We start from the raw sequence: 72,089 nt of genomic DNA on the forward strand, positions 1-72,089 counted from the left end.
GTGCCAGCCAGCGCTGCATCGCAGTGTCAGCCAGTGCTGCATCACAGTGCCAGCCAGCGCTGCATCGCTGTGTCAGCCAGCGCTGCATCGCAGTGCCAGCCAGTGCTGCACCGCAGTGACAGCCAGCGCTGCATCTCAGTGACAGCCAGCGCTGCATCGCAGTGTCAGCCAGCGCTGCATTACAGTGTCAGCCAGCGCTGCATCTCAGTGACAGCCAGCGCTGCATCTCAGTGACAGCCAGCGCTGCATCGCAGTGTCAGCCAGCGCTGCATTACAGTGTCAGCCAGCACTGCATCGCAGTGTCAGCCAGTGCTGCATCGCAGTGTCAGCCAGCGCTGTATCACAGTGACAGCCAGCGCTGCATCGCAGTGTCAGCCAGCGCTGCATCTCAGTGTCAGCCAGCACTGCATCGCTGTGTCAGCCAGGGCTGCATCTCAGTGTCAGCCAGGGCTGCATCGCAGTGTCAGCCAGCGCTGCACCGCAGTGTCAGCCAGTGCTGCATCTCAGTGACAGCCAGCGCTGCATCGCAGTGTCAGCCAGCGCTGCATCGCAGGGTCAGCCAGCGCTGCATCACAGTGTCAGCTAGCGCTGCATCGCAGTGACAGCCAGCGCTGCATCACAGTGTCAGCCAGCGCTGCATCGCAGTGACAGCCAGTGCTGCATCGCTGTGTCAGCCAGGGCTGCATCACAGTGACAGCCAGTGCTGCATCACAGTGCCAGCCAGCACTGCATCGCAGTGTCAGCCAGGGCTGCATCTCAGTGTCAGCCAGTGCTGCATTGCAGTGTCAGCCAGCGCTGCATCTCAGTGACAGCCAGTGCTGCATCGCAGTGTCAGCCAGCGCTGCATCTCAGTGACAGCCAGCGCTGCATCACAGTGCCAGCCAGCACTGCATCGCAGTGTCAGCCAGCGCTGCATCACAGTGTCAGCCAGCGCTGCATCGCAGTGTCAGCCAGTGCTGCATCACAGTGTCAGCCAGCGCTGCATCGCAGTGTCAGCCAGCGCTGCATCTCAGTGACAGCCAGCGCTGCATCACAGTGTCAGCCAGTGCTGCATCACAGTGTCAGCCAGCACTGCATCACAGTGTCAGCCAGTGCTGCATCACAGTGTCAGCCAGCGCTGCATCGCAGTGTCAGCCAGAGCTGCATCGCAGTGTCAGCCAGCGCTACATCGCAGTGTCAGCCAGTGCTGCATCTCAGTGTCAGCCAGTGCTGCATCACAGTGTCAGCCAGCACTGCATCGCAGTGTCAGCCAGCACTGCATCGCAGTGTCAGCCAGCGCTGCATCGCAGTGTCAGCCAGCGCTGTATCACAGTGACAGCCAGGGCTGCATCTCAGTGTCAGCCAGTGCTGCATCTCAGTGTCAGCCAGCGCTGCATTGCAGTGTCAGCCAGCGCTGCATCTCAGTGACAGCCAGTGCTGCATTGCAGTGTCAGCCAGCGCTGCATCTCAGTGACAGCCAGCGCTGCATCGCAGTGTCAGCCAGCGCTGCATCGCAGTGTCAGCCAGCGCTGCATCACAGTGTCAGCCAGCGCTGCATCACAGTGTCAGCCAGCGCTGCATCACAGTATCAGCCAGCGCTGCATCGCAGTGTCAGCCAGCGCTGCATCACAGTGTCAGCCAGCGCTGCATCACAGTGACAGCCAGCGCTGCATCACAGTGTCAGCCAGCGCTGCATCACAGTGACAGCCAGCGCTGCATCGCAGTGTCAGCCAGCGCTGCATCACAGTGTCAGCCAGCGCTGCATCGCAGTGTCAGCCAGTGCTGCATCACAGTGTCAGCCAGCGCTGCATCGCAGTGTCAGCCAGCGCTGCATCACAGTGACAGCCAGCGCTGCATTGCAGTGTCAGCCAGCGCTGCATCTCAGTGACAGCCAGCGCTGCATCACAGTGTCAGCCAGTGCTGCATCACAGTGTCAGCCAGCACTGCATCACAGTGTCAGCCAGTGCTGCATCACAGTGTCAGCCAGCGCTGCATCACAGTGACAGCCAGTGCTGCATCACAGTGTCAGCCAGCGCTGCATCACAGTGTCAGCCAGTGCTGCATCACAGTGACAGCCAGTGCTGCATCACAGTGTCAGCCAGCGCTGCATCGCAGTGTCAGCCAGCGCTGCATCACAGTGTCAGCCAGCGCTGCACCGCAGTGTCAGCCAGCGCTGCATCACAGTGTCAGCCAGCGCTGCATCGCAGTGTCAGCCAGCGCTGCACCGCAGTGTCAGCCAGTGCTGCATCGCAGTGACAGCCAGTGCTGCATCGCAGTGTCAGCCAGCGCTGCACCGCAGTGTCAGCCAGTGCTGCATCGCAGTGTCAGCCAGCGCTGCATCGCAGTGTCAGCCAGCGCTGCACCGCAGTGTCAGCCAGCGCTGCATCGCAGTGTCAGCCAGTGCTGCATCGCAGTGTCAGCCAGCGCTGCATCGCAGTGTCAGCCAGCGCTGCATCACAGTGTCAGCCAGCGCTGCATCGCAGTGTCAGCCAGTGCTGCATCTCAGTGTCAGCCAGCACTGCATCGCAGTGTCAGCCAGCGCTGCATCGCAGTGCCAGCCAGCGCTGCATCACAGTGACAGCCAGTGCTGCATCGCAGTGTCAGCCAGCACTGCATCGCAGTGTCAGCCAGTGCTGCATCACAGTGACAGCCAGTGCTGCATCGCAGTGCCAGCCAGCGCTGCATCACAGTGACAGCCAGTGCTGCATCGCAGTGTCAGCCAGCACTGCATCGCAGTGACAGCCAGTGCTGCATCGCAGTGTCAGCCAGCGCTGCATCGCAGTGTCAGCCAGTGCTGCATCACAGTGTCAGCCAGCGCTGCATTGCAGTGACAGCCAGCGCTGCATCACAGTGTCAGCTGGGATAACAGACTCAGGTCTCTGGAGTTAGACTTCAACCAGGAACCAGCGATCTCTGAGGTGAGATTTCCACCAAGTGAACAACTGCAAAAAGTTGACTTTGTATTGGATGTACTACATTGGATAGAGCCTGAATCAGCGCTTACTGGGTTCAGGTATCACCCCAGAGACTTTAACACAGAAATCTTGGGCAGGTTCACCGATCCGCCATCCGTGTGTTCCTCGCCGCTGCTCCATTTCTTTGCGGTGGGATTCTATTTTCCCGCAGTTTGTCAGTGGGGTTTCCCAATGAAACCACCCCACGCCGCTGGGAAAACCACTGGCAGGGGTGCACTGCCAATGGGAAAAGTGAATTCCGTCGGTCAGAGAATTGCAGCGATTGTCCCTCACCAGTCACTGAAGCTAATCACACAGGCACAGCAAGCGGTAAAGAAGGCAAATCATATCAAAGCAAATTACTACTGGAATCTGAAACAGAAACAGAAAATACTGAACAAGCTCAATGAGTCCAACAGCATCTGTGGAGAGAGTCGGGAGCTAATGTTTGGAGTCTATAATAATAATCTTTAATATTGTCACAAATAGGCTTACATTAACGCTGCAATGACGTTACTATGAAAAGTCCCCTAGTCGCCACATTCCGGCACCTGTTCGGGTACACAGAGGGAGAATTCAGAATGTCCAATTCACCTAACAGCACGTCTTTTGGGACTTGTGGGAGGAAACCGGAGCACCCGGTAGAAATCCACGCAGACACGGGGAGAACGTGCAGACTCCGCACAGACAATGACCCAAGTCAGGAATCGCACCCGGGTCCCTGGATCTGTGAAGCCATGATGTGGAGATGCCGGCGTTGGACTGGGGTGAGTACAGTAAGAAGTCTTACACCAGGTTAAAGTCCAACAGTTTGTTTCAAACACTAGCTTTCGGAGCTTTCACCTGAGGAAGGAGCAGTGCTCCGAAAGCACGTGTTTGAAACGGATCTGTGAAGCAACAGTGCTACCCACTGTGCTACTGTGCTGAGGTAAATGGTGGGTGGGATTGTTCGGTCTGTCAGCCGCGTTTTCCAACGCTGCACGTCCCCCACCCGCAGCGGGGTTGTCTGTTCCTGCAGCCGACCAATGGTGTTCCCCATTGTGGCCGCCCCCTGCCATCGGGAAACCCACGGGTGTGGATGCGCTGCCAGTAGACGGGAGGATCTCGACGACGGAGAATTCCGCTGGGCCGTCATAATGTGAACTTTCGAGTACAGGAGCAGGGATGTGTTGCTGCAATTACACAGGGCCTTGGTGAGGTCACACTGTGGTGAATGTATTGCTACTACAATTCACCACTCTATTGTATTGTGTTGTTGCCCCTGTGGGCTCCGCCCCCACGGGGGTGGTATATAAATCTGCAGCCTGTAGGCAGCACTCAAGACAGAGCAGTCGCAGGCAGGCACAGATACCTATGTGGCTAATGTCCCATCCGGGACGCCCTATGTGGCTGGAGTCCCATCCTGGATGCCCTATGTGGCTGGAGTCCCATCCGGGACGCCCTATGTGGCTAATGTCCCATCCTGGACACCCTATGTGGCTAATGTCCCATCCTGGATGCCCTATGTGGCTGGAGTCCCATCCTGGACGCCCTATGTGGCTGGAGTCCCATCCTGGACGCCATATGTGCCTGGAGTCCCATCCTGGACACCCTATGTGGCTGGAATCCCATCCTGGACGCCCTATGTGGCTGGTGTCCCATCCTGGACGCCCTATGTGGCTGGAGTCCCATCCTGGACGCCCTATGTGGCTGGAGTCCCATCCTGGACGCCCTATGTGGCTGATGTCCCATCCTGGATGCCCTATGTGGCTGATGTCCCATCCTGGATGCCCTATGTGGCTGGAATCCCATCCGGGACGCCCTATGTGGCTGGAGTCCCATCCTGGATGCCCTATGTGGGTGGAGTCCCATCCGGGACGCCCTATGTGGCTAATGTCCCATCCTGGACACCCTATGTGGCTAATGTCCCATCCTGGATGCCCTATGTGGCTGGAGTCCCATCCTGGACGCCCTATGTGGCTGGAGTCCCATCCTGGACGCCATATGTGCCTGGAGTCCCATCCTGGACACCCTATGTGGCTGGAATCCCATCCTGGACGCCCTATGTGGCTGGGGTCCCATCCTGGACGCCCTATGTGGCTGGAGTCCCATCCTGGATGCCCTATGTGGCTGGAGTCCCATCCGGGACGCCCTATGTGGCTGGAGTCCCATCCTGGATGCCCTATGTGGCTGGAGTCCCATCCGGGACGCCCTATGTGGCTGGAGTCCCATCCTGGACGCCCTATGTGGCTGGTGTCCCATCCGGGACGCCCTATGTGGCTGATGTCCCATCCGGGACGCCCTATGTGGCTGATGTCCCATCCGGGACGCCCTATGTGGCTGGAATCCCATCCTGGATGCCCTATGTGGCTGGAGTCCCATCCGGGACACCCTATGTGGCTGGAGTCCCATCCTGGACGCCCTATGTGGCTGGTGTCCCATCCTGGACGCCCTATGTGGCTGGAGTCCCATCCTGGACGCCCTATGTGGCTGGAGTCCCATCCTGGACGCCCTATGTGGCTGATGTCCCATCCTGGATGCCCTATGTGGCTGGAATCCCATCCGGGACGCCCTATGTGGCTGGTGTCCCATCCGGGACGCCCTATGTGGCTGGAGTCCCATCCTGGATGCCCTATGTGGCTGGAGTCCCATCCTGGATGCCCTATGTGGCTGATGTCCCATCCTGGACGCCCTATGTGGCTGGAGTCCCATCCTGGATGCCCTATGTGGCTGGTGTCCCATCCTGGACGCCCTATGTGGCTGATGTCCCATCCTGGATGCCCTATGTGGCTGGAGTCCCATCCGGGACGCCCTATGTGGCTGGAGTCCGGTCCAGCTATGTCAGACAGCTCCTGCTCGAAAAGGGCCCTCGCCCTAGAAGAGACGGTATATCTATCCACCTCCTTAGAAGTAGCGTTTCAGAACCTCAATGCTTTCCCCTCCGACCACGCGATTTCCTCGTGGGCGCCGGAGGTGCGACCATCACCCGACCGGAGGGTGTCCCAGGTCTGTGCCGCGTGGCTGCCCGCCCGACCCGGAGGGTGTCCCAGGTCTGTGCCGCGTGGCTGCCCGCCCGACCCGGAGGGCTGCCCCAGGTCTGTGCCGCGTGGCTGCCCGCCCGACCCGGAGGGTGTCCCAGGTCTGTGCCGCGTGGCTGCCCGCCCGACCCGGAGGGTGTCCCAGGTCTGTGCCGCGTGGCTGCCCGCCCGACCCGGAGGGCTGGCCCAGGTCTGTGCCCCATGGCTGCCCGCCCGACCCGGAGGGTGTCCCAGGTCTGTGCCGCGTGGCTGCCCGCCCGACCCGGAGGGCTGGCCCAGGTCTGTGCCGCGTGGCTGCCCGCCCGACCCGGAGGGCTGGCCCAGGTCTGTGCCGCGTGGCTTCCCGCCCGACCCAGAGGGTTGCCCTGCTATGTCTGTGGTCAGAACCAGCATCTCAGGCAGCGTTGCCCAGCTCAGAACGCGACCTGCAGCGACTGCGGCAAGAAAGGACATTTTGCCAAAGACTGCTAGGCCCGAACCAAAGTTCCAAAATCGCAGGCCCGACTCACAGGCCCGCAGACCCGGCAGCGTGGCTGCATGCCTTCCGGCACCCACCCTCACTTCTGATGCATCATCCGCCTCGAGCTATCTGTGGGGGCCGCCATCTTTAACTCTACCCAACACGTGCAACCGACGGGGGCCGCCATCTTGGGACCACCCCGCTACCACCGACCACGCCGGCTACCCGCAGCTTGGCGCTGTCACTCTTGATCAGTCACAGCCCAAGCACCTCAAGAACTCCATGATGACCGCCCAGGTCAATGGGCACGAACGCCCTGTCTATTTGACTCTGGGAGCACGGAGAGCTTCATTCATCCGGACACGGTAAGGCGCTGTTCCCTTCAGATTTCCCCCGCATCCCAAACAATCTCCCTTGCTTCCGGATCACATTCAGTGCAGATCCGGGGGTACTGTGTCGCGAACCTCGCGATTTAGGGCGCCAAGTTCACCAATTTTAAACTCGATGTCCTCCCCATCTCTGCGCTCCTCTCTTGTTAGGACTGGATTTCCAATGCAACCTCAGGAGCCTGAGCCTGAAGTTCGGCGGACCCCCTACCCCCCTCTCACCGTATGCTGCCTCGCGACCCTTAAGGTTGCCCCTCCCTCGCTGGTCGCGAACCTCACCTCCGACTGTAAACCCGTCGCCACCAGGAGCAGGCGGTACAGTGCCCAGGACAGGAATTTGATCAAGTCAGAGGTCCAGCGACTCTTGAGGGAGGGGATCATCGAGGCCAGTAATAGCCCCTGGAGAGCCCACGTGATGGCCGTAAGGACCGGGGAAAAGAACCAGATGGTTGTAGATTACAGCCAGACCATAAATCGGTACACGCAACTCGATGCATACCCGCTTCCCCTCATAGCGGCCATGGTTAATCAGATTGCACACTACCGGGCTTTCTCCACAGTCGATCTGAAGTCTGCATACCACCAACTTCCGATCCGCCCGGAAGACCACCACTACACGGCCTTTGAGGCAGACGGCCGCCTCTTCCACTTCCTCAGGGTCCCCTTCGGCGTCACCAACGGGGTCTTGGTCTGCCAAAGAATGAAGGACCGAATGGTTGGCCAGTACGGGCTGCAGGCCACGTTCCCGTACTTGGATAACGTCACCATCTGCGGCCATGATCAGCAAGACCACGACACTAACCTTCAGAAGTTCCTCCAAACCGCCCAAGCCCTCAATATCACCGACAACACGGAGAAATGCATTTTCAACACAACCCGACTAGCTATCCTCGTGGAAAACGGAGTCCGAGGGTCCGACCCCAACCGCATGTGCCCCCTCCTGCAACTTCCCCTTCCCCACTGCCCCAAGGCCCTGAAAGATGCCTGGGGTTCTTCTCATAGTATGCCCAGTGGGTCCCCAACTATGCGGACAAAGCCCGCCCCACTTATCAAAGCCACCATCTTCCCCCTGATGACTGAGGCCTGCCTGGCCTTCAGCCACATCAAGGCAGACATCACCAAGGCCGCAATGTACGCAGTGGACGAGTCCATCCCCTTCCAGGTGGAGAGCGACGTGTCAGATGTCGCCCTGGCTGCTACCCTTAACCAGGCAGGCAGGCCCGTGGCCTTCTTTTCCCGAACCCTCAACGCCTCCGAGATTCGACACTCCTCTGTCGAAAAGGAAGCTCAATCTATTATGGAAGCTGTGCGGCATTGGAGGCACTACCTGGCTGGTAGGAGGTTCACCCTCTTCACCGACCAACGGTCGGTAGCCTTTATCACACACAGCGGGGCAAGATCAAGAATGATAAAATCTTGAGGTGGAGAATCGAACTCTCCACCTATAGTTACGATATTGTGTATCGTCCTGGGAAGCTCAGTGAGCCCCTAGATGCCCTGTCCGGCGGCACATGCGCCACGCGTAAGGTGGCAAACTTCAGGCCATCCACAATGACCTCTGCCACCCAGGGGTCACCCAGCTTCTCCAGTACATCAAGGCCAGCAACCTACCCTACTCCACCGAGGAGGTCAGGGCCATGACCAGGGATTGCCAAGTCTGCAGGAAGCACATGAGGAGCCATAACTCTGACCCCCTGGTCGAGAGGGTTCAGCTCCTACATGCCAACCCTCAGTATGCCTATGTGGCGTACCGCAACGGACAACAAGATAGTCTCCCTCCAGGATCTGGCACCCGCCGGTTCCCCAGCGACCCTCCCCTACACCGAACACCGCCCCCGCCCCTACACGGCCTACACCCCCCCCTCCCCTCATCGCCGATCCACTGTGATGAAACTCCAGACGACACGCTTCCGGAGTCAACGAGCCCAACACCCGCGCCCGCAGCGAAGCCGGAGCTGAGGCCATCACAGAGAATGATCAAGGCGCCGGACAGACTTGATCTGTGAGCCCACTTCGCCCCCGCTGGACCTCAATTCGCATCACACACCGAGAATATTGTGTTCAGTTTTGGTCTCCTTCTCTGAGGAAGGGAGTGCAGCAAAGGTTTATCAAACTGATTTCTGGGATAGCGAGACTGACGTATGCGGAGAGGTTGACTCGCTTCGCTGAAGTTCAGAAGAATGAAGGGGGATCCCGTAAACCCATGGACATTCTGAATTTGAACAGGTGCCGGAGTGTGGCGACGAGGTCATTTTTACAGTAACTTCATTGCTGTGTTAATGCAAGCCGACTTGTGACACTAATAAAGATTATTCTTATTATTATAATTCTAACAGGACTGGAAAAAGTAGATGCAGGAAGGATGTTCCCAATGGTGGGTGTGTCCCGGGGGCACAGTCTATCGATATGGGGTAGACCATTTAGGACAGAGATGTGGAGAACTTTCTTCACCAAGAGAGTGGTCGGCCTGTGGATTTCGTTACCACAGGAAATTGTTGAGGCCAAAACATTGTGGGCGGGATTCTCCATCCTGGGATTCCAGGGTTATGTTCCTCGATGGAACAGCGATTCGGGTGGCTGGACAGAATCGGAATCGACGGCAGGCACCGACACGATCAGATGCTCTGATCCCCCTCCCCCGCTCCCCGCCAGTAGCGAGAGCGAGGACCACAACCGCCCACCAATGGTGGATGTAATTGAATGCAAATGGGTCTATTTAGTGGGCCTGGCACCCAATGCTCCAGCTTCCCGTGATTCCCTTGTCCCCGTTGCCAGGAGTCACATAGGTATGGATCACTTGTGATCTCTACCAGCGTGGCCCTGGCGTGGTGCACCCCACGGAGGGCTAAGAGGTTAACTTCACCAAGGAATAACCACCTTAGTCTACCACGAGGACCATCATGCCAGGGCCATGCTGGTATAGACCATCCAAGCCCAACCGAGGATTACACTTCCCCACAACGCACTGCCTGCCTAACCTCCCTACCAGATGGCCCCCCCAAGCACCTCCACCCAGGGACCCCTGTAATAGGGATCCACAGGGACCCCTGTGTTGGTCGACCCCTCCAGGGTTCTCCATAATAGAAGGGAAGTAATTGCAGTGCAATCACATGCTTGAGTGATTGGAATGCACTTAGTGCTTGGAATGCACTTACATCTCTTTGATGTGGTCAATGTTTGTAAACATTCTGGTTTCATGATGTCGGCCACTGAACCACGAAACCGGAAAAGAGGGGACAGGTTACTGAGTTGAATGATCATCCATGATGACAATGAATGGCGGAGCAGGCTCGAAGGACCGAATGGCCTCCTACTTTCTCCTACTTTCTATCTTTGTACATGATAAGGGTGTTCCCACCCATCAGGTGTGCCATTGCCTGGATGAGAAAATATCCCTGAGCCTGTCTTCTCTCTCAGGTGACCAGAAAGGGTCCCATAGGGCTATTTGCTTTCAGATTCCAGCATCCGCAGTAGTTGGCTTTTGTCCCACAGGACTGTTTGAATCAGAGCAAAAATGTTCTTCTTGCTCTCTGGCCACATTTCCTTCTCTATAACAATGACTACACTTCAAAATCGAACTCGTAAGCTGCTTGGGTCATGCTGAGGATGTGACAGTTGCTGTATAAATGTCCCATTTAGTCCCTTCACACCCTCAGGGTTAATCTCAGCTCTCATTTCCCGTCCACTCAAACAACCGGCAAAATGTTTGAAGGTTGTTGCATTTGGACCCTAAAGACTGAAGCCAGTCAGTTATTTGGCGGAGCCACACACCTCCGCATTAATACGGAGCCACCTGCAGCAACTTAAATAATATTTCACCAGGCTTGTTCCCAACAGGTCAATGAGCCACAGTTTTACATTTGCATCATAATGACCCAATTGCTCTGGAGAGTAAACAAAGCGTTTTGGTGCTGAACTCACTGCATAAATAGCTTCTGAGATCACCGCGTATTTCCATTTGAACATCATTATCTGCATATTTGTTTTGAAATGATGACCTGTTTCCACACAGAATGATAAATAGCATTCATTAGGTTATTAAAGCATTCTCGTGCCTTGGGGCAGATGGGTATTTGTGAACTTTTCATAGATTATCAGAATCTTTCTTCGCAGCATTTTTTTTCTAATTGTGATTTTTCAACACTGGAAAGTCTGCAAAGTGTTGAAAAATGCATCGCACCAAAGTTACATATTTCAGCCCTTGTGTTAAGTTAATGTCAATGTACAAGTTGTGTGTGTTGTGAGCTACAATTAATTCCACATCTAATAGATAGAATCAGATAGAAACAGAGAATCACGAGGAGGAGGCTGCAGCATTTTGGTCAAATCCCTTTCTACGTTCTGTAACATCTGCCAACATCTTTGTTAATTGCATCGAATGACATTGAACTTACAGCACAGACACCAATCAGCTCAGCTGTTCCATGGCAGTGTTTACGCTGACCGCCCCATAATCTTCCCCTTCCTCATTCGTGTTTATCCACCTTCCCCATCAAAAGTATTATATTATTCAGCTCAATGCAAAGTGAGAAATGATGACCCCTGCCCACAGTGGGGATTACTCTCGGTCAGGAACACTCCCTCAACAATCTCCCTCTCTTGAATTCAAAACAGTCTCTTCGCACTAACATTTCTTTTGGGTCTGAGAAAGTGAATTACTTTTTCCACAAGGAAGATGACTATCAAGAGATGTTACCTTCTTCCAGACAGCCTGCTAAATTATTTATTGGTTAGTTGATAATTATTCAGATATTATTAGGGTCCAGGAATGTGTCTTCAAAAATTGTATCTTCCCACTGTCAGAATGTATCCTTCTATCCCAGATTATTGAGGGAGACAAGAGATGAAATTGCTGGGCCTCTGACAGAAATCTTTGTCTTCTTGTTGGCCACAGGTGAGATCCCAGAGGATTAGAGGATAGCCAATGTTGTACTGTTATTTAAGAAGGGTTGCAAGGATAACCCGGGTAATTATCGGCCAGTGAGCTTGACGTCAGTGATCGTGAAATTATTGGAAAAGATTCTCAGAGATAATGGGCGGGATTCCCTGTTGGCCGACATCAAAATCGTATTCAGCCATTGGGCGGAGAATCAATTCAGACGACGGAATGGGGGCCGACACCCGGTTTAACGACGTTTTTGTTTTCTCCCCCTACAAACCAGCAACATCAGGACGCACACGACTCTCAGTTGCATTGCTGTTGGTGCCTCATCTGCCGGCCAACCCGTCATGCTCCGTTCATGATGGCCCAAATTTCCAACGGCGTGGGACACATGTGGTCCGAGCTGGCTTGCCGGCTGTGGACCGTGTCCAGCGACGCCACACTCTGCCGGGATCCATGCCACTGGCCGTGGGGGAACCTGCCAGGGCTCGGGGTCTGGTGGGGGGTGGCCGGGGGGGGGGGGTGGGCAGGGGTATGCTGTGGGGTCGCCGTCAGCGGGCTAGCTTACTCGTATGGCCGGCGCCATTTTGTACGCTGCGACCGGTGCAGGTTGTCAGCTCTGCGCATGCGCGGCCCGAACCCGGCCATTTTCCAGTCATTCTCGACGCAATCCGTGGGTATTTCAGGCAGCGCCGGTGCTAGCTCCTCAGTGGTACCAGAATCGATGAGGGGTTCACGCCAATTTATTTGACGTGAGCCACCCACGGAGTCTCCGTTCGAGCCGACTCTTAGCCGCAGGAATGGAGAATCCCGCCAAGGATCGATTCACATTTGGAAATGAATGGTCTTATTAGCGACAGACAGCATGGCTTTGTACGAGGGAGGTCATGTTTCACTAATTTGATTGAATTTTTTGAGAAGGTGACAAAAATGATTGACGAGGGAAGGGCTGTGGATGTTGTGTACATGGACTTTAGTAAAGTATTTGATCAGGTCCCTCATGGCAGGCTGGTGCTAAAGATTAGATTACGTGGGGTCAGAGGTGAACTAACTGGATGAATCCAGAACTGGTCTGGCCATAGAAGACAGAGGGCAGCGGTAGAAGGGTGTTTTTCCGAATGGAGGTCTGTAACTAGTGGTGTTCCGCAGGGATCAGTTCTGGGACCTCTGCTCTTTGTAATATATATAGGGAAGTGCACCCAACTCCAGCTCCTCAAAAACCGTGTTAGGGAACTGGAGCTGGAGCTGGATGAAGTTCGGATCATTCGGGAGGAAGAGGGGGTCATAGATAGAAGCTTCAGGGAGGTAGTTACGCCAAAGAATAAAGATAGATGGGCGACGGTGGTAGGGGCTGGGGGGAAGCAGTCAGTACAGGGATCCCCTGTGGTCGTTCCCCTTAGTAACAGGTATACCGCTTTGGATACTGTTGGGGGGGATGACTTACCAGGGGTCAGCCATGGGGTACAGGTCTTTGGCACAGAATATGTCCCTGTTGCTCAGAAGGGAAGGGGGAGAGGAGAAGAACATTAGTCATTGGAGACTCCATAGTTAGGGGGATAGATAGGAGATTCTGTGGGAACGAGAGAGACTCGCGGTTGGTGTGTTGCCTCTCAGGTGCCAGGGATCCTTAAGGGGGAGGGGGAGCAGCCCCAAGTCGTGGTCCATATAGGTACCAACGGCATAGGTAGGAAAAGGGATAGGGATGTAAGGCAGGAATTCAGGGAGCTAGGGTGGAAACTTAGATCCAGGACAAACCGAGTTATTATCTCTGGGTTGTTACCCGTGCCACGTGCTAGTGAGGCGAGGAATAGGGAGAGAGAGAGCAGTTGAACACGTGGCTGCAGGGATGGTGCAGGAGGGAGGGTTTTAGATTCCTGGACAATTGCGACTCATTCTGGGGTAGGTAGGACCTCTACAAACGGGATGGTCTACACCTGGACCAGAGGGGTACCAATATCCTGGGGGGGGAGGTTTGCTAATGCTCTTCGGGAGGATTTAAACTAGTGCAGCAGGGGATTGGGAACCTGAATTGTAGCTGCAGTACACAAGAAGCTGAGAGTAGTGAGGTCATGAGTAAGGTTTCAAAGTTGCAGGAGTGTACCGGCAGGAAGGAAGGTGGTTTAACGTGCATCTACTTCAATGCCAGGAGCATCCGAAATAAGGTGGGTGAGCTTGCGGCATGGGTTAGTACCTGGGACTTCAATGGTGTGGCCATTTCGGAGACATGGATAGAGCAGGGCGAGGAATGGTTGTTGCAGGTGCCGGGGTTTAGATATTTCAGTAAGTTCAGGGAAGGTGGTAGGAGAGGGGGAGGGGTGGCATTGTTAGTCAAGGACAGTATTACGGTGACTGAGAGCACATTTGATGAGGATTCGAATACTGAGGTAGTATTGGCTGAGTTAAGAAACAGGAAAGGAGAGGCCCTTTAGGGCTTTTCTATAGGCCTCTGAATAGTTCCAGAGATGTAGAGGAAAGGATTGCAAAGATGATACTGGGTTGGAGCAAAAGTAACAGGGTAGTTGTTATGGGGGACTTTAACTTTCCAAATATTGACTGGAAACACTATAGTTCGAGTACATTAGATGGGTCTGTTTTTGTCCAATGTGTGCAGGAGGGTTTCCTGACGCAGTATGTAGATAGGCCAACAAGAGGCGAGACCGTATTGGATTTGGTACTGGGTAATGAACCAGGACAGGTGTTAGATTTGGAGGTAGGTGAGCATTTTGGTGATAGTGACCACAATTTGATTACGTTTACTTTAGCGATGGAAAGGGATAGGTATATACCGCAAGGCAAGAGTTATATCTGGGGGAAAGGCAATTATGATGCAATGAGGCAAGACATAGGATGTATCAGCTGGAGAGGAAAACTGCAGGGGATGGACACAATGGAAATGTGGAGCATGTTCAAGGAACAGCTACTGCGTGTCCTTGATAAGTATGTACCTGTTAGGCAGGGAGGAAGTCAACGAGCGAGGGAACCAAGGGTTACTAAAGCAGTTAAAACACTTGTCAAGAGGAAGAAGGAGGCTTATGTAAAGATGAGACATGATGGTTCAGTTAAAATGAGAGTTACAAGTTAGCGAGGAAGGCTCTAAAGAGAGAGCTAAGAAGAACCAAGCGAGGACATGAGAAGTCTTTGGCAGGTAGGATCAGGGATAACCCTAAAGCTTTCTATAGGTATGTCAGGAATAAAAGAATGACTAAGGCAAGAGTAGGGCCAGTCAAGGACAGTAGTGGGAGGTTGTGCGTGGAGTCCGAGGAGATTGGAGAGATGCTAAATGAGTATTTTTCATCTGTATTCACACAGGAAAAAGACAAAGTTGTCTAGGAGAATACTGAGATACAGGCTACTAGACTAGAAGGGCTTGAGGTTCATATGGAGGAGGTGTTAGCGATTCTGGAAAGTGTGAAAATAGATAAGTCCCCTGGGCCGGATGGGATTAATCTTAAGATTCTCAGGGAAGCTAGGGAGGAGATTGCTGAGCCTTTGGCTTTGATCTTTAAGTCATCTTTGTCTACAGGTATAGTGCCAGAAGACTGGAGGATAGCAAATATTGTCCCCTTGTTCAAGAAGGGGAGTAGAGATAACCACGGTAACTATAGACCAGTGAGCCTTACTTCTGTTGTGGGAAAAGTCTTGGAAAGGCTTATAAGAGATAGGATGTATAATCATCTGGAAACGAATAATTTGATTAGAGATAGTCAACATGGTTTTGCGATGGGTAGATCGCGCCTCACAAACCTCATTGAGTTTTTCGAGAAGGCAACCAAATAGGTGGATGAGGGTAAAGCAGTTGATGTGGTGTATATGGATTTCAGTAAAGCGTTTGATAAGGTTCCCCACGTAGGCTATTGCAGAAAATACAGAGTCATGGGACTCAGGGTGATTAAGCAGTTTGGATCAGAAATTGGCTAGCTGATAGAAGACAAAGGGTGGTGGTTGATGGGAAATGTTCTGACTGGTGTCCAGTTACTAGTGGTGTACCACAAGGATCTGTTTTGGGGCCGCTGCTGTTTGTCATTTTTATAAATGACCTGGAGGATGATAGAAGGATGGGTGAGTAAATTTGCAGATGACACTAAAGTCGGTGGAGTTATGGACAGTGCAGAAGGATGTTACAAGTTACAGAGGGTCATAGATAAGCTGCAGAGCTGGGCTGACAGGTGGCAAATGGAGTTTAATGCAGAAAAGTGTGAGGTGATTCATTTTGGAAGGAATAACAGGAAGTCAGCGTACTGGGCTAATGGTAAGATTCTTGGTAGTGTGGACGAGCAGAGAGATCTCGGTGTCCATGTCCATAGATCCCTGAAAGTTGCTACCCAGTTTGAGAGGGTTGTTAAGAAGGCGTACAGTGTGTTAGCTCTTATTGGGAGAGGAATTGATTTTCGGAGCCATGAGCTCATGTTGCAGTTGTACAAAACTCTGGTGCAGCCGCATTTGGAGTATTGCGTGTGCAGTTCAGGTCGCCACATTATCGGAAGGATGTGGAAGCATTGGAAAGGGTACAGAGGAGATTTACAAGGATGTTGCCTGGTATGGAGGGAAGATCATATGAGGAAAGGCTGAAGGACTTGAGGCTGTTTTCGTTAGAGAGAAGAAGATTAAGAGGTTGACTTAATTGAGGCATACAAGATGATCGGAGGATTAGATAGGGTGGACATTGAGAGCCTTTTTCCTTCGATGGTGATGTCGAGCACGAGGGGACATAGCTTTAAATTGAGGGGAGATATATATAGGACAGATGTCAGAGGTAGGTTCTTTACTCAGAGAGTAGTAAGGGTGTGGAATGCCCTGCCTGCTACAGTAGTGGACTCGCCAACACTAAACGCATTCAAATGGTCATTGGATAGGCATATGGACGATAAGGGAATAGTGTAGATGGGCTTTAGAGGGGTATCACAGGACGGCGCAACATCGAGGGCCGAAGGGCCTGTACTGCACTGTAATGTTCTATGTTCTATGTTCTATATAAATGACTTGGAAGAAAACGTAGCGGGTCTTATTAGCAAGTTTGTGGATGATGCTAAGATTGCAGGAGTTGCGAATAGTGATGAAGATAGTCAGAGAATACAGCAGGCTATAGATAGGCAGCAATATTGGGCAGAGAAATGGCAGGACGAGTTTAACCCGGACAAACGCGAGATGATGCATTTTGGTAGATCCAATTCAGGTGGGAACTATGAAATAAATGGCAGAACCATCAGGAGCATAGAGACACAGAGATCTGGGCGCGCAGGTCCACAGATCCTTGAAAGTGGCAGCACAGGTGGAAATGGTGGTAAAGAAAGCATATGGCATGTTTGCCTTCATAGGGCAGGGTATTGAGTATAAAAGCTCGAACATTATGTTAGTTATATGAAACATTGGTTCGGCAACATTTGGAATACTGTGTCCAATTCTGGTCACCGCACTACCAGAAGGATGTGGAGGCTTTGGAGAGAGTACAGAAAAGGTTTACCAGGATGTTGCCCAGTATGGAGGGTATTAGCTATGAGCAGAGATTGAACAAACTGGGATTATTCTCCCTAGAGAGACGGAGGCTGAGGGGCGACCTGATAGAAGTTTATAAAATTATGAGTGGTATAGATAGGGTCAACAGTTGGAGCCTGTTTCCCAGACCGGAAATGACAATTAAAAGGGGGCACAGGTTCAAGGTGAGGGGGGAAAGGTTCAGTGGAGATGTGCAGAGAAAGTCTTTTACACAGAGGTTGGTGATGGCCTGGAATGCACTGCCAAGTGATGTGGTTGAGGCAGATACGTTAGCAACCTATTGAGATAGACTTATGAACAGACACCGTATAGAAGGATGCAGGTGGTTGGTCGAGGTAGGACACGTGATCGGCGCAGGCTGGGAGGACCGAAGGGTCTATTCCTGTGCTGTATTGTTCTTTGTTCTTTGTTAATACAAGAGAGGTGGGCTCTTAAAGCTGCTTCCACAAAAATTAGGCGAGACATTATACTTTGCTGACAAATAGACAATTGAAAAAAAACATAAATTATTGCTATTATATTATCTTATATAAATTATTTTTTAAATATAAATTTAGAGTACGCAATTCATTTTTCTAATTAAGGGGCAATTTAGCGCGGCCAATTCACCTTCTCAGCACGGAATCAAATACCCGGGCCTGGGAGACCTCACTACAGCTCCATTCAGCACTGGTCAACACAAATGTCGACCACGCGTAACAACACCTTGTGGGGAGGGGGCAACAACTCGTGGAGGGGGGGGGTCTCCCAGGCCAATGGAGGCTCCTGTTTGGTAGGGCTCTGGACAGGGTTGTACCCTTTGAAAGTACCCCCTCGGCCCACTTCCCTGGCATATTTCCGTAACCCCACCTAACTTACATTTCTTTGAACACTCTCTATCTCCCTTAATATTCAGGAAACTAAGTAATTGATCATCGACTTGAGGAAGCAAAGTACTTTGAGGCAGCACGGGAGCATGGTGGTTAGCATAAATGCTTCACAGCTCCAGGGTCCCAGGTTCGGTTCCCGGCTGGGTCACTGTCTGTGCGGAGTCTGCACGTCCTCCCCGTGTGTGCGTGGGTTTCCTCCGGGTGCTCCGGTTTCCTCCCACAGTCCAAAGATGTGCGGGTTAGGTGGATTGGCCATGCTAAATTGCCCGTAGTGTCCTTAAAAGTAAGGTTAAGGGGGTGGGGTTGTTGGGTTACGGGTATAGTGTGGATACGTGGGTTTGAGTAGGGTGATCATTGCTCGGCACAACATCGAGGGCTGAAGGGCCTGTTCTGTGCTGTACTGTTCTATGTCTACTGTACACACCCCTGTCTGCATCAACGGGGCCGAGTTGAGATGGTTGACAGCTTCAAATTGCTAATGTACGAATCACCAAAAATCTGTCTTGGCCCACTCATGTTGACGCTACGACCAAGAAAGCACAACAGCGCCCATATTTCCACAGGAAACTAAGGAAATTCGGCATGCCCACATTAATTCCGGCCAACCTTTACAGATACACCACAGAAAGCATCCTATCTGGCTGCATCACTGCTCGGCCCAAGACCGTAAGAAACTTCAGAGTGTCGTGAACACAGACCAGTCCATCACACAAACCCACCTCCCATCCTCTGACTCTCGTTTAACCTCACGCCCCTTTGGGAAAGCGGGCAGCATAATCAAAGACCTCTCCAACCCGGATTATTCTCTCTTCCAACTTCTTCCATCGGACAGAAGATACAAAAGTATGAGGCCACACACTAAAAGATTAAAAACAGCTTCATCCTCGCTGTTACCAGACTCCTGAATGACCCTCTTGTGGACTGAACATCTCTGCACATCTTATCTACTGTGCAGCACTACACTCCGTATGCTTCACCCGATGTCTGTATTTATATTGTGTATTTATCATATTGTTATGGGCCAGAGCACAGAAACTCCAAAGTGTATTATGAAGCTCCCCTGACCTATAACTTTTATGTTGAATTTGGCTGGGATGAGCACAAGAGCCTTCCCTTCAGGTGTGATTCATCAGACTTCCTGGGTGCTTTCATTAAAACAAAGTTTCTCATAAGAATGTAGTTAACATATATAAAACACAGCAAGAATTTGTTATCAATTACAAACATGAAAAAAAACAGCAGCTACAGTAATGTATGTATACGATTCATAATGAATCCCCCTTAGCTGTTCCAATTCAATAACAAAATCCAATAAACCAATACCCCTTTCAAGGGCGTGACCCAGCACACTGTAATCTCACTTGAATGGGACTGGTCCTTTCCCTGAGATTCTGGTCCAGCCTCCAACCAGCAGATTCAAAACTCCTTCCCGAAAGCAACTTTATGTTTATCACGGCGGTTTGCCACACCCAATGTGCTTTCAGTTCATTGGAACAGCTTCAAAATAAAAATGAAGAAAACAGGGAAACACTGCTTCTCTTCTGCATTCCAAAGCAACAAACCAAAACTGAAACCCCAACACGAAACCCCCTCTGACCTGACAGCCACAGCCCGGCTCCACCCACAAATGACATCACTGAAGCCATGCCACAAGCCATGTGGTTAAACAAAACATTTCTTAAAGGGACATTCACATGACACATATATCCTATGTTTGTTTCACGTTTGGAACAATTTGCCAGGACTGTACACATACCACGGTACACGTAACAATAAATCTAAATCTAAGAAGCAATGTATCATGGCCAATCCACCTAGCCTGCACATCTTTCAACTGTGGGAGAAAACTGGAGTTGCCGAAGGAAACCCGCACAAACTCCACACAAACAGTCACCTATGGTCGGAATTGAACCCGGATCCCTGGTGCTGTGAGCCAGCAGCAGTGCTAACCACTGTGTCAAATGGCAGTGTGAGGCAGCAGTGCTAACCACTGTGCCCCCACAACAGTGTGAGGCAGCAGTGCTAACCACTGTGCCCCATGGCAATGTGAGGCAGCAGTGCTAACCACTGTGCCCCCATGACAGTGTGAGGCAGCAGTGCTAACCACTGTGCCCCATGGCAATGTGAGGCAGCAGTGCTAACCACTGTGCCCCCATGACAGTGTGAGGCAGCAGTGCTAACCACTGTGCCCCATGGCAATGTGAGGCAGCAGTGCTAACCACTGTGCCCCCATGACAGTGTGAGGCAGCAGTGATAACCACTGTGCCCCCATGACAGTGTGATGCAGCAGTGCTAACCACTGTGCCCCATGGCAATGTGAGGCAGCAGTGCTAACCACTGTGCCCCCATGACAGTGTGAGGCAGCAGTGATAACCACTGTGCCCCCATGACAGTGTGAGGCAGCAGTGCTAACCTAAACTCTAGAATTTCCTCCAGAAACACCCTCGTCAATCTCTGCTCTAAAATCCTGCTGCTTTGGCAAAGCTTTTGACAATTTTTCCCAATATGTCCTCATGTTGCTCAATGCAAATATTATCCAATAATGGTAATAATAATCTTTATTGTCACAAGGAGGTTTACATTGACACTGCAATGAAGTTACTGTGAAAAGCCTCCAGTCGCCACATTCCGGTGTCTGTTCCGGTACACAGACGGGGAATTCAGAATGTCCAAATTACCTAATAGCACGTCTTTCGGGATTTGTGGGAGGAAACCGGAGCACCCGGAGGAAACCCACGCAGACACGGGGAGAACGTGCAGACTCCGCACAGACAGTGACCCAAGCCGGGAATTGAACCTGGGTTCATGACGTTGTGAAGGAACAGTGCTAACCACTGTGCTACCGCGCTACCCTTGTGAAGTGGACTGGAATATTTTACTGCGTTCATGGCACCTTATAAACACAGGTTGTTGTTGTAAATATATTTTACTTTACATTCCCAATTTTACTTAGACATGGAGTTTCTTCCTCAAATCCTCACTACAATTTGAGATTCATAGATTTGACAGTGCAGAAGGCCATCCGGCCCATCGAGTCTGTACCGGCTCTTGGAAAGAGCACCCCACTTAAGCCCACACCTCCATCCTCCCTTCATAAACTAGTAACCCCACCTAACCTAAGGGTAATTGATCATGGCCAATCCACCTAACCTGCACACCTTTGGATATCAGAAAAAGTATTTATTAACTCTGCAAAGTGACAGCACCATTCTCAATATCTTCTTTTTTCACAAACCTATTTACAGAATCATATAAAAATAAAAACGTGTTGTCTTGCGGTAATTGCCCATGTCAATCGTCCTTTGCAAAGAATATCTAAAACCTTTTTGCCTGGAGCAACCGATTGTCGGTCCACTTACTCATGCTGTCCATGTTCACATAAATCTTCCGCTCATTAATTTTAAAATAATAAGTTGGCCCGAGTCTTTCAAGCAGATTATTAAAAAAAAGTGGATCCTGCAGTTTTAACACTAGAGTGTCTTGCATATCAGATGGAATGTAAAATTAATATTCTCTATTGACACGGTGAGTGGGAGAAACGCTTCTTATGCTTCTGTGCAGAGCTGTTGAGTGACGCATGAACAGAAAATACATTGCAAGTAGCAAGATAATTAATTATTAATGAGCTCAGCAGTTAAAGAGAAACATCAAACATTGCTGAATAACTTTCAGGGCTGCCCAGTGCATGGCACTCAGTAAAACTCCCAATTCCTCCACTGCGTTTGAGATCATTGCACCTTTCCCACTGTCGCCAAAGAAAAACGGCATTGATTTTGAATATTTTGGAACCATTTGATAAATTAATTCCTGGAGAACAGCAATGTTGTTGCGTTGACAGAAGAGGCAACATCAAACAAGCTACAATGCCGGTTAAACCGGATTTTTAAGGGTGCTTGGTTTATGGAAAGATGGTAACTTTTTGAATCATGGGATCATTAATGTCCACGTGAGGAGGGTCCCTGGACCGCGGTGTAATGTCGTGTTCCGAGGAGCTCTGACTAATCTGCAGAAAGTTGGCCAAGCCCTGCTGTAGGCCGCTCGCTGCGTAACCAACGTCACTAGCAAGCTAATCTGGTTACTATCACATTTCAGTTTGTGGGAGCTTACTGTGCATGAATTGGCTCCGACATTACAACTGTAACCAGGGGCGGGGTTTAGTGGGTCAGAAACAGAGGTTGGTTTCGGGCGCAATGAGTGGGATGTTTCTTGGTGTCTGCAACGCCAAGAACGGCACCAATATTTAACGGCACTTTGCCTTTTTTATGGCCTTGGCGAGGATTTCCCTGCCACATCCACACTTGACCATTTCAGCTTGCCGGTGCAGGAAAAGTATGCGTCGACCATTTTCTTTTTTAAAAAATAAATTTAGAGCACCCAATTATTTATTTTTTTCCGATCTATGGGCAATTTAGCGTGGCCAATCCACCTAACCTGCACCTCTTTGGGTTGTGGGGGTTAAACCCACGCAGACACGGGGAGAATGTGCAAACTCCACACGGACAGTGACCCAGAGCCGGGATTCACATGGACACATAGAACATACAGTGCAGAGGGAGGCCATTCGGCCCATCGAGTCTGCACCGACCCACTTAAGCCCTCACTTCCACACTATCCCGAAAACCCAATAAACCCTCCTAACATTTTTGGACTCTAAGGGGCAATTTAGCATGGCCATTCCACCTAAACTGCACGTCTTTGGACTGTGGGGTGAAACCAGAGCACCCGGAGGAAACCCACGCAGACAGAGGGAGAACGTGCAGACTCCGCACAGACAGTGACCCAGCGGGGAATCAAACCTGAGACCCTGGTGCTGTGAAGCCACAGTGCTAGCCATTCGAACCTGGGTCGTCAGTGCCACAGTCCCAGTGCTAACCGCTGTGCCACATGCTGCCCGGGGGGTACTATTTTCAAATGCCGCCCCAATCTATTGACACTTCAGCCACCACCCCCCCATTCTCTCCCCACCACTGAACTTATGGGATCCTCACCCCCCCCCCTTCACCCGCCTCTTAAGGGCAAGTCACCCCTGGGCCTGCTCCCTGGCATGGGCAAACTGATACCCGGGAAACTTGACACAACCAGACTGCCACCATGACAGTGCCCCTGCCAGGGTGCCTATGTGGCACTGACAAGGTGTCAGGCTGGCAGCGCTGAGATGCCCGGGTATCATCAGGAGTGCAAGGGTACTGCCCGACACTGTCCCCAACCACCCGGGGTTGGGGGGGGTTCTCAAATGGCCTGGGGTGTCCCGCAGATGCTATCAGATCCACATTTGTGTTGAATCATGCTAAACAGCACCATGGCAAGGTCTCCCAGGCAAGGCCGTTAGTTCCTGGACCCTGGGAGAATGCGGCGCAGACATAGTTAAATGAGCCTAATAGCTCACTTAAACACGCTCAGCAAGATTTCGCCCAGTGAGGGCAAAATGAATGTAGTGGCATCTCACCAGATGTTGTTAAATCGCGAGATTCAATGGCCTAGTTGCATCACCAAGTTAAAGAACAAAGAACAAAGAACAATACAGGAACAGGCCCTTCGGCCCTCCCAGCCTGCACTGGTCACGATACCAACCTTTGCCAAAACCCTCAGCATTTCCTAGTACTGTATTCCCTCTATACCCATCCTATCCATGTGTTTGTTGAGATGCCTTTTGAACGCCGTTAACGTATCTGCTTCCATAACCTCCCCTGCCAGCACGTTCCAGGCACTCACCACCCTTTGCGTAAAAAACCTGCCTCGCACATCTCCTCTAAACCTTACCCCATGGACCTTAAACCTATGCCCCCTGGCGACTGACCCCTCCACCCTGGGAAAGAGTGCCTGCCCATCCACTCTATCCATGCCCCTCATAATCTTGCAGACCTCCATCAGGTCACCCCTCAACCTCTGCCTTTCTAATGAAAACAGTCCGAGTCTATTCAGCCTCTCCACATAGCTAACACCCTCCAGGCCAGACAACATCCTGGTAAACGTCCTCTGTACCCGCTCCAAAGCCTCCACATCTTTCTGGTAGTGTGGTGACCAGAATTGTGCGCAATATTCCAAATGCGGCCTTGCCAAGGTTCTATACAACTTGAGCATGACTTGCCAGTTTATATACTCGATGCCCCGTCCAATGAAGGCAAGCATTCCGTCTGCTTTCTTGACTACCTATGCCCCCTTGTGTTGCCACCTTCAAAGATCTGTGGATCTGCACGCCAAAATCTCTCTGACTTTCTATATTCCTGATAGTTTTGCCATTTACGGCATATTTCCTCTCTATGTTAGACCAAAAAAATGCATTACCTCACATTTGCCCGGGTTAAACTCCATTTGCCATTTCTCTGCCCAAGTCTCCAACCTATCTATGTCCTGCTGTATCTTCTGACAATCCTCAACACTATCTGCCCCTCCACCAACCTTGGTGTCATCCGCGAACTTACTAATCAGACCGACTACATTTTCCTCCAAATCGTTTATATACACCACAAACAACAGAGGCCCCAGCACAGATCCCTGTGAAACACCACTAGTCACAATCTTTCATTCAGAAAAACACCCTTCTATTGCTACCCTTTGCCTTCTGTGACCGAGTCAGTTCTGCATCCATCTTACCACCTCACCTCTGGTCCCGTGTGACTTCACCTTTTGTACCAGTCTACCATGAGACACATTGTCAAAGGCTTTACTGAAGTCCATGTAAACAACATCCACCATCCTCCCCTCATCTATCATCTTTGTCACCTTCTCAAAAAACTCGATCTAGAAGGAGCCAGCTACAGTGCAGACTTTGTTCGCACTGAGTGCTGAATTTGGGTGCATTTGAGTGCTATAGTGAGTGTTTGGTGACGGAGGGATATTAAGGAATCATTTTTATCTAAAGTCTAGTCTTGCTTTTATTTAATTAATTAACTTAAAAGTTATTGTTTGGTTTAGATATTTAATATGGTCTTACTATAATTTAACAAATAAAAAACATATTTTTGTTCATGTGTTTTGCCGTTTTTATTTTTTATTATTATTTTTTCTTGGTTTTTGTGGTGAATTATGACCTGTACGTTTATCTACATGTACAGGGGTTAAGCCAACATCCGCCACTGATTGACAAAATTTAACTACATCTTTATGTAGTCCAGGCCAATAAAAATGTTTCTGGATTTTAGCTTGAGTTTTCCTAATTCCCAAATGACCTCCCACTGGTACCTCATGTGCAACTCACAACACCTCCTTTCTATACCCTACCGTCAATACTACTTGATGAACGTCTGCCCACTTTTCATCCGCCTGCATATGTACAGGTCTCCATTTTCTCATCAAGAGATCACTTTTGCGGTAATAACACTCTGGTATACTCTCAGATTCCTTTTCTGTGTATGCTTTCTGATACATCCATTTTATTTCTACATCTTTCTGTTGCAACTCCGCCAATTTTCCTGAACTAAAAATATCCGCCTCATCCTCCACCTGTTCTTGTTCTTTTCCAACCATCTGATCAACAATTGTTTCTGATAATTGCACTTCAACTTTATCTTCACTCTTTGATTTCTCCTTTTGTCTTAACCTGTGACTTTGCAACCTTGCCAATACACAATCCGGAAAAATCTCAGGATATTCGTCCTTCAACACTTCAGTTGTCTGATTTTCCACTGGCTTATCAACCACAGTAGGCATCACTCCCACCTGCGACCCAGCTATATCATCACCTAAGATAAACTGTATTGGATTTGGGACTGGGTAATGAACCAGGACAGGTGTTAGATATGAGGTAGGTGAGCACTTTGGTGATAGTGACCACAATTCGATTACGTTTGCTTTAGTGATGGAAAGGGATAGGTATATACCGCAAGGCAAGAGTCATATCTGAGGGAAAGGCAAATATGATGCGATGAGGCAAGACTTAGGATGAATCGGATGGAGAGGAAAACTGCAGGGGATGGGCACAATGGAAATGTGGAGCATGTTCACGGAACAGCTACTGTGTGTCCTTGATAAGTATGTACCTGTCAGGCAGGGAGGAAGTAGTCGAGCGAGGGAACTATGGTTTACTAAAGCAGTTGAAACACTTGTCAAGAGGAAGAAGGAGGCTTAGGTAATGATGAGACGTGATGATTCAGTTAGGGAGCTTGAGAGTTACAAGTTAGCTAGGAAGGATCTAAAGAGAGAGCTAAGAACCAGGAGGGGACATGAGAAGTCTTTGGCAGATAGGATCAAGGATAACTCTAAAGCTTTCTATAGATATGTTAGGAATAAAAGAATTACGAGGATAAGAGTAGGACAGTAGTGGGAGGTTGTGCGTGGAGTCCGAGGAGATTGGAGAGGTGCTAAATGAGTATTTTTCGTCCGTATTCACACAGGAAAAAGACAATGTTGTCGAGGAGAATACTGAGATACAGGCTACTAGACTAGAAGGGCTTGAGGTACATAAGGAGGAGGTGTAAGCGATTCTGGAAAGTGTTAAAATAGGTAAGTCCCCTGGGCCGGATGGGATTTATCCTAGGATTCTCTGGGAAGCTAGGGAGGAGATTGCTGAACCTTTGGCTTTGATCTTTAAGTCATCTTTGTCTTCAGGAATAGTGCCAGAAGACTGGAGGATAGCAAATATTGTCCCCTTGTTCAAGAAGGGGAGTAGAGACAACCCCGGTAACTATAGACCGGTGAGCCTTACTTCTGTTGTGGGAAAAGTCTTGGAAAGGTTTATAAGAGATAGGATGTATAATCATCTGGAAAGGAATAATTTGATTAGAGATAGTCAGCATGGTTTTGTGAAGGGTAGGTCGTGCCTCACAAAACTTATTGAGTTCTTTGAGAAGGTGACCAAATAGGTGGATGAGGGTAAAGCAGTTGATGTGGTGGTGTATATGGATTCCAGTAAAGCATTTGATAAGGTTCCCCACGGTAGGCTATTGCAGAAAATACAGAGGCATGGGATTCAGGGTGATTTAGCAGTTTGGATCAGAAATTGGCTAGCTGATAGAAGACAAAGAGTGGTGGTTGATGGGAAATGTTCAGACTGGTGTCCAGTTACTAGTGGTGTACCACAAGGATCTGTTTTGGGGCTGCTGCTGTTTGTCATTTTTATAAATGACCTGGAGGAGGGCGTAGAAGGATGGGTGAGTAAATTTGCAGATGACACTAAAGTCGGTGGAGTTGTGGACAGTGCAGAAGGATGTTACAAGTTACAGAGGGACATAGATAAGCTGCAGAGCTGGGCTGACAGGTGGCAAATGGAGTTTAATGTATCAAAGTGAGGTGATTCATTTTGGAAGGAATAACAGGAAGACAGAGTACTGGGCCAATGGTAATATTCTTGGTAGTATGGATGAGCAGAGAGATCTCGGTGTCCATGTCCATAGATCCCTGAAAGTTGCCACCCAGGTTGAGAGGGTTGTTAAGTCGGCATACGGCGTGTTAGCTTTTATTGGTAGAGGAATTGAGTTTCGGAGCCATGAGGTCATGTTGCAGTTGTACAAAACTCTGCTGCGGCCGCATTTGGAGTATTGCGTGCAGTTCTGGTCGCCGCATTATAGGAAGGATGTGGAAGCATTGGAAAGGGTACAGAGGAGATTTACCAGAATGTTGCCTGGTATGGAGGGAAGATCTTACGAGGAAAGGCTGAGGGACTTGAGGCTTTTTTCGTTAGAGAGAAGGTTAAGAGGTGACTTAACTGAGGCATACAAGATGATCAGGGGATTAGATAGGGTGGACATTGAGAGTCTTTTTCCTCGGATGGTGATGTCTAGCATGAGGGGACATAGCTTTAAATTGAGGGGAGATAGAGGACAGATGTCAGAGGTAGTTTCTTTACTCAGAGAGTAGTAAGGACGTGGAATGCCCTGCCTGCAACAGTAGTGGACTCGCCAACAGTAAACGCATTCAAATGGTAATTGGATAGGCATATGGACGATAAGGGATTATTGTAGATGGGCTTTAGAGGGGTTTCACAGGGCAGCGCAACATCGAGGGCCGAAGGGCCTGCACTGCGCTGTAATGTTCTATGTTCTATGGACAAGATAGTTTCTCTATTACTGCGACTACCACTTCACCACTCTTCACTGGACTTTCCAACCTTACCTTATAAAATGGAACACTATTCCTCTCACCCTGAATTCCACTTATTACCACCTTTTCTTCCTAAACTACATGATTCCTAATCTCTTACCATAAAAGATTGACCTGCTCCCGTATCTCTTAAAATTGTGACTTCTTTCCCTGCTCTTCCTGATACACATCAGTAAATTTTACCCACACAAGTAAATTCTTGAAAAGATCTGGCATCTTTTTATCATTCACCTCTTCATCAGGCTGTACAATCTTTTGCACCTCCTTCACTTCATTTGGGCTTTCCTTTACCCCTTTAACAAACCCCACTGTCTTATCCTGTCTTACCACAACAGCCTTCCCAGTGTTTTTCTTCAACCACCAATACTGTGACTTTACATGGCCTAGTTTATCACAGTGAAAACATTTGAAACTTTTCATGTCTCTTCCTCCCTCAGTATTTAATTTTTAAATCTGAGATACACTCTCCTTATTATCTCCCATCAGATCACCTTTACCTATACCACTTGAGTATTTCTCATGTCCTCAGTTTCTATCCCTCAGAGGCTGAAACTGATGTTGGAAACCAAGCTTTGATTTATGAACTAATTCATAATCATCTGCCATTTCTGCTGCTAACCTCGCAGTTTTAACCCTCTGTTCTTCCACATGAGTTCTCACTACGTCAGGAATTGAATTTTAAACACCTCCAAAAGTATAATTTCTCTGAGAGCTTCATACGTTTGGTCTATTTTCAAAGCCCTTCTCCACCTATCAAAATTACTCTGTTTGACCCTTTCAAACTTCATGTATGTTTGACAAAATCCTTTCCTTAAATTTCTAAATCTTTGTCTGTCAGCTTCAGGCACAAGTTCATATGCAGCAAAGATGGATTTTTTCACCTCCTCGTACGACTCAGATACCTCCTCTGATAGTGATGCAAACACTTCACTCACCCTACCTATCAGCTTTGTTTGAATCAGTAATACCCACACGTAGTGTGCCAATTCATTTGTTTAGCCACCTTCTCAAATGAACTGAAAAAGGCTTCTACCTCCTTCTCGTTAAACCTGGGCAATGCTTGGACATATTTAAATAGATCCCCACCAAGCCTTCGACTATGAAGCTCTTTCTCACTATCCTCATCACTATCATCCAACTGTACGTTTCCCTTTACGCCTGCCAATTTTAACTGACTTTCATGTTTCATGACCATTTTCTGAAGTTCATACTCTCTCTCTTTATCTTATTCCCTGATCTGTATTCCCCTTTCTCTTTCTTTTTGTTCAGCTAGGGCTATTCTTTTTCTTTTCCTTTCTTCTCTCTCTGTTTCCTCTCTCTCTCTTTTGTATTCAAGCTGCTTTAATTCTTTTTCATGTTCCATTTGTTTAATTTGCAACTGAATTTTTGCCATTTCCAATGAGTCAAACTGTATCTCAGGCAACTTTAAATGCTTAGCCACTGCCATAATTACCTCATCGTTTCACATTCTGGGCGTGATACTCCGCTCCCGCGCGGCATTGGGAAGGCCGTCGTGAACTCGGCCAAGTTTCACGACGGCGTCGGAGGCCGCTCCTCGCACCCTATTCACCCCCCCCCCCAGGGGGCCAGGAGCGGCATTGTGAGAAACTTGGCCGCCGGGCCTTGACGCCCGGCACGCCGAGAATGACGCGGCGGCGGCACCTAAGTGACGTCAGCCGCGCATGCGCAGGTTGGCCGGCTCCAACCCGCGCATGCGCAGTTGCCGTCTTCCCCTCCGCTGCCCCGCAAGACATGGCAGCTTGATCTTGCGGGGTGGCGGAGGGGAAAGAGTGCGTCTCTTGGAGATGCCGGCCCGATGATTGGTGGGCACCGATCGCGGGCCAGTCCCCTCCCGAGCACAGCCGTGGTGCTCGATCCCCTCTCTGCCCCCCACAGGCCCCAAACTTACCTTTTGTGCTATGTTCACGCCAGCAGCGACCAGGTGTGGTTGCCGCCGGCGTGAATAGGTTGGGAACGTCAGGCCGCTCGGCCCATCCGGGCCGGAGAATCGCCGGTCGCCGTGAAGAACGGTGAGCCCGATTCCGCGACACTCCATTTGGGGGGGGGGGTGGGAGAACCGTGGGGGGGGTGCCAGGGCGGCGTGTCGTGATTCGCCCGGCCCTCCCGCGATTCTCCCACCCAGCGTGGGGAGAGGAGAATCGCGCCCTCTGTCAGGTAATGCTAACTACAATGTTTTTGCCAAATCTAACAGTCTGCTTTTAGTCTCTGTCTGTAGGGTACTGCGTGTGACCGTCTCCACCCCCAAAAACTTCAGAGCCTCTGAAAGAGCCATTGTCCACAACACAGTCCCCACTTAAACTAGAATACCACACCTGATAAGCAACCACAATATGCTCACCCCTCACGATCTTTCAGTTCACTCAGCCAATCCAATAGATAGACTTTTATCGTGGAAGAGCCCCCAATTTGTTATGGGCTAGGGTTTAGAGAACCCCAAAATGTATCATGGAGTTCACATGACCCACAACTTTTAATAGATTGTGGTATAAGGAGCACACGGCCCACTCTACAGGTGTGGTACAGCAGAGATTCAAAAGTATTTTTAAAAACAAAACAGTGTTTATTCTATGAACTCAAGTTAACCTTTTTAAAACATACAATGAATATCTTAGCAACCATTAATTCAAATACAACCCCAAAGACTACAACGCTAAGTAAACCTTTAAGCTTTCCTATTTAACATCCATACAACTTAAAAACAAAACCTTTATCAGAAGCACATCAGGTTATAGTCACTACTGAAAACATTTATAATTCTAAATTTACCAAATGATCAAGAGATAGTGTTTTGAAGGCAGGGAGAACAGCAGTACACCTGCTCTGTCTGGCTTCAGCTTCGACACTGAAAATGAAACTAAAACACACCCTACAGCCTGCTCAAAGTCAAAAGTAAAATGCTGACAGACAGCCCAGCTCCACCCGCTCTCTCACATCACTGCAGTAGTAAACACCCATTTCTTAAAGGTACTCTCACCACAGATATTTATATACACACCCATTTATAAACACCCATTTCTTAAAGTTACTCTCACATGACATCTCGGCGTACATTATTACATCTGGCGATGAGGATGGAATGGATTATGACACCGCAGCCACTGGCCCAACACCAGTGCATATCCTGTTTTAGGCGAAGTCTGAAGAAAAAATACTCACCTGAATATCTGTCTTTGGACAAATAGACCCATTTGAGATGATGAGATGTTGCCACACTCTGAGGGACAGATGTGGAGGGGACTTGAATTGATGGGTACCCTCAAAGGGTTAGAAATATATGGAGCAAAAAATGAAGAGAAAATAATCCTCAGAAGTAAGAGCTAAGGCTTTGAGTTTGAAACTAAAAATGGAACTTAAGAGAAAACAAAGAGTTGCTGCAAAGTGTTTTTTTAAGGAAAGGGAGCATAGCGAGCAGAAAGGGAGCATAGAGAGCGGAAAGGGAGCATAGAGAGCAGAAAGGGAGGACAGAGAGCGGAAAGGGAGCATAGAGAGCGGAAAGGGAACATAGAGAGCAGAAAGGGAGGACAGAGAGCGGAAAGGGAGCATAGAGAGCGGAAAGAGCATTGAGAGCAGAAAGGGAGCACAGAGAGCGGAAAGGGAGCAGGGAGAGCAGAAAGAGAACATTGAGAGCAGAAAGGGAGCACAGAGAGCGGAAAGGGAGCATAGAGAGCGGAAAGGGAGCATAGAGAGCGGAACGGGAGCACAGAGAGCGGAAAGGGAGCAGGGAGAGCAGAAAGGGAGCATAGATAGCGGAAAGGGAGCATTGAGAGCAGAAAGGGAGCATTGAGATGAGAAAGGGAGCACAGAGAGCGGAAAGGGAGCATAGAGAGTGGAAAAGGAGCAGGGAGAGCGGTGTTTTAAGTGAAAAAGAAAAAATGACCCAAGGAACTTCAGCATGTTTTCTAGAAGCGCAGGAAAGTGAAGAGTTAGGAATTGTCTGGCTCTTGATCCAAGCAGAGTCTGCGGACGGCCTGAGGTGACAGTGAGGGACTGCAGGCAGCCAAGTTCCAAATTTTTGAACTGGAAATCCTCAACCTTATTTAAAAAAAACCCAAAGAATTTAAAAAGTTTTCAAAACATCTTGGAGAATGCTTGATCTTCCAGTGAAATTGACAAGAAAGAAAATAGGCACATCAATAATCAGAAAGAAAACAAACTCTCCTAACTGCCAGAAGAACAAAAGAAACTGCAAAGATCACTGAGAGAACTTTTCATCAGGAGAAGTGAAGTTTCAAAAGTTTTTTTAAAAGTTCAAAAAAGAGCAGCCAAAGCTCCAAGAGTCCGGGAACACCAGAGAATGGGCAGAGAACCGGCTGAGTCCGGGAACACCAGAGAACCGGCTGAGTCCGGGAACACCAGAGAACCGGCTGAGTCCGGGAACACCAGAGAACCAGCTGAGTCCGGGAACACCAGAGAACCGGCTGAGTCCGGGAACACTGGAGAACCAGCAGCTGCTATAGCTGGAAAACAAGATGACAGACTGAAAGCTTTAATTCATTGAAAGAGGTTATGAATTTAAAGCAGCAACCACACAATGAAAGATAAGGCAAATGACAAGAAAGACCCAAGATTGAGGGCAACTCTCAAATAAGGTCCATAAGCAACAAAGATCTCAAGGAAGATGTCTAGAACAAGGGCAATACAATACCACAGAAGGAGAGGGGGCCCAAGACTCCGGATACAGGGCTGTGCAAGACCCCATAATAATAATAATCATTATTAGTGCCACAAGTCGGCTTACATTAACACTGTAATGAAGTTACTGTGAAAAGCCCCTTGTCGGCAGATTCCAGCACCTGTTCGGGTACACGGAGGGAGAATTCAGAATGTCCAATTCACCTAACAGCACGTCTTTAGAGGCTTGTGGGACGAAACTAGAGCCCCCGAAGGAAACCCACGCAGACACGGGGAGAACATACAGGCTCCACACAGACAGTGACCCAAGCTGGAAATTGAACCTGGGACCCTGCTGCTGTGAAGCAACAGTGCTAACCACTGAAGGAAGACCACACAGGATCCCGAAAGGAGGACAACATAAGTTCCCATCAAAAGTACAATTAGAGAAATGCAGAAAGAAAACAAGTCAACATTTCATCGGAGACAGACCTGACCAAAAGTGAAGCCAAAAAGGGTTTCACTTGTTAAGACAGGTAGAAATGAATGTTCCATTTGTGAAATGTGTATGTCCAGTAAGACTATGAAGAATTTTCCTTCAGAAGAATTCATAGAATTTACAGTGCACAAAGAGGCCATTCGGCCCATCGAGTTTGCACCAACTCTTGGAAAGAGCACCCTACCTAAGCCCAAACCTCCACCCTATCCCCGTAACCCAGTAACCCCACCTAACATTTTTTGTACAGCAGGGGCAATTTATCATGGCCAATCCACCTAACCTGCACATCTTTGGACTGTGGGAGGAAACCGTAGCACCCGGAGGAAACCCACACAGACACGGGGAGAACATGCAGACTCCACACAGTCACGCAAGGAAGGAAAAGAGCGCCCCCACGGCACAGGCCTGCCCGCCGATCGGTGGGCCCGAGACTTCAGGAGACGGGGGGGGGACGGGATTCATGCCGGCCCCCGGCGATTCTCCGACCCGGCGGGGGGGTCGGAGAATCCCACCCACGGTGTCATAATATGAAACTTCGTTAGTGAATCAAGTTAGATCCCTGGAATTGTTGTCTCTGAAACCGGACTCCTGTCATTCCCAGTAGTCAGGGAGGGATGGTTTGTTCCTAAACATCTGGTTCAGTTGAGGAATAGATTGTCCAGCATTTAGTGTTGCCATCACAAAACATCCTGTTACAGACATAACTGATGTCTCTGTAGAAGCAGATAGTAATGAACTGCGTGTGCCAGAGGCCGGGGGGGGGGCGGGGGGGGGGGGGGGGGTTATTGCAGCTTCTGCTAATGTTGATGCTGTGGAAGCATCTCCTACAACAGAATTACACAGCTCTTAAAAGACACAAAATCATCAAAGACTCCATTTATAATTGTCCAAATCATGCATGTGATGTTTGGTCAGGGTTTAGGACTGAGTAACTTATATATTGAACATTAATAAGTCTGACAACACCTGGTTAAAGTCTAACAGGTTTGTCTTGAATCACTAGCTTTCGGAGCGCAGCTCCTTCCTCAGGTGAATGAAGAGGTGGGTTCCAGAAACATATATATAGGCAAAGTCAAAGATGCCAGACGATGCTTTGAATTCACAGCCTTCAACACATCATCGATGAAGATGAACATCTTGCCAAGTACATCCCCACATCCCCACAACTTGCCTTCAAACAACCGCGCAACCTCAAACAAACCATTGTTTGCAGCAAACTACCCAGCCTTCAGAACAGCGACCATGACACCACACAACCCTGCCAGGGCAGTCTCTGCAAGATGTGCCAAATCATCGACATGGGTACCACCACCCCATGTGATAACACCACCCACCAGGTATGCGGTACATACTCGTGCGATTCGGCCAACGTTGTCTACCTCATACGCTGCAGGAAATGAAAATGAAAAAAAATGAAAGGAAAGGATGTCCCGAAGTGTGGTACATTGGCGAGACCATGCACACACTGCGACAACGGATGAACGGACATCGTGTGACAATCGCCAGGCAGAAATGTTCCCTTCCAGTCGGGGAACACTTCAGCAGTCAAGGGCATTCAGCCTCTGATCTCCGGGTAAGCATTCTCCAAGGCGGCCTTCAGGATGCGCGACAACGCAGAATCGCCGAACAGAAACTTATAGCCAAGTTCTGCACACATGAGTGCGGCCTCAACCGGGACCTGGGATTCATGTTGCATTACATTCATCCCCCACCATCTGGCCTGGGCTTGCAAAATCCTACCAACTGTCCTGGCTTGAGACAATTCACACCTCTTTAACCTGGGCTTTCCCCTATCTCTGGATCTGTAAAGACTTAATTACCTGCAAATGCTCACGTTCAAAGATTGTTTTGCATCTTTGACTTTGTCTATATAAATAGAATTATAGAATCATAAAATTTACAGTGCAGATCGAGGCCATTCGGCCCATCGAGTCTGCATCAGCTCTTGAAAAGAGCACCCTACCCAAGCCCACACCTCCATCCTATCCCCATAACCCAGTAACCCCACCAACACTAAGGGCAATTTTGGACACTAAGGGCAATTTAGCATGACCAATCTTTAGACTGTGGGAGGAAACCGAAGCACCCGGACGAAACCCACACAGACACGGGGAGAACGTGCAGACTCTGCACAGAAAGTGACCCAAGGCTGGAATCTAACCTGGGACCCTGGAGCTGTGAAGCAACCGTGCTAACCACTGCTATCGTGCTGCCCCTGCCCCTGTTTCTGGAACCTACCTCTTCATTCAACTGAGGAAGGAGCAGTACTCTGAAATCTAGTGATTTGAAACAAACATGTTGGACTTTAACCTGGTGTTGTAAGACTTCTTACTGTGCTCACCCCAGTCCAACGCCGCCATCTCGATATCTTAGATATTGAAGATCGTATAAAGGAGTTAAAAGGGGAGAGATGTGGTGTTTTTCCCTTTCAGGGAAACACAGCAGAAGAGGGTGACCTGGCTTTGGGGAATTAATTTGGACTGAGTGAGTGATCACCCCCCCCGGGGGCAGAGTCCTCTCTTAGACAGATGACACCCCAGGGCTGCTGTGGGGCTACAAGCCTGTGCAGGTTTCCTTATTAATAAATTCCTTTTGTGTTCCCTATGAAGTCTGTCAACACGCATTACTTCAGGGACGAATAGCATTTTGCTTAAAGTAAACAAAATTTGAGGCTCAAGACACTTTACAACCAAGAAAGCACAACAGCGTCTATACTTCCTCAAGAAACTAAGGAAATTCGGCATGCCCACATTAACCTTCTGTTCAAGGTCAGAAAGATAAAACAATTTACAATATCTATCTTATGCTCTCACATTTAAATAGTGATAAAAGAGCAAAACACCAGACGTGAGGTCAGGCAGGGCATTCCACGTCCTTACTACTCTCTGAGTAAAGAACCTACCTCTGACATCTGTCCTATATCTATCTCCCCTCAATTTAAAGCTATGCCCCCTCGTGCTGGACATCACCATCCGAGGAAAAAGGCTCTCACTGTCCACCCTATCTAATCCTCTGATCATCTTGTATGCCTCAATTAAGTCACCTCTTAACCTTCTTCTCTCTAACGAAAACAGCCTCAAGTCCTTCAGCCTTTCCTCATATGATCTTCCCTCCATACCAGGCAACATTCTTGTAAATCTCCTCTGTACCCTTTCCAATGCTTCCACATCCCAAAATAGAAGCAGGAGGAGGCCTTTTGGCCCTTCGAGCCTACTCTGCCACGATTCTGGTGAATTATCCAACAATAGCCCAATCCTGCTTTCTCCCCATAGCCTTTGATCCCGTTTGCCCCCAAGTTCTATAAACAGCCGCTTCTTGATTATATTCAAAGTTTTAGCATCAAGTACTTCCTGTAGTAATGAATTCCACAGGCTCACCACTCTGTGTGAAGAAATGTCTCCATATCTCTGTCCGAAATGGTTTACCCTGAATCCTCAGACTGTGACCCCTGGTTCTGGACACACCCACCATCGGGAACACCTTCCCTGCATCTACCCTGTCTAGCCCTGTTAGAATTTTATAAGTCTCTATGAGATCCCCCCTCAGTCTTCTGAACTCCAGTGAGAACAATGCCAACCTAGTCAATCTCTTCTCATAGGACAGTCCCGCCATCCCTGGAATCAGTCTGGTAAACCTTCGCTGCTCTCCCTCGAGAGCAAGAACATCCTTCCTCAGAGAAGGAGACCAATACTGCGCACAATATTCCAGGTGTGGCCTCACCAAGGCCCTGTACAATTGCAGCAACACATCCCTGCTTCTATACTCGAAACCTCTCGCAATGAAGACCTACGTACCATTCGCCTTCTTTACCGCCTGCTGCACCTGCCTGCTTACCTTCAGCGAATGGTGCACAAGGACCTACTCTGTTTCCTCTCTTCCAACCAGTTTTCTTTTCACCTCAATACACTTCTGAATGTCCAAATATACAATATCGACTGGCTCCCCTTCGTCAACTGTCCCAGTTACACCTTCAAAGAATTTCAACAGATTTTCCCTTCATAAATCTATGCTGACTCTGACTGATCCTGCCACTGCTTTCTAAGATCTAGTTTTGGATCACAAGTCTTCAATGCTATTGTCCGAATGTGGCCAAGGGCCATAGCATTTGCTGTATCCAGTGTCTTCAGCCATTTCTTGATATCATTTGGATTGAATCGAATTGGCTGAAGACTGGTTTCTGTGATGTTGGTGATCCCAGGACCACATTTTTTGGTGTATTTGGTACTGTTTCTGGTCCGCACTCCTGCAATTTTCATTGACGACACTATCTGAGGATTTATGCTGACAATTCCTCAGCCCTCTCGGATTTGTCAAATTGATACGGCTGCAAACGCGGGTGTCTGACCACAAGGGAGAGAATGTCCAGCTTCCATTCCTCTTGGTTTCTCCTGCGTGAGAGAATCGGCACCAATTCATAAAACAACCATCGCACTGAAGTTGCACACAGCAGCTTCTCCAGCTTGGATCCAGTGTGTGGTCCCCTTCTATCTCCCTGAGAACCGACACACCCTCTCTGAGCAGCCAGAGCAGCGTCCTGCTGAACTGTCCAGGGAAATGGGAGATGCCAGAGTATGGGGAAGGCCCCCCTCCCATCCCTTACAAAACACCTCGAGTTTCCCCCAGCTTTGGTCAGAATTCAGAATCTCGATCCCTGAAATCACAGCGCCAGTCTGTTTATGTTGTGTATCGTTGTGAAAAGTCAATTTTTACAATAAATTTTCAAAAATCTTCACAGCCTGTGAGACCTTACAAGAAGCGTTATGCTTCAATCAACCACCTTGCCGGTACGATGTGTGAACTGTGACTTGATCCATGAAATTTGACACCTTATGTCACTGACAATAGGTTGTAGCACCAACACATTTGACAGAGAGATATTCTTTTCTGCGTGAATAAGCAGCTCCACTCCAAGCTGGTGAGTATCAGAGTGCATGGGTGCAGTCAGCAGCACCCAATGTGCTGGGGAACCCTGCAATGTCAAACAAGCTCTGTTCAGTTGTCAACCGCTGCCAGTAGGCTTAGGAGGACGCACATGTACTAACAAATTCCCCTGAGCAGAGGCTGAAGTGACTTGAAAGATATGTCATGACATGGATGCATAACCAATGCCCAAGGGGCCACCAGCTGAGCTCTGCACAACACCAGAGGAATAGAGAATGTGTGCAGCTGTCATTCTGCTTTGGCACTGGTGGGCATGGGTACATTAATGCTCCATATTCTCAATTAACTCCTCACGACAGAAGGTCCATCTGTTTATTAAATTCAAATTGTCAGGAACAGCGGGCGTCAGACCGATTGATGGAGAAAACTCTGTGCTGGTGAATCCTGCGCAACTTCCCTCTTTCCTGCCTTCTGTGCCTTGCTGTCATGTACAGTTCCATTCAAGTGTGAGTGGTGTCTGCAGGTGCAATGTATTCTCAGACATTAATACTATGACAAACAACCTCATTACGCCCGAGAGCCAGACTACAATTTGGGCAATATATTAACGTGTTGTTCTATTAGCACCAATCAAGCTCATTAGTATGAAAGCTATTTTTTTCTGCCCAACAATGGGACAAATGTTGAAACACAAATTGGCCATAATAAAATGTGGAACCGCATTCGGAGAAGACAGCAAGCTACCAATAGAACAATAGATTTTAGAGAATTGGAGCTGAATCGATTCACACTTCATTGCGAAAGAAATAAAAAACTTTTTTTTATATAATGCCTTCTGCTTCCACAGATAATGACTGGAGAGAGGCTGGAGTTCAATCTATGCACAGCAAGATCCCATAAGCAGAACAGAAGCGAATGGTCATATAGTCTTTCTCTCTGGTTATATGAAACATCAAGGTGTCAAACACTCTATCCTTAATTATTAACTCCAGTAATTTCCCAACAACAGATATTAGGCTAATGGCTTGACCATTCCCTCAGTTCCATTGTCATTTTCTTCAATAACAGAGCGATAGGAACTATTGTTCAATCTAAACAAATAGTCCCCAAATCAAAAAGATGCAGGATTATTAGAGTTGGGGCTTCTGCAATGCTTCAATCTCCTTCCTTTCAAACTCTGGGAACCATCTGATATTCGTGATTTTCCCTTTTTTTTTGTCCATTAATTCTGGTGAATTCCCCCCCCCCCCCCCCCCCCCCCCCCCACCCACACACACACACACACGCACAGCTGGGGCTGGATCCTCCGAGACATCACGTGGAAATGGCGAAACGTGTCGGTCACCTCTGCCCATGCACGGCAAACGGTGCCTGCTGTCCTGCGGCCTGGCCCGGGGTATAACACCAGCCTCCACTCCTCCACGGCGTCCAGGAGGATCTCTAGCTCCGTGTCTCTAGCTCCGCTGCTCTGCGTGCTGCCATCTTGCCTGTGACGCTGTGTGTGGCGGGGGGGGGGAGAACTTTTAACCCGAGCCGCAGCATCGTGTGAATGAGTGAACTGGCAAAGCGGCGGCCGGTCCATCATGCGTTTCACATTCTGCCCGTGCTAAACCCTTGTGGGCCGTTGAATGGCTCCACCTGGGGGCCCGATGACGCCATCGTGAAACTCCACAATCTTCACCACGACGGCAACACTTAGTCCCGCTTTGGGAGAATCCAGCCCCAGATTTCCCACAGCGGAAGTGGCTTGCGAATCTTCTAATCCCACCAAAAACAATGGCCATTTGCGTATCTCACCCACCGTGCCACCGGGGGGGGGGGGGGGGGGGGGGGGGTGCACCTTTGGTCGCACGGAATGATCTCATTGGCAGGATGGGTTGGAAAATCCCGCCCATTGGCTGTGAGCTGCAGTAGCAGCACTGGAGAAACTCAGAAAAAAATGAGATGAATAAAAGCAAAATACTGCAGGTGCTGTAAATCTGAAATGAAAACAGAAAACTCTGGAAACATGATGGCAGCATCTGTACAGAGAGAGAGTCAGCGTTGACCCAGTTTCTCTCTCCACAGATGCTCCCAGACCTGCTGAGTTTATCCAGTTCAGGTGATGACATTTTTCCAGCGGTTTCCATTGTTCCTGTGTTAAAGTCACTGAAGGCAAACAGGAAAATAACCAATCAAATTCATCGCCAACACCTCCAACAGCACAGCACCCCCCTCAACCCCAGAGTGTCAGTGTTACTGTCCCCAGAGTCAGGCATGGATATGGACGGGAGTGCTGTCATTGGCAAGTTTTATGTGACTGATTTTAATTGCATCAAAACCCGTCATGTGAAGTGTGTATTCCACACCTTCTTTCACTTGTCTTTACAATCTTTTCTAATTTCATGAAACTGATTTAACTGAGGCAGAGAAAGTGAAGGCAAAATAGACCTGAATACAGAATGATGTTTAACAGACAAAACACCCAAAAGACAGAGTCTGGTTTTGGGTGGGTATAGTCATACCAATATATACCAATATATCATGGTGCAGACACACACTGATGGACACACTTCAGGTATAGTCGGGTTTTCGTGGCACCTTCAGCGCCATTTGTAAAGTCACATTGATTTCTCCAACTTCCTCGGACTTCCCACCTCGGCCTCAGGATTCCCCCCGTGCCCTAATCTACCTCTTGATGTGCCCTCAAGCCCCGCCACCCCCACCCCACCCCTCATCCAATCTATTAAGGGCAAGGCAATGCCCCAGAGCTCATCCCTGGCGTTCAGGCAGTGCCCATGCCAACCTGGCAGTGCCAAATGGGAACCCTGGCAGTGCCATGGTGCCGGGTGGAAACGGTGGTGTTTTACGCCAGGAAAACTGGTACAAAATGGCCACCAATTTCCCGTTTTGCAGGGGGCTAGCAGGGAGGCAGCGTAGAGCAACCGGCCCTAGCTGCCAATACGGCCCAGAGAATTGCCGGGTCCGTGGCCGCACATGTGCACGACGGCGGCCTGTAGCAGCCGCTCCGTGCGTCATGCCTCATCACGCCCGACTTGGTGATGCAGACTGTGGACCCGGCCCACAAAATATCCCCCCCTTCGGCCAGCTCGGGCGCCCCGGACTGCCCCAACACAGTGCCTCTCGCCCCGAATATGACCCCCCCCTACCCACAGATCAGCCCTCCCCCGACTGTGGCGGCGCTGGACACCACTCCGGTGCATACCTGGGAGAGCTCGACAAGCCGCCTTTAGCACTGGTCCACACAAACAAGAACCAGGTGTAACGGCGTCTGGGGGGGATCTCCAAGGCCATCGGAGGCTCCGGGTAGTCAAGCTCTCAGAAGGGCACGTGTACTTCTGCTGCCACCTGGCACCATGGCACTGCCAGGGTTCCCATTTGGCACTGCCAGATTGGCATGGGCACCGCCTGAAGGCCAGACACCGCTGAACATGGCGGACTCGCACTGCGGAGCGGCATCGAAAATGGAAGACCCCCCCCCCGAGATCGTGCGCAGCTGTGAGTCCATGACGCCCGATCGCTCCCCTGGCCGTCCATGAGGACCCCCCCCCCCCCCCCTCCGGTGAACGTTTACCCCGCAAACTGAGTCTGCAGCAGCCGATAGATGGTTAGAACCACACCGTCAGGAACTTGGCCAGTTTTGCGGAGAGAACGGCCTCTGTCTGGGGACCGGAGATTCGCGAGAGCGGTGCTGGTCCGAATTTCCAGTTTGACGACCATTCTCTGCCCCCCCCACCCCCGTGCCGAACGCGATTTCAGCACGGAGGCTGGGAGAATCCAGTCCCTGGTCTCTCCCTCTGTCAAGATCAACAAAGCAACTCTACCAAATGTGGAACAGTTCCCGTGCCTGGGAGCCCCAGCTCTTCTCCAAGGCTGATATTGATGTGGAGACACAAAATCATGTCCAATGCTCGAGCACCTTCTTCAGACATCTATGGACGAGAGTCTTTGCTGACTACAACATCTCTGCTGGTACCAAGATTCTTACGTTCATGGTGGTCGTCCTCCTAACTCTTTTGTCTGGCTCAGAAACTTGGACGATGTACGGACGCCACCTCAAGGCAGGACAGTAGCGCAGTTGTTAGCACTGTTGCTTCACAGTGCCAGAGTCCCAGGTTCGATTCCCGGCTTGGATCACTGTCTGTGCAAAGTCTGCACGTTCTCCGCATGTCTGCGTGGGTTTGCTGCGGGTGCTCCTGTGGTTGGCTGTATTAGGGGTATCGAGGTAACTAGGTGGGATGTACCTTATACTGTAGTATGAGTGGTAGAACCTGCCTGCTGGTTCCGCCCAGCAGGCGGAGCATTAGAGTCTGTGTTTCACCTGCAGCAGTCATTCTGTGCCGGAGCTGCTGGGGCAACTACTTGTTCATTAAAGCCTTCAATTGGACTACAATCTCGCTTCAGCAGTGATTGATCGTGCATCAGCTCCATTTTCCTCCCACAAGTCCCGAAAAGACGTACTGTTGGGTGAATTGGACATTCTGAATTCTCCCTCTGTGTACCCAAACAGGCGTGGGAATGTGGTGACTAGGGGCTTTTCACAGTAACTTGATTGCAGTGCTAATGGAAGCCTACTTGTGACAATAAAAAGATTATAGATTAGAAAGAGGGCCTGGAGAGCTATCAAGACTGTCTGAGACAGATTCTCCATATCAGCTGGGAGGACAGTTGGACTAACATCAGTGTCCTTGAAACAGTGAAGAGCACCCGTATCGAGGCCGTGATCACCTGAAACCCTCTCCATTGGACCGGCCATGTGCTTGGGATGTCACAGTCCCGACTGCCAAAGCAAATCTTCTTTGTCCAGCTCAAGGAAGGTTTCTGAACAAGAGGAGGGCAAAGGAAACGCTTCAAATTCTCACTGAAGGCTTACCTCAAGAAACGTAACATCAACGCCAATGCCTGGGACACCCTTGCTCAGGGGAGACATACTTGGAGAAACCTCCTGATTGAAGGGACACAATTCTTCAAGGACATCTGAGGGAAAGAGGAGGGCCAGAGAAGGAGCCTGAGAAAGGAATACCAGCGATCTAGAGACCAAGGACCAATCGCACCGTTGGAAACTCCTGCTAAGTGTGCGTTTGAACATGCAGCTTTAGGGTCGGGCTCATTAGCCATGCACAAACCCAGAGAATCCATGACCAGTAACACAGAATTTCTCAGGTGGACAATCATACTCGCCAGTGAGTGATCACTGAAGAAGAAGACCATTCACAGCTGGATGTGGCAGGACTACAAAGTTTAGATCTGAACCATTGGCTGTGGGATCACTTAGCTCTATTACCTGCTGCTTTCACTGTTTACAATGCACATTGTCCACAACCTTAACCAGGTTGACACCTCATTTTGAGGGATGCCCTCCTGTATTGAAGCACGTTGATCCCATGGCTTGTTGGTGATGGGAATATGCTGAGCTATGTGGTTATGGACTGCAGTTGAGTGCAATTCTGCTGCGGCTGATGACCCACAGCTTAGAGTTGTTCAGCACGGTGGTAGTGCCACACAACACGATGGAGGGTATCATTAATGTGAAGACAGGTCTTCGTCTCCACAAGGACTGTGCGGTGGTCACTCCTCCCCATACTGTCAAGCCTATTTGTGACACTAATAAAGATTTTTTATTAATAAAGATTATTAAGTAGGTTTTTCCTCTTGTTGGTTCCCTCACCACCTGCTGACCTAGTCAAGCAGCCACTCCACCTGGAGCACATCTCTACTGCCTCCAATTTGTGATCAGCATACAGGATTATTGATTCAAAGTTGGGGAGGTGATATATGGTATTCAGCAAGAGGTTTCCTTACCCATGTTTAGCCTGATACCCTGTGTCTTCATGGAGTTGAATTTGAGAACACCGAACACAACTCCCTCCTGTCTGTGTAGCATTAGGGCTGCCGATGGATTATTGTCTGGCTGATTTTTAGCTAGTCTGTGAGACGGCTCTCCCAGTTTGGCATAAGGTGTTAATAATAATAATCTTTATTTACGTCACAAGTAGGCTTACATTAACACTGCAATGAAGTTACTGTGAAAAGCCCCTAGTCGCCACACTCCTGCGCCTGTTCGGGTACACAGAGGGAGAATTCAGAATGTCCAATTCACCGAACAGCACGTCTTTCGAGACGTGTGGGGGGAAACCGGAGCACCCGGAGGGAACCCACGCAGACACGGGGAGAACGTGCAGACTCCGCACAGACAGTGACCCAGCTAGGAGTTGAATCTGGGACCCTGGAGCTGTGAAGCAACGGTGCTAACCACTGTGCTACAGTGCTGTGCTCGGGCTTCTGAGGGTAGACAGGGTTGGGTTTGCTGTTTAAATTTCTGGTGCTGAGATAGTGTCAGGTGGTCTATCTGGGGCACTTGCTTCTGTTCATTATACTGTGGTTTGATGCAGCTGAGGGCATTTAATAGTCAATTACTTTTCTCTGGGGCTGGAGTCATATGTGAACCAGATCAGTACGGATGGCAGATTCCCTTCCAGGGAACCAGATGGGTTTTTACAATAATCAACAATGGTCTCATGGCCACTTTAACTGAGACGAGCTTATTCATTCCAGACTAATTAACTGAGTTTATATTCCCGTGGTGGGATTCGAACCCATATCCCTGGAGCAATAGCCTGGGTCTCTGGATTACTAGTCTGCAGTCATTACCACAGCCTCCCTCTAATTGTAGTTTAAGTTTCCTGTGGGAGTTTCTCCTGTGGTCCACTGGAACCATGCTGAAACAAAGTCAACTGAAACCCCCCTCCTTCCTTCAGCTCTTTTGCTGAAATTTGATGTTAAAGAGGAGAATCTCAGTGGATGTTTACTCGTTGTTGCAACATTTGAAGAGCAGGGAGTTCTTGGAACAATCTTTCCTAATTCCCCAGCACACCTTTCCGTACAGTGAAACTTTGTTTACCATGCAGCATTCATCACTGAAACATTCAGCAAAGGTTTACCAGGCTGATTCCTGGGGTGAAGGGAGTGTCAGATGAGGAGAGACTAAGTGGGTTAGGATTATATTCATTGGATTTTAGAAGAGTGAGAGGGGATCTCACAGAAACTTACTAAATGCTAACAGGAATAGGCAGGGCGGATTCAGAAAGAATGTTCCCAATGGTGGGGGAGTCCAGAACGAGGGGTCATAGTTTGAGGATAAGGGGTAAACCTTCTAGGGCTGAGTTGAGGAGACATTTCTTCACCCAGAGAGCGGGGAATCTGTGGAATTTACGCCCACAGAAAGTAGTTGAGGCCAAAACATTATATAATTTCAGGAAGGAATTGGATATAGCTCTTGGGGTTAAAGGGATCAAGGGATCAGGGATTGAACTTAATGATCAGCCATAATGAATGGCGGAGCAGGTTCGAAGGGCCGAATGGCCTCCTCCTCCTTCTATTTTCAATGTTTATTTCTCAGATTGGTTTTCTATAAAGGCCCTTTATGGTTAAAAAAAAACCCGTTATGCTGTTTCCTTGGAATTTTTATGGGATTTCTTTTTGCCAAAGAGAAGGGGTGAATGACTCCCCTATTTTATCACTTCAAGTCTGACCAGAACAAGGGTTTTGGGGGAATTTAGAGAGGATGTGCTTTGCCAATGCTACAGGAGTCACACTACTGCTTTCAGATTGTGCCGAATTAGTCAGACAGGTTTGCTCAGGTTAAACAATGGACAAGAGGGGCGCGATTCTCCGCCCCCCCCACGCCGGGTGGGAGAATAGCGGGATGGCCTCCCGACATTTTTCACGCCCTTCCGCTATTTCCCCCCCCCCATGCCCGACCCACGCCACGAATCGGCGCTCGCCGCCGATTCGTCGAGCGGCCGGGCCTTCACGCCCGTTTCAACATGGCAGCAAACACACCTGCCCCAATCGGGCCCCTAGATTGGGGCATCTAGGGGCCCAATTTGGACGGGAGCACCGTGACTGTGCTCGGGAGGGGACAGGCCCGCGATCGGTGCCAACCGATCGTCGGGCCAGCGTCCAAAACTGATGCACTCTTTTCCCTCCACCGCCCGGCAAGATCAAGCCTCCACGTCTTGCCGGACGGCAGTGGAGAAAGACGGCCATCGCGCATGCGCGGGTTCGTGCCGTCTGCGCGATGAAGTCATCCGCGCATGCGCAGATTGGAACCGGCAACCCGCGCATGCGCGGATGACTTCACATTCTCGGCGCGACGAGGTCGCGGCCGGGAAAGACGGAGGCCCGCTCCTAGCCCCCCGGGTGGGGTGAATTAGGTGCGGGGAGTGGGCTCCGAGGCCGTCGTGAACCTCGGCCGAGTTCACGATGGCCTTCACGAATTTGGCCCCCCGCGGAGAATTCCGCCCGAGAAGTTTCTTGAAACTATTTCCCAAATTTAAAGTAAAACTATGTAAATTGCAACCACCATTCATATGTCACACCCATTCCCTGGGCCCACACAGACAGACACCAATACAGAAGGCAGTGGAATTGCTTTCGGATTTTTACAGTTCATAAGAAGTGCACTGTTTAGGGGCTGTTTAGCACCCTGGGCTAAATCGCTGGCTTTGGAAGCAGACCAAGCAGGCCAGCAGCACGGTTCAATTCCCGTACCAGCCTCCCCGAACAGGTGCCGGAATGTGGCGACTAGGGGCTTTTCACAGTAACTTCATTGAAGTCTACTCGTGACAATAAGTGATTTTCATTTCAAGTACACTGTTAGCTGATCTTAGTTCAGTGATTCCACATTGCGGCTGTTATTCAATGAGCTTCCCAGGTGTACCTGTGTGGAGCACATTTCCATGTTTTATTCCCAGAAGATCTGGGTTTGCAGTAAATTCCTCTGCTCCAGATGGCTCATTTGAAAATCTGGGTACAAGAGAGAGAGAGCGCAGGCAGAATTTTGCAGCCTGTTTTCAGCACAGTATTCTGGTCTCTTCCTCTGCTGGCTGTACATTCCAGAGAATGTCTATTGGTCTAAGATGAAAATATAAATCTGCCGGTGCTGGAAATCAGAAATCAAAACAGAAAATGCTGGAGAAACTCAACAGGTCTGTGGAGAGAGCAATGGAGTTAACGTCTCGAGTCCAGAAGACACTTCTTCACCGCTAGTAGTCAATGATAATAGAGGCTGGTTTAGCTCACTTGGCTAAATCGCTGGCTTTTAAAGCAGACCAAGCAGGCCAGCAGCACGGTTTGATTCCCGTACCAGCCTCCCCAGACAGGCGCCGGAATGTGGCGACTAGGGGCTTTTCACAGTAACTTCATTGAAGCCTACTCGTGACAATAAGCGATTTTCATTTCACTCACTTTCATAATTGCATTTTGATGTCTCCTCTCAGACATGTCTGACACGTTTCAGGACAGTGTAAATCCGACAAGAAATGAGGGGTGGGATTTTCTAGTTGTGCCCATCTGAGGCTGGAAATTCCTGCCTGAGGTCAATGGACCTTTAACAATGTCCCATGGTGGGCACGACAGGAACATTAATCCCGGTAATTTTCCTGCTCCCCAGCGGGGGCAGCGGCTCTTTTCATTCTGTCCCAGCCAGGAGAGAAAAATTAGAAATTGTGGGCTGGTTCTCCGTTGTCAGGACTCCAGTGCGTCAGCAGCCTGGGGATTTCCCAGCGGCACGGCACTGCCAACATTGGGAAACCCCATTGGCTGGCAGGCAGGACGGAGAATCCCACCCTGTGTCTTTAAAAGAAAACAACATCCTCATAACAAAAGTTATGCTGGAGGATTGGGCATCTTCCCTCCAGAGAAACTTTAGTCCCTCAGTGTGACAACCTTCTGTTAGATTTTAAACAGGATGGTGCACAGTGGGGTGAATCTGGGATGGAGCAGAGATTTGTCAAACCTTTCTTCAAGCAATCTCTCAGTGACAAAGAGGAATTTCATTCCCAAATTTTGCACTGGTATTAAAGCAGGCGAGAGTGAGTGGACACTTTTGTTTCGCTTCCCTCCCATTTTCTAGCTTCATACATTTATTTTGATGATGCCCTAAAGGAACTGAGTCCACAAAAGATCAGCCATGATCTCATTGAATGGCGGAGCAGGCTCGAGGGGCCATATGGCCTACTCCTGCTCCTAGTTCTTATGTTCTTATGTTCTCACGCCTCTGGTACATCAACACAGCTGAGAATTGTGTTAACTTGAGGACATAATGAAAACTTAGGCTATTATATTTCTGCTGGTATAAATTCTGTATTCAGAATCTGAGGTGTACGCAGTATTTAATTTTGTGGTACTAATTCTTAAAAGTGACACATCCACCCAAACAAACCCCATCCCAAGCTCCCATCTGCCCCAACCCCGAACCAACCTTGCCTCACCCCCACCCCCCCCAACCTTGAGCACTATCCCCCAATCACTCCCACTCCTCAACATCCCCAACCTCACACCCATCCTCCTCACATTCAGCGGATTCTCACAGCCCACCGCACATCTCCAAACCCCCGAACCTCGCTTCGCTCTCCCAACACGTCCAGACCTCCACAACTCCCCCCCCCCCCCCCCCCCCCCCCCCCCCCCATCCTCTCCACACCCTTTTCTCCATCCCCACAAAATTCAATTGGCTTTCAAATAATTTGAGCTTTCATTTACCAGTTTTCAAGAACACTCTCCGCTGCTGCTGTTGACCTACAGGCAGTTTTGTGGTTTTCTGGTTTAGATAGATTGGAGAGTTGGGCAGAGAAATGGCAGATGGAGTTCAATCCAGGCAAATGCGAGGTGATGCATTTTGGAAAGGTCATGAGAAAGGTGACTAGTGGTGTTCCACAGGGATACATGCTCGGACCACTGTTGTTTGTGATATACATAAATGATCTGGACGAAGGTATAGGTGGTCTGATGAGCACGTTTGCAGATGATACAAAGATTGGTGAAGTTGCAGATAGCGAGGAGGACTGTCAGAGAATACAGCAAAATATAGAAAGATTGGAGAGTTGGGCAGAGAAATGGCAGATGGAGTTTAATCTCGGCAACTGCGAGGTGGTGCATTTTGGAAGATCTAATTCAAGAGCGGACTATACGGTCAATGGAAGAGTCCTGGGGAAAATTGATGTACAGAGAGATCTGGGAGTTCAGGTCCATTGTACCCTGAAGGTGGCAACGCAGGTCGATAGAGTGATCAAGAAGGCATACAGCATGCTTGCCTTCATTGGACAGGGTATTGAGTACAAGAGTCGGCAGTTCATGTTACAGTTGTATAGGACTTTAATTCGGCCACATTTGGAATACTGCGTGCAGTTCTGGGCGCCACATTACCAGAAGGATGCTTCAGAGAGGGTGCAGAGGAGGTTCACCAGGATGTTGCCTGGTATGGAGGGTGCTAGCTATGAAGAAAGGTTGAGTAGATTAGGATTGTTTTCATTGGAAAGACGGAGGTTGAGGGGGGACCTGATTGAGGTCTACAAAATTATGAGAGGTTTGGACAGGGTGGATAGCAACAAGCTTTTTCCAAGAGTGGGGGTGTCAATTACAAGGGGTCACAATTTCAAGGTGAGAGGGGGAAAGTTTAAGGGAGATGTGCGTGGAAAGTTTTTTACGCAGAGGGTGGTAGGTGCCTGGAATGCTTTGCCAGCGGAGGTGGTAGAGGCGGGCACGATAGCATCATTTAAGATGCATCTAGACAGGTATATGAACGGGTGGGGAACAGAGGGAAGTAGATCCTTGGAAAATAGGCGACAGGTTTAGATAAAGGATCTGGATCGGCGCAGGCTGGGAGGGCCGAAGGGCCTGTTCCTGTGCTGTAATTTTCTTTGTTCTTTGTTCTTTTCAAAAGCGTAACCAGGAGCACGAAGCTCGGCAAAGGTCAGAGACAGCAACTCAGTGAAGCGATCCTGCCCGACCACATTTAAAAATGTCGGAACCGCTGGTGGATCGGATTTGGTTTTAAAATTGTTCTTTCAGGTCTTAAGCTGATCAGACAGACAACAACAAAAACTCCATTTGAGGCACCCAGCGTGACTCCCCCAGCCTCCGGCACCCGCTGCTTGGCATTGTCTGCACTCCCTCTCCCTGGCCGCACTGGCCAGATGATTTACACGGTCACTGATGAATCTCCATTGGGTTGGAATGTGAAGCAGGAGCTGCATCATCGACTGACACAGAAACAGGTACCGCCAACAGCTGAGGCCAGAATGATGCTGTGTCCAGGACCGAGGCTGCAGTCGGAAACTGGAAACCCTCAGCAACAACTGGGATTACTATTCCAGAACATTCTAGATCAGACCCCAGGGTACTGAACATAAACCTTAACATTTTCTTTTAATTTTGTAAGGCTGTGAGGAAAGGAATCTTCGCTCCAGGACTGATTTCACACTAAATAGAGATTTGGTAAATTAAAACAAACTTTATTGCTGACACAGTCAGCAATTTAACATCACACTAGACCAGTGTTCTTCAAACTTTTTTTCCGGGGACCCATTTTTACCAACCGGCCAACCTTCGCGATCCAACCCGGCCGACCTTCGCGACCCGTGCCGGCCGACCTTCGCGACCCAACCCGGCCGACCTTCGCGACCCGCGCCGGCCGAACTTTGCGACCCAACCCGGCCGACCCTTCGCGACCCGCGCCGGCCGACCTTCGTGACCCGCGCCGGACGACCTTTGCGACCCAACCCGGCCGACCTTCGCGACCCGCGCCGGCCGACCTTCGGGACCCAACCCGGCCGACCTTCGTGACCCGCGCCGGACGACCTTTGCGACCCAACCCGGCCGACGCTTCGCGACCCACGTCAGCCGACCCTTCGTGACCCACGCCGGCCGACCTTCGCAACCCAACCCGGCCAACCTTCGCGACCCGCGCCAGCCGACCCTTCGTGACCCACGCCGGCCGACCTGCGCGACCCACCATTTTCTCTTGCCTTGTTTGCTGCTGACAAAAATGGAGGAAATGGTTTTGGTCCCTTTGGCCCTCGTACAGGCCCCTCCAATGGAACCTGTTGGATGACGGTCAAGCCTTCCCTTGTCGGAAAGTATGGCGTCTCCATCTGTCCAAAGTTCTGAATTTTTTTCCTGTAAAATGTTATCAAATAAAACCCCCCTGAACTTGTAAAAAAAAAAATGAATAAATAAATGAAAAAACTAAGAATTAAATGAATAAAATAAAGAAATAAAATGAATAAAAAACCCCATAATTTGTAAAATGAAAAGCTGCGACCGTTTTTAAAAATACCGACCGCACTGCACGTGCGTGCCCGATCATCGCCGCGCATGCGCATAGTTTTGCATGCCGATGATCGTGCGCACAGGCGCAATGCGGCCGAATTTATTTTACATGTTCGCGGCCATTTTGAAGGTCGCTTGCAGTCGGCGTTATTAAAAGCCGGCTGCTGCGCGGGGATTTGCGCAATCGGGAACGCCGTGAAGGACGGCTCCGTGACGCACCCCACAATCGCCCGCTACCCACCCCCGGGCCGCGCCCCCGGGTTTGAAGAACACTGCACTAGACAATTACCCCTTCAACAATGTTAATCAATACTGTGACACAATGACCCTTAACTGCTATCTTTACTCCCACTCAAGCAACAGAACCATCTCAGCTCTCAATCCACTGTTAAATGCAGGATTGGCCATGCTAAATTGCCCGTAGTGTAAGGTTAATGGGGGGATTGTTGGGTTACGGGTATACGGGTTACGTGAGTTTAAGTGGGGTGATCATTGTTCGGCACAACATCGAGGGCCGAAGGGCCTGTTCTGTGCTGTACTGTTCTATGTTCTAACTACTCAGGAATACCTGCTGTACCGAGATGTCTGGATACTCTACTTTCACTCTGTTGCAAGAGGTAGACCTGAATCCTTTCAGAACAATGCAGGATTTTTAGTTGAAGTCTTCAGAAACTGTCTTCATGGTTTGAGTTCCATCTCCCGAACCAACTGCAAACTCCTGTCTGTCTCCATTCACTATTGAAGCTGCCGATCCTGTTCGCTGGAAAATCCTTAACTGAACTGCAGTCAGAGCATAGAACATAGAACAGTACAGCACAGAACAGGCCCTTCGGCCCTTGATGTTGTGCCGAGCATTGCCCGAAACCAAGATCAAGCTATCCCACTCCCTGTCATTCTGGTGTGCTCCATGTGCCCATCCAATAACCGCTTGAAAGTTCCTAAAGTGTCCGACTCCACTATCACAGCAGGCAGTCCATTCCACATCCTAACCACTCTCTCAGTAAAGAACCTACATCGGACATCCCTCCTATATCTCCCACCCTGAATCTTATCGTTCTGCCCCTTTGTAACAGCTACATCCACCCGAGGGAATAGTCTCTGAACGTCCACACTATCTATCCCCCTCATCATCCTATAAACCTCTATTAAGTCGCCTCTCATCCTCCTCCGCTCCAAAGAGAAAAGCCCTAGCTCCCTCAACCTTTCCTCATAAGACCTATCCTGCAAACCAGGCAGCATCCTGGTAAATCTCCTTTGCACCCTTTCCAATGCTTCCACATCCTTCCTTTAATGAGGTGACCAGAACTGCACACAATACTCCAAATGTGGTCTCACCAGGGTCATGTACAGTTGCAGCATAACCCCGCAGTTCTTACGCTCAAGCCCCCTGTTAATAAACGCTAACACACTATAGGCCTTCTTCACGGCTCTATCCACTTGAGTGGCAGCCTTCAGAGATCTGTGGACATGAACCCCAAGATCTCTCTGTTCCTCCACATTCCTCAGAACCCTGCCGTTGACCCTATAATCCGCAATCAATTTTTTTCTACCAATATGAACCACCTCGCACTTATCAGGGTTAAACTCCAGCAGCCATTTTTCAGCCCAGCTCTGCATCCTAACAATGTCTCTTTGCAGCCTACAACAGCCCTTCACCTCATCCACTACTCCACCAATCTTGGTGTCATCAGCAAATTTACTGACCCACCCTTCAGCCCCTTCCTCCAAGTCATTGGTAAAAATCACAAATAGCAGAGGACCCACCACTGATCCCTGTGGTACACCGCTGGTAACTGGTCTCCAGTCTGAAAATTTTCCATCCACCACCACCCTCTGTCTTCTATGTGATAGCCAGTTACTTATCCAATTGGCCAAATTTCCCTCTATCCCACACCTCCTTACTTTCTTCATGAGCCGACCATTAGGAACCTTATCAAACGCCTTACTAAAATCCATGTATACAACATCAACTGCTCTACCTTCATCTACACACTTAGTTACCTCCTCAAAAAATTCTATCAAATTTGTGAGGCAAGACTTACCCTTCACGAATCCGTGTTGACTATCCCGGATTAAGCTGCATCTTTCCAAATGGTCATAAATCCTATCCTTCAGGACCTTTTCCATTAACTTAGCGACCACCGAAGTAAAACTAACTGGCCTATAATTACCAAGGTTATTCCTATTCCCTTTCTTGAACAGAGGAACAATATTCGCCACTCTCCAGTCCTCTGGCACTATCCCCGTGGACAGTGAGGACCCAAAGATCAAAGCCAAAGGCTCTGCAATCTCATCCCTTGCCTCCCAAAGAATCCTTGGATATATCCCATCTGGCCCAGGGGACTTGTCGACCCTCAGGTTTTTCAAAATTGCTAATACATCCTTTCTCAGAACATCTACCTCCTCCAGCCTACCCGCCTGTATTACACTCTCATCCTCAAAAACATGGCCCCTCTCCTTGGTGAACACTGAAGAAAAGAATTCGTTCAATGCCTCTCCTATTTCTTCTGACTCCATGCACAAGTTCCCACTACTGTCCTTGACCGGCCCTACCATCACCCTGGTCATTCTTTTATTTCTCACATAAGAGTAAAAAGCCTTGGGGTTTTTCTTGATCCGACCCGCCAAGGACTTCTCATGCCCCCTCCTAGCAATCCTGAGCCCTTTTTTTTAGCTAATTCCTTGCTACCTTGTAACCCTCAAGCGACCCAACTGAACCTTGTTTACGCATCCTTACATACTCTTCCTTTTTCCTCTTGACAAGACATTCAACCTCTTTTGTGAACCATTGTTCCCTCACACGGCCATTTCCTCCCTGCCTGACAGGGACATACCTATCAAGGACACACAGTATTTGTTCCTTGAACAATCTCCAATTTTCATTTGTACCTTTCCCTGACAGTTTCTGTTCCCATCTTATGCTCCCTAATTCTAGCCTAATCGCGTCATAATTAATCCTCCCCCAGATGCTTGATTTCTGCTCACACCCCAATCTAAAACTCAACAAAAACTGTGGGCTGGATTCTTCTGCCCTGCCTGCCGCAAGATGGCCATGGGCAAGATGGCCATAGGCAAGATGGCCATGGGCAAGATGGCCATGGACAAGATCACCATGGGCAAGATGGCCATGGGCAAGATGGCCATGGGCAAGATTGCCATGGGCAAGATCGCCATGGGCAAGATCGCCATGGGCAAGGTGCAAACAATGGAAAAGCCCATTGACCTCGGGCGGAATTCTCCGTTTGCTCGATGGACGCGACTGGAGAATCCCGCCCCAAATTCTGAAAAATGCCTGGTACCTCAGCTCTTCCCAATAAGTACCTCATTTTACCAGCTGAAATCTAATCAGTTCCACATGGAACCCCCTTAATCCAAACAAAACTCCGTTCGCGCAAACTTTTATGATGCTTTAATTGCATCACTGGAGTCCAAAGCCTTTCAAACCAGGATTCTTTAAAAACACTACGGCAGCAAATACACACACTTCCCCAGATTTTAAACCTTACTGAACTAAATAAATATAACACAATATCTGAAGTTTCTACATTCATCACACTGGATTGCACCCCTCATCACTTCGTGACCACTCCCTCCTCATCCTAATCCATATCCATGAGGCCCTTCAGCCACCTCCTCATCACCCTGAAACAACCCTTATTACCTTAAGGCCACCGCATCATCACCCCGAGACCTCCCCCTCATCACGCCGGCACCCCCCCTGATCACGCCGAGACCACCCCCTGATCACGCCGAGACCACCCCCTGATCACGCCGAGACCACCCCCTCATCACGCCAAGACCACCCCCTCATCACACCGAGACCACCCCCTCATCACGCCAAGACCACCTCCTCATTACGCCGAGACCACCCTCTCATCACGCCGGGACCCCCCTCATCACGCCGAGACCACACCCTCAGCACCGCCAGACCACCCCATCATCACGCCAAGACAACCCACTCATCACACCGAGACCAACCCCTCATCACCCCGAGACCACCCACTCATCACCCCGAGACCCCCCTCATCACCCCGAGACCACCCCCTCATCACTCCGAGACCACCCCCTCATCACCCCGAGACCACCCCCACATCACCCCGAGACCACCCCCTCATCACGCCGAGACCACCCCTCATTATCCCGAGACCATCCCCTCATCATGCTGAGACCCCCCTCATCACCCCGAGACCACCCCCTCATCACACCGAGACCACCCCCTCATCACGCCAAGACCACCTCCTCATTACGCCGAGACCACCCTCTCATCACGCCGGGACCCCCCTCATCACACCGAGACCACCCCTCATTATCCCGAGACCATCCCCTCATCATGCTGAGACCCCCCTCATCACGCCGAGACCACCCCCTCATCACCCCGAGACCACCCCCTCATCACCCCGAGACCACCCCCTCATCACGCCGAGACCACCTGTCATTATCCCGAGACCACCCCCTCATCACCGCGAGACCACCCCCTCATCACCCTGAGATTCCCCTCACCACGCCGAGACCACCCCCTCATCACCCTGAGACCCCCTTCATCACGCCGAGACCACCCCATCTCTCTGAGACCATGCCCTCATCACCCCGAGACCATCCCCTAATCACCCCGAGACCACCCCCTAATCACCCCGAGACCAACCCCTCATCACCCCGAGACCACCCCCTCATCACGCCGAGACCAACCCCTCATCACCCCGAGACCACCCCCTCATCACGCCGAGACCAACCCCTCATCACCCCGAGACCACCCTCTCATCACGCCGAGACCACCCTCTCATCACCCCGAGACCACCCCCTCATCACGCCGAGGCCACCCTCTCATCACCCCGAGACCACCCCCTCATCACCCCGAGACCACCCCCTCATCACCCCGAGACCACCCCCTCATCACGCCGAGACCAACCCCTCATCACCCCGAGACCACCCCCTCATCACCCCAAGACCACCCCCTCATCACGCCGAGACCACCCCCTCATCACTCCGAGACCAACCCCTCATCACCCCGAGACCACCCCCTCATCACCTCGAGACCACCCCCTCATCACGCCGAGACCACCCCCTCATCACCCCGAGACCACCCCCTCATCACGCCGAGACCAACCCCGAGACCACCCTCTCATCACGCCGAGGCCACCCTCTCATCACCCCGAGACCACCCTCTCGTCACCCTATTTGAGACATGGCCATGCTCCCTATCCGTTTTTGAGTGAACCAGTCACCACCCAACAAATGGTTACAACAGGGTTGGATGTATCAGCTGCACATTATTAACACACTGTGATTTCAGGACCTAATGACTTTCTACTGTTATTAACATGACTAATTGAAAGCCTATCTATTACCAAGCACTTTTATCGAATATGATCGATTCACTGTGTCGCATTTTGATCTGAATGGCATTAAATGAGATTGCTTGAGGCTACCTTTAGAAGCGATGTGAACACGTGCTTAACATCCAGGCCATTAATTCGATCCAGGTCTCCAAAGTTCAGTGCTTTGGGGCATTTTAGAGAGCTGAGAGATCCTCTTGCAGCATCTATTGACAATTAGTACAAAGTCTATGTTCATATTGTTAAAGTGACCAGCCACATCTCAGATAACTATTACCATCACCTGCAGCAGAGCCTGAGGCCGTTTCCAACAACCCCTTCATCCTGTTGCTGCCGTCTGGGTGCCGCCAGTCGAGCGCTCCAGGATATTTTGCTGCATTTAAAATGCTGAATACCAGACAAATGAAGATTACAGACTTCCCAAGGTAATGTCATCATGTACATGGGTTGGATATTCAATAGCCAGTTGGGGTAGGAATGGGTGCAGGCTCGATTTGAAAATTGCATTCCATGAGAATGACACAGAATCGCGCCACCCCCAAGACAGTTTGTTGTTTTCAAAGGGCCTGCAGGGGTGAAGCAACGGGAAACTTACTCACCACCAACAGCCAGCCCCAACAGCTCTTTAAGGAGCTTGTTAATGAGCATGTCCGGAACAGAATGGGAATTTCAAATCTTTATTCCGGATGAAGCCGAGTGCTCTGGGCCATGTTAGTGCAAACCTGTCGGTTTTACCGTGAGGCAGCATAAAGTTTGTTTAGCTCTCTATTTTTGGAGGAGTTCACAGGGCCAACAAGTGCTGAGTCAAGCACTGTACCTTGACTTGGCGTCTGGGGCAACTTTGCACCATCATTATCCACACAGTCCTTTCAGGAACTGCCTGTTCCTCTTGGCAAGACAGCAGCAACCCTCAACTTGGCAAATATTAATTATGTTTTGTGTTCATAACAACAAAATAACAATCTTTATTGTCACAAGTAGGCTTACATTAACACTGCAATGAAGTTACTGTGAAAATCCCCTAGTCGCCACATTCCGGCGCCTGTTCGAGTACGCAGAGGGAGAAATCAGAATGTCCAATTCACCTAACAGCATGTTTTTCTGACTTGTCGGAGCAAACTGGGACATCCGGAGGAAACCCACGCAAACACGGGGAGAGCGTGCAGACTCCGCACAGACAGTCATCCAAGTTCAAACTCATGTTGAAAAATGAGTTGTGGGCCTTTGTCCTTTGAACACAATAGCAGAGATACATTTCCTGGAGATACCTTGCATTTCAATTCACTGTTGCTTCACAGCTCCAGGGACCTAGGTTTGATTCCCGGCTGGGGTCACTGTCTGTGTGGAGTCTGCACATTCTCACTGTGTGGATTTCCTCCGGGTGCTCCAGTTTCCTCCTGCAAATCTGTTAGGTGAATTGGACATTCTGAATTCTCCCTCTGTGTACTCGAACAGGCGCTGGAATGTGACGACTAGGGGACTTTCACAGTAACTTAATTGCAGTGTTAATGTCAGCCCGCTTATGACACCAATAAAGATTATTATTATTCTGGCCTCCTGAACATCCCTGACTTTAATCGTTCCACAATTGGTGGCCACCGTTCAACTGCAGAGGCCCTTAACTTTCTAATTCCCTCTCTGAACCTCACTGACTCTACCTCTTTCTCCTCTGTTGCTTCAGACCTACCCCCTTCACCAAGCTTTTGTTCACCCATCCCAAATGTGGGCATCGCTGCCTCGGACAGAATTTGTTGTCCATCCCTAATTGCCCCTGAAAAGGTGGCAGTAAGCGACCTTCTTAAACCGCTTTTGTACCTGTGGTGCAGGTACACCCAATCCCTGACGCGGAGCACAATTTTGCGCAATTCACCCAATGTGCCCAGCTTCACGCCGGGCGCAACAGGGTCGCTGAATTGCGCGCTTTATTAATAAGAGGCATTTGACTTGCATGTGAATTTTGTTTAATTGAAATTTTAGAAGTAGATGGAAAGTAAGCTCAAAGTTCTTTATATATTTTTTAATTAACTTTAAATTGAAAAGGTGTCAATGGGGTTAATCCTGTGTTAATAATAAAGTTTGTTTGAATATAAAAATCCCTCATTGTCAGTTGAATCACTTCTGGGGATGAAGTATCCTTTCCTCACAGTTTACACATTGAAGCATCATTGCGGTTTCGTGTCTGGTTACCTAACAAATTGTGGGTCTGGCCCGGTTCTGTAACAGTAATTCCTCCACCAGGTCCAGCGGGTGTGAGGGGTGGAGTGGAGGGCAGGACCTGAGGTTTAGAGTTTCCATTGGTTGGTTGGACTCTCCATCAACCGAACACTCGCACAGGATTGTTGGGTTGGTGAAGACAGGGGCAGATATGAGCACGGTGGGCAGGAGAGTCAACATTTGGCTGCAGTGCCTGATATTGAGGAGGCAAAATGTAACCACGAGTTCACAAATCTGGTTACTTCTATTAAATTATGCCAATAATTCAAAATTCAGAGTTCCTTCAGGGTCACTCAACTCCTCATCTCACTATAGTCTTAGTTCAAAGATAGGCACAAAAACTCAATTCCAGAGGTGAGGTGAGAGTGACTGCCCTGACATCGAGGCAGCATTTGACCGAGTGTGCCATCAAGGAGCTCCAGCAAAACTATTATGGTGTTGAAGGCGGAGCTGTAGTCAATAAACAGGAGTCCGATGTCGGAGTTCTTATTGTCGAGATGCTCCAGGGATGAGTGTAGGGCCAGGGAGATGGCGTCTGCTGTGGACTGGTTGTGGCAGTATTCTTTTCATGTACAAATGATTTGAACTTTTCACTGTACATAGAACGATACAGCGCAGTACAGGCCCTTCGGCCCTCGGTGTTGCACCGACATGGAAAAAATCTAAAGGCCATCTAACCTACACTATGCCCTTATCATCCATATGCTTATCCAATAAATTTTTAAATGCCCTCAATGTTGGCATGTTCACTACTGTTGCAGGTAGGGCATTCCACGGCCTCACCACTCTTTGCGTAAAGAACCCACCTCTGACCTCTGTCCTATATCTATTACCCCTCAATTTAAGGCTATGTCCCCTCGTGCTAGCCACCTCCATCCGCGGGAGAAGGCTCTCGCTGTCCACCCTATCTAACCCTCTGATCATTTTGTATGCCTCTATTAAGTCACCTCTTAACCTTCTTCTCTCTAACGAAAACAACCTCAAGTCCATCAGCCTTTCCTCATAAGATTTTCCCTCCATACCAGGCAACATCCTGGTAAATCTCCTCTGCACCCGTTCCAAAGCTTCCACGTCCTTCCTATAATGAGGCGACCAGAACTGTACGCAATACTCCAAATGCGGCCGTACTAGAGTTTTGTACAACTGCAACATGACCTCATGGCTCCGGAACTCAATCCCTCTACCAATAAAGGCCAACACACCATAGGCCTTCTTCACAACCCTATCAACCTGGGTGGCAACTTTCAGGGATCTATGTACATGGACACCGAGATCCCTCTGCTCATCCACACTACCAAGAATTTTACCATTAGCCAAATATTCCGCATTTCTGTTATTCTTTCCAAAGTGAATCACCTCACACTTCTCCACATTAAACTCCATTTGCCACCTCTCAGCCCAGCTCTGCAGCTTATCTATGTCCCTCTGTAACCTGCAACATCCTTCCGCACTGTCTACAACTCCACCGACTTTAGTGTCGTCTGCAAATTTACTCACCCATCCTTCTGCGCCCTCCTCTAGGTCATTTATAAAAATGACAAACAGCAACGGCCCCAGAACAGATCCTTGTGGTACGCCACTCGTAACTGAACTCCATTCTGAACATTTCCCATCAACTACCACTCTCTGTCTTCTTTCAACTAGCCAATTTCTGATCCACATCTCTAAATCACCCTCAATCCCCAGCCTCCGTATTTTCTGCAATAGACGACCGTGGGGAACCTTATCAAACGCTTTACTGAAATCCATATACACCACATCAACTGCTCTACCCTCGTCTACCTGTTCAGTCACCTTCTCAAAGAACTCGATAAGGTTTGTGAGGCATGACCTACCCTTCACAAAACCATGCTGACTGTCCCTAATCATATTATTCCTATCTAGATGATTATAAATCGTATCTTTTATAATCCTCTCCAAGACTTTACCCACCACAGACGTTAGGCTCACCGGCCTATAGTTACCGGGGTTATCTCTACTCCCCTTCTTGAACAAAGGGACCACATTTGCTATCCTCCAGTCCTCTGGCACTATTCCTGTAGCCAATGATGACCTAAAAATCAAAGCCAAAGGCTCAGCAATCTCTTCCCTGGCTTCCCAGAGAATCCTAGGATAAATCCCATCCGGCCCCGGGGACTTATCTATTTTCACCTTGTCCAGAATTGCCAACACGTCTTCCCTACGCACCTCAATGCCATCTATTCTAATAGCCTGGGTCTCAGCATTCTCCTCCACAATATTATCTTTTTCTTGAGTGAATACTGACGAAAAGTATTCATTTAGTATCTCGCTTATCTCCTCAGCCTCCACACACAACTTCCCACCACTGTCCTTGACTGGCCCTACTCTTACCCTAGTCATTCTTTTATTCCTGACATACCTATAGAAAGCTTTTGGGTTTTCCTTGATCCTACCTGCCAAAGACTTCTCATGTCCCCTCCTTGCTCGTCTCAGCTCTCTCTTTAGATCCTTCCTCGCTTCCTTGTAAATATCAAGCGCCCCAACTGAAAATTCACGCCTCATCTTCACATAGGCCTCCTTCTTCCTCTTAACAAGAGATTCCACTTCTTTGGTAAACCACGGTTCCCTCGCTCGACCCCTTCCTCCCTGCCTGACTGGTACGTACTTATCAAGAACATGCAATAGCTGTTCCTTGAACAAGCTCCACATATCCAGTGTGCCCAACCCTTGCAGCCTACTTCTCCAACCAACACATCCTAAGTCATGTCTAATGGCATCATAATTGCCCTTCCCCCAGCTATAACTCTTGCCCTGCGGGGTATACTTATCCCTTTCCATCACTAACGTAAAGGTCACCGAATTGTGGTCACTGTTTCCAAAGTGCTCACCTACCTCCAGATCTAACACCTGGCCTGGTTCATTACCCAAAACCAAATCCAATGTGGCCTCGCCTCTTGTTGGCCTGTCAACATATTGTGTCAGGAAACCCTCCTGCACACATTGTACAAAGAATGACCCATCTAATGTACTCGAACTATATCTTTTCCAGTCAATATTTGGAAAGTTAAAGTCTCCCATAACAACTACCCTGTTACTTTCGCTCTTTTCCAGAATCATCTTCGCCATCCTTTCCTCTACATCCCTAGAACTATTAGGTGGCCTATAGAAAACTCCCAACAGGGTGACCTCTCCTTTCCTGTTTCTAACCTCAGCCCATACTACCTCAGAAGAAGAGTCCCCATCTAGCATCCTTTCCGCCACCGTAATACTGTCCTTGACTAGCAGCGCCACACCTCCCCCTCTTTTGCCCCCTTCTCTGAGCTTACTAAAACACCTAAACCCCGGAACCTGCAACAACCATTCCTGTCCCTGCTCTATCCATGTCTCTGAAATGGCCACAACATCGAAGTCCCAGGTACCAACCCATGCTGCCAGTTCACCTCAGTACACTTGACAATAAACAAATCCAATCCAATCCAATTCCAAGTAGAGGGGTTAATAACCAGGGGGCATAGATTCAAGGTAAGGGGCAGGAGATTTAGAAGGAGGTTTGAGGAAAAGCTTTTTCGCCCAGGGTAGTTGGAACATGGAACTCACTGCCTGAAGGGGTGGGAGAGGCGGGAACACCCACAATATTTAAGACACAGTTAGGTGAGCACTTCATATGCCGCAGCATGCAAGGCTACAGGCCAAGTGTTGGAAAATGGGATTAGAATACAAAGGTATATGGTGGGCAGCCAAAGGGTCTCTTTTGGAAACTCTGTAAAACTCTCTGACACTATAGCATCCAGGACAAAGCTATCTGCTTGATTGTCACCACATCCACTGCCTTCAACATTCGTTTCATCCACCACTGATGCATTGTGGCAGCCGTGCGTACCATCTGCTGAATCAAATTCACATTCAACCTTCCAAACCCATGACCACTACCATCTAGTAGGAGAACAGCGGACACATGGGAACACCACTAGCTGGAACTTCCCCTCCAAACCACACCCCGCCCTGACTTTGAAATACATCAGCCGTTACTTCACTGTCGCTGGGTCAGAATCCTGGAACTCCCTTCCTAACAGCACGGTGGGAGTACCTACACCATATGATCTGCAGCGGTTCAGAAGGGCAGCTCATCACCACCTTCTCAAGCCAGTCACCCATGTCCCATGAATGAATGAAAAAGTGTGCCGACTCTGGAATCAAGAAGAGGATCACATTTGATTTATTATTTTTCCTCTCAGATTCCTCACCCGTTTTGACCTGTAAAATGTAACTGGTTATCAATTTTCTGCAGCACTTGGCATATTCCAAATAATTAAAAATGATATATTTTAATACCAAATGGATGACACTGTACAGTGATCCTGAACACCTAACTCCATGGAGAATGACTACAAAACTCTGATGTGGAGAGGGATCTGGGTGTTCTACTGCATCAGCCACAAAAACTCAGTATGCAGGTGCAACAGGTAATTAAGAAGGCTAATAGAATCCTATCCTTCATTATGAGAGGAATTGAATATAAAAGTAAGGATGTTACGCTTCAGTTACACAGGGCATTGGTGAGACCGTACCTTGAATATTGTGAGCGGTTTGATTTAATGAAGGATGTGAATGTGTTGGAGGTGGTTCAGCGGAGGTTTATTAGGTTGACGTCTGGAATGAGCGGGTTGTCTTATGAGGAAAGGTTGGACAGACTGCGCTTGTTCCCACTGGAGTTTAGAAAAGTGAGGGGGTGAGTTGATTGAAGTTTATTAGATCCTGAATGGTTTGGACAAGGAGAATGTGGAAAGGATGTTTGTCCACAACTCGGGGGGACAGTGTTACAATCAGTGGTCGCCATTACAGGACAGAGCTGAGGAGAAACTTCTATCTGGTAGAGAATTGTGCCACGTTAGTACTCTCTGCTTCAGAAGGTGGTGAAGGCGGGTCACTGAATATTTTTGAGGCAGAGGTAGAGAGATTCGTGCTGGGCGACGGAATCGTCAGTTATCGGGTACAGGTGAGAATGTGGAACCCGAAACAGATCAGGAATGATCTTATTGAATGGCAGAGTCGGCTCGAGGCGCTGAATGGCTGCTTCTTTTCTAATGTTTATCTGGTGCTTAACCGTTGACTGTGATCATATGACCTTTAATTCTAAATTGGTTCTTGAGTCAAATGACTCCCTTCTTTTCCCTCTCTTCATTTGACTGTCACAGGGTTTTATTCTTGTTTTGGAGAAGGATATATTTGCCAATTTAATGTGTACTTAACTGTTTAGGTGCTGTGATCACAAAGACCAACCAATCAGGTTATTTTATTTATATGTAAAATAATCCCAGTAATATAGTCAAACGCAGCCTCAGTTCCTCACACGCACACACTCATTCATCCACACACACACTCACCCACACACACACTCACACTCCTCCAACACACGCTCACCCACACACACACTTACCCACACACACACTCATACTCCTCCAACACACACTCACCCACACACACAAATACCCACACACACACTCACACACACATACACTCACCCACACTCACCCACACATACACTCACCCACACACACACTCATACTCCTCCAACACACACTCTCCCACACATACACACTCACACACACACATACACACTCACACACACACTCTCCAACACACACTCTCCCACACACACACACTCACCCACACACACACACTCACACACACACTCACCCACACATACACTCACCCACATACACACTCATACTCCTCCAACACACACTCTCCCACACATACACACTCACACACACACATACACACTCACACACACACTCTCCAACACACACTCTCCCACACACACACACTCACCCACACACACACACTCACACACACACTCACCCACACATACACACTCACCCACACACACACTCACACTCCTCCAACACACACTCACCCACACACACACTCATACTCCTCCAACACACACTCTCCCACACACACACTCACCCACACATACACACTCACACACACACTCTCCAACACACACTCTCCCACACACACACTCACCCACACACACACTCACACACACACTCTCCAACACACACTCTCACACACACACACTCACCCACACACAGTGGCAGTGGTGTAGTGGTATTGTCACTTTGGCTAGTAATCCAGCTGCCCGGGGTACTGGGCTAGTAATCCAGCTGCCCGGGGTACTGGGCTAGTAATCCAGCTGCCCGGGGTACTGGGCTAGTAATCCAGCTGCCCGGGGTACTGGGCTAGTAATCCAGCCGCCCGGGGTACTGGGCTAGTAATCCAGCCGCCCGGGGTACTGGGCTAGTAATCCAGCTGCCCGGGGTACTGGGCTAGTAATCCAGCTGCCCGGGGTACTGGGCTAGTAATCCAGCCGCCCGGGGTACTGGGCTAGTAATCCAGCCGCCCGGGGTACTGGGCTAGTAATCCAGCAGCCCGGGGTACTGGGCTAGTAATCCAGCTGCCCGGGGTACTGGGCTAGTAATCCAGCTGCCCGGGGTACTGGGCTAGTAATCCAGCTGCCCGGGGTACTGGGCTAGTAATCCAGCTGCCCGGGGTACTGGGCTAGTAATCCAGCTGCCCGGGGTACTGGGCTAGTAATCCAGCTGCCCGGGGTACTGGGCTAGTAATCCAGCTGCCCGGGGTACTGGGCTAGTAATCCAGCCGCCCGGGGTACTGGGCTAGTAATCCAGCCGCCCGGGGTACTGGGCTAGTAATCCAGCCGCCCGGGGTACTGGGCTAGTAATCCAGCCGCCCGGGGTACTGGGCTAGTAATCCAGCCGCCCGGGGTACTGGGCTAGTAATCCAGCCGCCCGGGGTACTGGGCTAGTAATCCAGCTGCCCGGGGTACTGGGCTAGTAATCCAGCCGCCCGGGGTACTGGGCTAGTAATCCAGCCGCCCGGGGTACTGGGCTAGTAATCCAGCCGCCCGGGGTACTGGGCTAGTAATCCAGCTGCCCGGGGTACTGGGCTAGTAATCCAGCTGCCCGGGGTACTGGGCTAGTAATCCAGCTGCCCGGGGTACTGGGCTAGTAATCCAGCTGCCCGGGGTACTGGGCTAGTAATCCAGCCGCCCGGGGTACTGGGCTAGTAATCCAGCTGCCCGGGGTACTGGGCTAGTAATCCAGCCGCCCGGGGTACTGGGCTAGTAATCCAGCTGCCCGGGGTACTGGGCTAGTAATCCAGCCGCCCGGGGTACTGGTCTAGTAATCCAGCCGCCCGGGGTACTGGGCTAGTAATCCAGCCACCCGGGGTACTGGGCTAGTAATCCAGCCGCCCGGGGTACTGGGCTAGTAATCCAGCCGCCCGGGGTACTGGGCTAGTAATCCAGCTGCCCGGGGTACTGGGCTAGTAATCCAGCCGCCCGGGGTACTGGGCTAGTAATCCAGCCACCCGGGGTACTGGGCTAGTAATCCAGCCGCCCGGGGTACTGGGCTAGTAATCCAGCCGCCCGGGGGTACTGGGCTAGTAATCCAGCTGCCCGGGGTACTGGGCTAGTAATCCAGCTGCCCGGGGTACTGGGCTAGTAATCCAGCCGCCCGGGGTACTGGGCTAGTAATCCAGCCGCCCGGGGTACTGGGCTAGTAATCCAGCTGCCCGGGGTACTGGGCTAGTAATCCAGCTGCCCGGGGTACTGGGCTAGTAATCCAGCCGCCCGGGATACTGGGCTAGTAATCCAGCTGCCCGGGGTACTGGGCTAGTAATCCAGCCGCCCGGGGTACTGGGCCAGTAATCCAGCTGCCCGGGGTACTGGGCTAGTAATCCAGCCGCCCGGGGTACTGGGCTAGTAATCCAGCCGCCCGGGGTACTGGGCTAGTAATCCAGCTGCCCGGGGTACTGGGCTAGTAATCCAGCTGCCCGGGGTACTGGGCTAGTAATCCACCTGCCCGGGGTACTGGGCTAGTAATCCAGCCGCCCGGGGTACTGGGCTAGTAATCCAGCCGCCCGGGGTACTGGGCTAGTAATCCAGCTGCCCGGGGTACTGGGCTAGTAATCCAGCCGCCCGGGGTACTGGGCTAGTAATCCAGCTACCCGGGGTACTGGGCTAGTAATCCAGCCGCCCGGGGTACTGGGCTAGTAATCCAGCCGCCCGGGGTACTGGGCTAGTAATCCAGCCGCCCGGGATACTGGGCTAGTAATCCAGCTGCCCGGGGTACTGGGCTAGTAATCCAGCTGCCCGGGGTACTGGGCTAGTAATCCAGCTGCCCGGGGTACTGGGCTAGTAATCCAGCCGCCCGGAGTACTGGGCTAGTAATCCAGCCGCCCGGGGTACTGGGCTAGTAATCCAGCTGCCCGGGGTACTGGGCTAGTAATCCAGCCGCCCGGGGTACTGGGCTAGTAATCCAACTGCCCGGGGTACTGGGCTAGTAATCCAGCTGCCCGGGGTACTGGGCTAGTAATCCAGCCGCCCGGGGTACTGGGCTAGTAATCCAGCCGCCCGGGGTACTGGGCTAGTAATCCAGCTGCCCGGGGTACTGGGCTAGTAATCTAGCCACCCGGGGTACTGGGCTAGTAATCCAGCCGCCCGGGGTACTGGGCTAGTAATCCAGCCGCCCGGGGTACTGGGCTAGTAATCCAGCTGCCCGGGGTACTGGGCTAGTAATCCAGCCGCCCGGGGTACTGGGCTAGTAATCCAGCCGCCCGCGGTACTGGGCTAGTAATCCAGCTGCCTGGGGTACTGGTCTGGGGACCCGGGGTTGAATCCCACCAGGACAGGTGTTAAAATTTGAATTCAATAAAAATCTGGAATTAAAAGTCTAATGACGACCACGAAACCATTATTGTAAAATCCCATCTGGGTCACTAATGCCCTGTCCTTATCTGGTTTGACCTACATGTGACTTAAAGCACCCTCTGGGAAGCCACTCACTTCAAGGGCAATTCAGCAACAAATGCTGGTCCAACCAGCAACAGCAACCCCCACATCCCAGAAAAGAATGAAAAGAAACGCACGCACTGACACAAATACACACGCTGATACACTCAAAGCTTACACACACGCTCAAAGACAGTGTGCGTAAGGGGGGCAGTGGCGTAGTGGCATTGTCACTGGGCTAGTAATCCAGAGACCAGGAGACATGCTCTGGGGACCCAGGTTCAAATCTGCAGATGGTGAAAGTTGAATTCAATAAAACTCTGGAATTAAAAGTCTAACGATGACCATGAAACCATTGTTATAAAATACCATCTGGGTCACTAATGTCCTTGAGGAAAAGATGTCGTCCTTACCCGGTCCGGCCTACATGTGACTCCAGGCCCACAGCAATGTGGTGGATTCTTAACTGCCCCTCAGAAAGGCAATTAGGGATGGGCAATAAATGCTGGCCACATCCCGTGAAGGAATACATTTAAAAGCAAGTAACTGAGCACAAGAGGTTTTGACAAATTAAGAGTTGGCTCCAATGATCTTGTTTTCAGGATTGATGGGGTTGAAGAAGCTACAGCTGGTATTTGCACCCCTCTGAAGACATTGCTGTGTGGGGTCATTGCCTTTGGTGACACTTGCTTGTCAACCCCTCCCTATCCGGTTTGAATGCGGAATATATATTGTCATGTAAATTACCATTGAACGTCTTTTATTGAATGTCAGGGGCTGGTTTAGCACAGGGCTAAATCGCTAGCTTTGAAAGCAGACCAAGGCAGGCCAGCAGCACGGTTCGATTCCCGTATCAGCCTCCCCGAACAGGCGCCGGAATGTGGCGACTAGGGGCTTTTCACAGTAACTTCATTTGAAGCCTACTCGTGACAATAAGCGATTTTCATTTCATTTCATGTCAACTATCCTGAGGTAGGCTGAAATCACTTTAGTCTGTTTCAAAAAGTCTGTCTTTTTAAAACTCCAACACCTTCCCGTTTCCAACTGATGAATTAAAAATCAGTATTCGACATCAGCACGTCTTTCTAACACCTGTAACTTTGAAAGCCCTCGCTGGAACAGATCCCAACATTAAATAATAACAGTTCTATCTTTTAAAGGAAGCAAATAACTTGTCCCCGAGTGATTGCTGCTTTGATACATGTGGATGGTTTGTGTTGTGGGAGTGTTTTATTGAACCCGAGCTGTTGTTTCATGAATGGAAGAGCATTGTTATTCCCCTTAGAAACTGTCACCAAATAGTCAGAAAATACATAACATATATAATTTATCTGATATTGCAATCCACTTTTTAGCTTCCATGGTTTGTGGTTCTCTTTTTGTGAAAGGGTAGTTCACGACTCCAAACGAAAATGGTTAAATTCAAGAAATATTATACAAATTAATATAGGAAGTGCAAGAGGGAATTGAATAAAGAAGTTACAGGAACAAAAAGGGGGCATGAAAAAAGACTTGTGAATAAAATTAGTGATAACCCTAATACTTGTGACAATAAGCTATTATTATTATTGTTGATACATTAGGGGAAGAGGTTAACCAGGGAGAGAGTAGGGCCCATTCGAGATCAAGGGAGCAATGTGTGTGTGAAGCTGCAGCATATTGCTCGCATGTTAAATCAATACTTCTCATTGGTATTCACTCAGGAGAAGGAGGACATAGGTACAGAATTCAGGAAATGGGACTGTGAGGACCTTTAGCAGTTTGACATAGGGGGCGGGATTCTCCGACCCCACGCAGGGTCGGAGAATTGGCGGGAAGCGGCGTTATTTCCGCTCCCGCAGGTCTCCTAATTCTCCCGCCGGTAAAAAACCGGCGTTGTGCAAATCCCGCCGGCAGCCTGTGAAAACAGCTGGCGCCGGCGGGATTTCTTTTTGTAACAACTAACCTTAAATCTCCGGCCCCGATGGGCCGAAGTCCCGCCGCTGGGAGGCCTTCTCCCGCCGCCGAGGTGTACACCACCTCGGAAACGGCGGACTCAGCGGCGCGAGCGGGCCCCCGGGGTCCTGGGGGGGGCGGGGGGCGATCGGACCCGGGGGGGTGCCCCCACGGAGGCCTGGCCCGCGATCGGGGCCCCCCGCTCACTCCGCGGGGCAGTGCCGTGGGGGCACTCTTTCTCCTTCCGCGCCGCCACGGCCTCCGACATGGCGGACGCGGAGGAGAACCCTGCATCGCGCATGCGCCGGCAGTGAGGTCAGCGGCCAGCTGCCGCTGACGTCACTGCCGGCGCATGCGCCGACCGCCGAAAGCCTTTCGGCCAGCCCCGCTTCCGACTGCGCCGGGTGTTTGCGCCAGTCTACCGGTGCAAACTGCTCCGGCGCGGGGCTGGCCCCCAAAGGTGGGGAGAATTCCCCACCTTTGGAGGAGGCGCGACCCCTGAGTGGTTGGCGCCACTCCCCTACGCCGGCACCCTCCGTCACGCCGGGTAGGGGAGAATCCCGCCCAGGAAGTGAGGAGGTACTGGAGGTTTTGACGGGTTTATAAATAGACAAATCTCCAGGCCCAGATGAATTGTGTCCCAGGCTGCTGTGGGAGGCGAGGCAGGAAGTTGCAGGGGCTCTGACTCAAGTTTTTAATTCCTCTCTGGTCTCGGTGGAAGTTCCAGAGGACTGGAGAACAGCCAATGTTGTTCCTCTTTTCAAGAAGGGTGGTAGAGATCAATCAGGGAGTGACAGACCAATGAGTCTCCCGTCAGTGGTAGGGAAACTATTGGAGAAAATTCTGAAGGAGATAATCTATCTCCACTTGGGAGAGGCAAGGATTGATCAGGAATAGTCAGCATGGCTTTGTCAGAGGGAGGTCAGGTCTCACAAATTTGATAGAATTTTTTGATAAAACGACTGAGTGTGGCTGAGGGAAGTGCAGTTGATGTAGTTTGTATGGATTTTAGCAAAGTCTTTGACAAGTTTCCCTATGGGAGACTTATTGACAAGGTTGAAGCACCTGGAATGCTCAGAAACATATTCAGATGGATGTGAAACTGGCTCAGTAACAGGATACAGGGCGGTGGGAGAGGCTGTTTGAGTAACTGGAGGCTGGTGTCCAGCGGTGTACCACAGGGATCAGTGCTGGCTCCCTTATTGTTTGTTATAGATATTAATGATATAGACAAGAACATGGGGGGAATGATAAGTAAGTTTGCAGACACCAAGATTGGTCGAGTGATTAACAGTGAAGAGGGTCGTAGGTTACAGGAAGATGTAGATGGGTTAGTCAGATGGGCAGAGCAGTGGCAGATGGTATTTGACTCTGAACAGTGTGAGGTGATGGACTTTGGAAGAAGGAACGGGACAAGGGGATATGTAATGAATGGCAGGACACTGGGAAACTCAGAGGAACAGATGGATCTTGGGGAACTTGGTCACAGATCCCTGACGGCAGCAGATCAGGTGAATAGGGTCGTTAAAAAGCATATGGGACACTTGCTGTTATCAGTCGTGGCAGAGAATATCAGAGCAAAGAGGTTTTGTTGGAGATGTACAGAATGTTGGTTAGGTCACAGCTGGAGTACTGTGTGCAGTTCTGGTCACCTCACTATAGGAAGGATGTGATTGCAGTGGAGAGGGTGCAGAGGAGATTCACCAGGATGTTGTCTGGAATCATAGAATAATAGAATTTTCAGTGCAGAAGAGAGCCATTCGGCCCATCGAGTCTGCACCGTCCCTTACAAAGAGCACTCTACTAAAGCCCATGTATTTACCCTATCTCCGTAACCCAGTAACCCTCACTTAACAATTGTATTGGACTTTGGTTAGGCCACATTTGGAATACTGCATGCAGTTCTGGTCGCCACATTACCAGAAGGATGTGGATGCTTTGGAGAGGGTGTAGAGGAAGTTCACCAGGATGTTGCCTGGTATGGAGGGTGCTAGCTCTGAAGAAATGTTGAGTATTTTAGGATTGTTTTCGTTGGAAAGACGGAGGTTGAGGGGGGACCTGATTGAGGTCTACAGAATTATGAGAGGTATGGACAGGGAAAGTTTAAGGGAGATGTGCGTGGAAGGTTTTTTACGCAGAGGTAGGTGGGTGTCTAGAACGCTTTGCCAGCGGAGGTGGTAGAGGCGGGCACGATAGCATCAGCAGTAACCTGTAGTTACCTGTCTTCTGTCTCCGTCCATTTTTGAATAAGGGTCCCTCCTGAGGGTGTTTTCTGGGGTTTTTCCAGAATTTAAGGATTCTTGGAAGATTACTACCAGTGTATCCACTATCTCTGTTGATACTTCCTTTAATATACTGGGATGTAACCAACAGGTCTAGGGGTCTTATCGATCCACACCCCATTCGTTTCCCGAGTACAATTTCTCCAGTGGCAGGTATTGTATTTATTTCCTCCTACATTTTTGTCCCTTGTTTATTCAGTATTTTTGGAAAGTTATTAATGTTTTCTGCCATGAAAACTGACACAAAGTATTTATTTACCTCCTCTGCCATTTTCAGGTACCCCATTATTATTTCCCCAGTCTCATCCTCTACGGAGTTTATGTTCATCTCAGCCTCTCTCTTCCT

General features: G+C 49.8%; 1 protein-coding gene across 1 annotated transcript; it reads left to right on the top strand.

Moving 5' to 3' along the window:
• Positions 1 to 4,339: 4,339 nt before the first annotated feature.
• On the top strand, positions 4,340 to 32,556 carry LOC119964295 (foot protein 1 variant 1-like). The gene is made up of 2 exons (XM_038793571.1): positions 4,340 to 5,798; positions 32,357 to 32,556. Exons 1-2 carry the CDS (start codon positions 4,340 to 4,342, stop codon positions 32,554 to 32,556), a joined length of 1,659 nt encoding a protein of 552 aa, XP_038649499.1.
• Positions 32,557 to 72,089: the final 39,533 nt, after the last annotated feature.

Source organism: Scyliorhinus canicula, chromosome 4, assembly GCF_902713615.1.
Source record: "Scyliorhinus canicula chromosome 4, sScyCan1.1, whole genome shotgun sequence".
Lineage (NCBI taxonomy): Eukaryota > Metazoa > Chordata > Chondrichthyes > Carcharhiniformes > Scyliorhinidae > Scyliorhinus > Scyliorhinus canicula.

What these genes read in the sequence shown, in the direction of transcription:
- LOC119964295 (XM_038793571.1), top strand. Translation starts at nt 4,340, where the DNA reads ATGCCCTATGTGGCTGGAGTCCCATCCGGGACGCCCTATGTGGCTAAT. An exon ending in CCCTCGCCCTAGAAGAGACG is followed by an intron (nt 5,799 to 32,356) that starts GTATATCTATCC and finishes AGTTCAAAAAAG; the next exon opens with AGCAGCCAAAGCTCCAAGAG.